The sequence below is a fragment of the Oncorhynchus nerka genome, linkage group LG6 (genome assembly GCF_034236695.1).
Source record: "Oncorhynchus nerka isolate Pitt River linkage group LG6, Oner_Uvic_2.0, whole genome shotgun sequence".
NCBI lineage: Eukaryota > Metazoa > Chordata > Actinopteri > Salmoniformes > Salmonidae > Oncorhynchus > Oncorhynchus nerka.
The window spans coordinates 5,682,682-5,754,770 of record NC_088401.1 but is presented as its reverse complement, the minus strand read 5'-3'; the positions used below and the strand labels follow the sequence as shown (position 1 = coordinate 5,754,770).

At 45.5% G+C, this 72,089-nt stretch overlaps 1 protein-coding gene across 1 annotated transcript; it reads left to right on the top strand.

Annotated features, from left to right (window-relative positions):
- Nucleotides 1–22,564: 22,564 nt before the first annotated feature.
- Nucleotides 22,565–57,552, top strand: LOC115124298 (retinol dehydrogenase 10-A). The gene is made up of 6 exons (XM_065019229.1): nt 22,565–23,283; nt 24,105–24,340; nt 47,209–47,307; nt 49,381–49,526; nt 50,874–51,005; nt 53,294–57,552. The coding sequence occupies exons 1-6, from the start codon at nt 22,983–22,985 to the stop codon at nt 53,415–53,417; spliced, it is 1,038 nt and encodes a 345-aa protein (XP_064875301.1). The 5' UTR covers nt 22,565–22,982; the 3' UTR covers nt 53,418–57,552.
- The last annotated feature ends 14,537 nt before the right edge of the window (nt 57,553–72,089 follow it).

Genomic DNA, 72,089 nt, shown 5'->3' with positions numbered 1-72,089 from the left:
CTGACCCTGTATATAACTACTGACCCTGTATATAACTACTGACCCTGTATATAGCTACTGACCCTGTATATAGCTACTGACCCTGTATATACTACTGACCCTGTATATAACTACTGACCCTGTATATAGCTACTGACCCTGTATATAACTACTGACCCTGTATATAACTACTGACCCTGTATATAGCTACTGACCCTGTATATAACTACTGACCCTGTATATAGCTACTGACCCTGTATATAACTACTGACCCTGTATATAGCTACTGACCCTGTATATAACTACTGACCCTGTATATAGCTACTGACCCTGGAACTGACCCTGTATATAACTACTGACCCTGTATATAACTACTGACCCTGTATATAGCTACTGACCCTGTATATAGCTACTGACCCTGTATATAACTACTGACCCTGTATATAGCTACTGACCCTGTATATAACTACTGACCCTGTATATAGCTACTGACCCTGTATATAGCTACTGACCCTGTATATAACTACTGACCCTGTATATAACTACTGACCCTGTATATAGCTACTGACCCTGTATATAACTTGACCCTGTATATACTACTGACCCTGTATATAGCTACTGACCCTGTATAAAACTGACTGGAACCCCTGTATATAACTACTGACCCTGTATATAGCTACTGACCCTGTATATAACTACTGACCCTGTATATAGCTACTGACCCTGTATATAACTACTGACCCTGTATATAGCTACTGACCCTGTATATAACTACTGACCCTGTATATAACTACTGACCCTGTATATAGCTACTGACCCTGTATATAACTGACCCTGTATATAACTACTGACCCTGTATATAGCTACTGACCCTGTATATAGCTACTGACCCTGTATATAACTACTGACCCTGTATATAGCTACTGACCCTGGAACTGACCCTGTATATAACTACTGACCCTGTATATAGCTACTGACCCTGTATATAACTACTGACCCTGTATATAACTACTGACCCTGTATATAACTACTGACCCTGTATATAACTACTGACCCTGTATATAGCTACTGACCCTGTATATAACTACTGACCCTGTATATAGCTACTGACCCTGTATATAACTACTGACCCTGTATATAGCTACTGACCCTGTATATAACTACCCTGTATATAACTACTGACCCTGTATATAGCTACTGACCCTACTGACCCTGTATATAACTACTGACCCTGTATATAGCTACTGACCCTGTATATAACTGACCCTGTATATAGCTACTGACCCTGTATATAGCTACTGACCCTGTATATAGCTACTGACCCTGTATATAACTACTGACCCTGTATATAGCTACTGACCCTGTATATAACTACCGACCCTGTATATAGCTACTGACCCTGTAACTGACCCTGTATATAACTACTGACACGACCCTGTATATAGCTACTGACCCTGTATATAGCTACTGACCCTGTATATAGCTACTGACCCTGTATATAGCTACTGACCCTGTAACTGACCCTGTATATAGCTACTGACCCTGTATATAGCTACTGACCCTGTATATAGCTACTGACCCTGTATATAGCTACTGACCCTGGAACTGACCCTGTATATAACTACTGACCCTGTATATAGCTACTGACCCTGTAACTGACCCTGTATATAACTACTGACCCGACCCTGTATATAGCTACTGACCCTGTATATAGCTACTGACCCTGTAACTGACCCTGTATATAGCTACTGACCCTGTATATAACTACTGACCCTGTATATAGCTACTGACCCTGTAACTGACCCTGTATATAACTACTGACCCTATATATAACTACTGACCCTGTATATAACTACTGACCCTGTATATAGCTACTGACCCTGTAACTGACCCTGTATATAACTACTGACCCTGTATATAGCTACTGACCCTGTAACTGACCCTGTATATAACTACTGACCCTGTATATAGCTACTGACCCTGTATATAGCTACTGACCCTGTATATAGCTACTGACCCTGTATATAACTACTGACCCTGTATATAGCTACTGACCCTGGAACTGACCCTGTATATAACTACTGACCCTGTATATAACTACTGACCCTGTATATAACTACTGACCCTGTATATAGCTACTGACCCTGTATATAGCTACTGACCCTGTATATAACTACTGACCCTGTATATAGCTACTGACCCTGTATATAACTACCCTGTATATAACTACTGACCCTGTATATAGCTACTGACCCTGTATATAACTACTGACCCTGTATATAACTACTGACCCTGTATATAGCTACTGACCCTGTATATACTGCTACTGACCCTGTATATAACTACTGACCCTGTATATAACTACTGACCCTGTATATAGCTACTGACCCTGTAACTGACCCTGTATATAACTACTGACCCTGTATATAGCTACTGACCCTGTATATAACTACTGACCCTGTATATAGCTACTGACCCTGTATATAGCTACTGACCCTGTATATAGCTACTGACCCTGAACTACTGACCCTGTATATAACTACTGACCCTGTATATAGCTACTGACCCTGTATATAACTGACCCTGTATATAACTACTGACCCTGTATATAGCTACTGACCCTGTATATAGCTACTGACCCTGTATATAACTGACCCTGTATATAGCTACTGACCCTGTATATAGCTACTGACCCTGTATATAGCTACTGACCCTGGAACTGACCCTGTATATAACTACTGACCCTGTATATAGCTACTGACCCTGTATATAACTACTGACCCTGTATATAACTACTGACCCTGTATATAGCTACTGACCCTGTATATAACTGACCCTGTATATAGCTACTGACCCTGTATATAGCTACTGACCCTGTATATAACTGACCCTGTATATAACTACTGACCCTGTATATAACTACTGACCCTGTATATAGCTACTGACCCTGTATATAGCTACTGACCCTAACTGACCCTGTATATAGCTACTGACCCTGTATATAGCTACTGACCCTGTAACTGACCCTGTATATAGCTACTGACCCTGTATATAACTACTGACCCTATACTATAACTACTGACCCTGTATATAGCTACTGACCCTGTATATACTACTGACCCTGTATATAGCTACTGACCCTGTATATAGCTACTGACCCTGTATATAGCTACTGACCCTGTATATAACTACTGACCCTGTATATAACTACTGACCCTGTATATAACTACTGACCCTGTATATAGCTACTGACCCTGTATATACTACTGACCCTGACCCTGTATATAACTACTGACCCTGTATATAACTACTGACCCTGTATATAGCTACTGACCCTGTATATAGCTACTGACCCTGTATATAACTACTGACCCTGTATATAGCTACTGACCCTGTATATAGCTACTGACCCTGGAACTGACCCTGTATATAACTACTGACCCTGTATATAACTACTGACCCTGTATATAGCTACTGACCCTGTATATAGCTACTGACCCTGTATATAACTACTGACCCTGTATATAGCTACTGACCCTGTATATAACTACTGACCCTGTATATAGCTACTGACCCTGTATATAGCTACTGACCCTGTATATAACTACTGACCCTGTATATAACTACTGACCCTGTATATAGCTATTGACCCTGGAACTTACCCTGTATATAACTACTGACCCTGTATATAGCTACTGACCCTGTATATAACTACTGACCCTGTATATAACTACTGACCCTGTATATAGCTACTGACCCTGTATATAACTACTGACCCTGTATATAGCTACTGACCCTGTATATAACTACTGACCCTGTATATAGCTACTGACCCTGTATATAACTACTGACCCTGTATATAACTACTGACCCTGTATATAGCTACTGACCCTGGAACTGACCCTGTATATAACTACTGACCCTGTATATAGCTACTGACCCTGTATATAGCTACTGACCCTGTATATAACTACTGACCCTGTATATAGCTACTGACCCTGGAACTGACCCTGTATATAACTACTGACCCTGTATATAGCTACTGACCCTGTATATAACTACTGACCCTGTATATAACTACTGACCCTGGAACTGACCCTGTATATAACTACTGACCCTGTATATAGCTACTGACCCTGTATATAACTACTGACCCTGTATATAGCTACTGACCCTGTATATAACAACTGACCCTGTATATAGCTACTGACCCTGTATATAACTACTGAACCTGTATATAACTACTGACCCTGTATATAGCTACTGACCCTGTAACTGACCCTGTATATAACTACTGACCCTGTATATAGCTACTTACCCTGTAACTGACCCTGTATATAACTACTGACCCTGTATATAGCTACTGACCCTGTATATAGCTACTGACCCTGTATATAGCTACTGACCCTGTATATAACTACTGACCCTGTATATAGCTACTGACCCTGTATATAACTACCGACCCTGTATATAGCTACTGACCCTGTAACTGACCCTGTATATAACTACTGACACAACCCTGTATATAGCTACTGACCCTGTATATAGCTACTGACCCTGTATATAGCTACTGACCCTGTATATAGCTACTGACCCTGTATATAGCTACTGACCCTGTATATAGCTACTGACCCTGTATATAGCTACTGACCCTGTATATAGCTACTGACCCTGGAACTGACCCTGTATATAACTACTGACCCTGTATATAGCTACTGACCCTGTAACTGACCCTGTATATAACTACTGACCCGACCCTGTATATAGCTACTGACCCTGTATATAGCTACTGACCCTGTAACTGACCCTGTATATAGCTACTGACCCTGTATATACCTACTGACCCTGTATATAGCTACTGACCCTGTAACTGACCCTGTATATAACTACTGACCCTATATATAACTACTGACCCTGTATATAACTACTGACCCTGTATATAGCTACTGACCCTGTAACTGACCCTGTATATAACTACTGACCCTGTATATAGCTACTGACCCTGTAACTGACCCTGTATATAACTACTGACCCGACCCTGTATATAGCTACTGACCCTGTATATAGCTACTGACCCTGTATATAGCTACTGACCCTGTATATAACTACTGACCCTGTATATAGCTACTGACCCTGGAACTTACCCTGTATATAACTACTGACCCTGTATATAACTACTGACCCTGTATATAACTACTGACCCTGTATATAGCTACTGACCCTGTATATAACTACTGACCCTGTATATAACTACTGACCCTGTATATAGCTACTGACCCTGGAACTGACCCTGTATATAACTACTGACCCTGTATATAGCTACTGACCCTGTATATAACTACTGACCCTGTATATAACTACTGACCCTGTATATAGCTACTGACCCTGTATATAGCTACTGACCCTGTATATAACTACTGACCCTGTATATAACTACTGACCCTGTATATAGCTACTGACCCTGTATATAACTACTGACCCTGTATATAGCTACTGACCCTGTATATAACTACTGACCCTGTATATAGCTACTGACCCTGTATATAACTACTGACCCTGTATATAACTACTGACCCTGTATATAGCTACTGACCCTGTATATAACTACTGACCCTGTATATAACTACTGACCCTGTATATAGCTACTGACCCTGTATATAGCTACTGACCCTGTATATAACTACTGACCCTGTATATAACTACTGACCCTGTATATAGCTACTGACCCTGTATATAACTACTGACCCTGTATATAACTACTGACCCTGTATATAGCTACTGACCCTGTATACTACTGACCCTGTATATAACTACTGACCCTGTATATAGCTACTGACCCTGTATATAACTACTGACCCTGTATATAGCTACTGACCCTGTATATAGCTACTGACCCTGTATATAGCTACTGACCCTGGAACTGACCCTGTATATAACTACTGACCCTGTATATAGCTACTGACCCTGTATATAACTACTGACCCTGTATATAACTACTGACCCTGTATATAACTACTGACCCTGTATATAGCTACTGACCCTGGAACTGACCCTGTATATAACTACTGACCCTGTATATAGCTACTGACCCTGTATATAACTACTGACCCTGTATATAGCTACTGACCCTGTATATAACTACTGACCCTGTATATAACTACTGACCCTGTATATAGCTACTGACCCTGTATATAACTACTGACCCTGTATATAACTACTGACCCTGTATATAGCTACTGACCCTGTATATAACTACTGACCCTGTATATAACTACTGACCCTGTATATAGCTACTGACCCTGTATATAACTACTGACCCTGTATATAACTACTGACCCTGTATATAGCTACTGACCCTGTATATAACTGACCCTGTATATAACTACTGACCCTGTATATAGCTACTGACCCTGTATATAGCTACTGACCCTGTAACTGACCCTGTATATACTACTGACCCTGTATATAGCTACTGACCCTGTATATAGCTACTGACCCTGTAACTGACCCTGTATATAACTACTGACCCTGTATATAGCTACTGACCCTGTAACTGACCCTGTATATAACTACTGACCCTGTATATAGCTACTGACCCTGGAACTGACCCTGTATATAGCTACTGACCCTGTATATAGCTACTGACCCTAACTGACCCTGTATATAACTACTGACCCTGTATATAAGCTACTGACCCTGTATATAGCTACTGACCCTGTATATAGCTACTGACCCTGTGACCCTGTATATACTACTGACCCTGTATATAGCTACTGACCCTGTATAACTGACCCTGTATATAACTACTGACCCTGTATATACTACTGACCCTATATATAACTACTGACCCTGTATATAGCTACTGACCCTGTATATAGCTACTGACCCTGTATATAGCTACTGACCCTGTATATAACTACTGACCCTGTATATAACTACTGACCCTGAACTTGACCCTGTATATAACTACTGACCCTGTATATAACTACTAGCTACTGACCCTGTATATAGCTACTGACCCTGTATATAACTACTGACCCTGTATATAACTACTGACCCTGTATATAGCTACTGACCCTGTATATAGCTACTGACCCTGTATATAACTACTGACCCTGTATATAGCTACTGACCCTGTATATAGCTACTGACCCTGTATATAACTACTGACCCTGTATATAGCTACTGACCCTGTATATAGCTACTGACCCTGTATATAGCTACTGACCCTGTATATAACTACTGACCCTGTATATAGCTACTGACCCTGTATATAACTACTGACCCTGTATATAACTACTGACCCTGTATATAACTACTGACCCTGTATATAGCTACTGACCCTGTATATAGCTACTGACCCTGTATATAACTACTGACCCTGTATATAGCTACTGACCCTGTATATAACTACTGACCCTGTATATAACTACTGACCCTGTATATAACTACTGACCCTGTATATAGCTACTGACCCTGTATATACTACTACCCTGTATATAGCTACTGACCCTGTAACTGACCCTGTATATAACTACTGACCCTGTATATAACTACTGACCCTGTATATAACTACTGACCCTGTATATAGCTACTGACCCTGTATATAACTACTGACCCTGTATATAACTACTGACCCTGTATATAACTACTGACCCTGTATATAGCTACTGACCCTGTATATAGCTACTGACCCTGTATATAACTACTGACCCTGTATATAACTACTGACCCTGTATATAGCTACTGACCCTGGAACTTACCCTGTATATAACTACTGACCCTGTATATAGCTACTGACCCTGTATATAACTACTGACCCTGTATATAACTACTGACCCTGTATATAGCTACTGACCCTGTATATAGCTACTGACCCTGTATATAGCTACTGACCCTGTATATAACTACTGACCCTGTATATAGCTACTGACCCTGTATATAACTACTGACCCTGTATATAACTACTGACCCTGTATTTAGCTACTGACCCTGAACTGACCCTGTATATAACTGACCCTGTATATAACTACTGACCCTGTATATAGCTACTGACCCTGTATATAACTACTGACCCTGTATATAACTACTGACCCTGTATATAGCTACTGACCCTGGAACTGACCCTGTATATAACTACTGACCCTGTATATAGCTACTGACCCTGTATATAACTACTGACCCTGTATATACTGACCCTACTGACCCTGTATATAACTACTGACCCTGTATATAGCTACTGACCCTGTATATAACTACTGACCCTGTATATAGCTACTGACCCTGTATATAACTACTGACCCTGTATATAGCTACTGACCCTGTATATAACTACTGACCCTGTATATAACTACTGACCCTGTATATAGCTACTGACCCTGTAACTGACCCTGTATATAACTACTGACCCTGTATATAGCTACTGACCCTGTAACTGACCCTGTATATAACTACTGACCCTGTATATAGCTACTGACCCTGTATATAGCTACTGACCCTGTATATAGCTACTGACCCTGTATATAACTACTGACCCTGTATATAGCTACTGACCCTGTATATAACTACTGACCCTGTATATAGCTACTGACCCTGTAACTGACCCTGTATATAACTACTGACCCTGTATATAGCTACTGACCCTGTATATAGCTACTGACCCTGTATATAGCTACTGACCCTGTATATAGCTACTGACCCTGTATATAGCTACTGACCCTGTATATAGCTACTGACCCTGGAACTGACCCTGTATATAACTACTGACCCTGTATATAGCTACTGACCCTGTAACTGACCCTGTATATAACTACTGACCCTGTATATAGCTACTGACCCTGTATATAGCTACTGACCCTGTATATAACTGACCCTGTATATAGCTACTGACCCTGTATATAGCTACTGACCCTGTATATAGCTACTGACCCTGTATATAACTGACCCTGTATATAACTACTGACCCTGTATATAACTACTGACCCTGTATATAGCTACTGACCCTGTATATAGCTACTGACCCTGTAACTGACCCTGTATATACCTACTGACCCTGTATATAGCTACTGACCCTGTAACTGACCCTGTATATAACTACTGACCCTGTATATAACTACTGACCCTGTATATAGCTACTGACCCTGTATATAGCTACTGACCCTGTATATAACTACTGACCCTGTATATAGCTACTGACCCTGGAACTGACCCTGTATATAACTACTGACCCTGTATATACTGACCCTACTGACCCTGTATATAACTACTGACCCTGTATATAGCTACTGACCCTGTATATAACTACTGACCCTGTATATAGCTACTGAACTTACCCTGTATATAACTACTGACCCTGTATATAGCTACTGACCCTGTATATAACTACTGACCCTGTATATAACTACTGACCCTGTATATAGCTACTGACCCTGTATATAGCTACTGACCCTGTATATAACTACTGACCCTGTATAACTACTGACCCTGTATATAGCTACTGACCCTGAACTGACCCTGTATATAACTACTGACCCTGTATATAGCTACTGACCCTGTATATAACTACTGACCCTGTATATAGCTACTGACCCTGTATATAACTACTGACCCTGTATATAACTGACCCTGACCCTGTATATAGCTACTGACCCTGTATATAGCTACTGACCCTGTATATAACTACTGACCCTGTATATAGCTACTGACCCTGTATATAACTACTGACCCTGTATATAACTACTGACCCTGTATATAGCTACTGACCCTGGAACTGACCCTGTATATAACTACTGACCCTGTATATAACTACTGACCCTGTATATAGCTACTGACCCTGTATATAGCTACTGACCCTGTATATAACTACTGACCCTGTATATAGCTACTGACCCTGTATATAGCTACTGACCCTGTATATAGCTACTGACCCTGTATATAACTACTGACCCTGTATATAGCTACTGACCCTGTATATAACTACTGACCCTGTATATAGCTACTGACCCTGGAACTGACCCTGTATATAACTACTGACCCTGTATATAGCTACTGACCCTGTATATAGCTACTGACCCTGTATATAGCTACTGACCCTGTATATAACTACTGACCCTGTATATAGCTACTGACCCTGTATATAACTACTGACCCTGTATATAGCTACTGACCCTGTATATAGCTACTGACCCTGTATATAACTACTGACCCTGTATATAACTACTGACCCTGTATATAGCTACTGACCCTGTATAACTGACCCTGTATATAACTACTGACCCTGTATATAGCTACTGACCCTGTATATAACTACTGACCCTGTATATAACTACTGACCCTGTATATAGCTACTGACCCTGTATATAACTACTGACCCTGTATATAGCTACTGACCCTGTATATAACTACTGACCCTGTATATAACTACTGACCCTGTATATAGCTACTGACCCTGTATATAACTACTGACCCTGTATATAGCTACTGACCCTGTATATAACTGACCCTGTATATAACTACTGACCCTGTATATAGCTACTGACCCTGTATATAGCTACTGACCCTGTATATAACTACTGACCCTGTATATAGCTACTGACCCTGAACTGACCCTGTATATAACTACTGACCCTGTATATAGCTACTGACCCTGTATATAACTACTGACCCTGTATATAACTACTGACCCTAACTACTGACCCTGTATATAACTACTGACCCTGTATATAGCTACTGACCCTGTATATAACTACTGACCCTGTATATAGCTACTGACCCTGTATATAACTACTGACCCTGTATATAGCTACTGACCCTGTATATAACTACTGACCCTGTATATAACTACTGACCCTGTATATAGCTACTGACCCTGTAACTGACCCTGTATATAACTACTGACCCTGTATATAGCTACTTACCCTGTAACTGACCCTGTATATAACTACTGACCCGACCCTGTATATAGCTACTGACCCTGTATATAGCTACTGACCCTGTATATAGCTACTGACCCTGTATATAACTACTGACCCTGTATATAGCTACTGACCCTGTATATAACTACTGACCCTGTATATAGCTACTGACCCTGTAACTGACCCTGTATATAACTACTGACCCTGTATATAGCTACTGACCCTGTATATAGCTACTGACCCTGTATATAGCTACTGACCCTGTATATAACTACTGACCCTGTATATAGCTACTGACCCTGTATATAGCTACTGACCCTGTATATAGCTACTGACCCTGGAACTGACCCTGTATATAACTACTGACCCTGTATATAGCTACTGACCCTGTATATAACTACTGACCCTGTATATAACTACTGACCCTGTATATAGCTACTGACCCTGTATATAGCTACTGACCCTGTATATAACTACTGACCCTGTATATAACTACTGACCCTGTATATAGCTACTGACCCTGTATATAACTGACCCTGTATATAGCTACTGACCCTGTATATAGCTACTGACCCTGTATATAACTACTGACCCTGTATATAGCTACTGACCCTGTATATAACTACTGACCCTGTATATAACTACTGACCCTGTATATAGCTACTGACCCTGTATATAGCTACTGACCCTGTATATAACTACTGACCCTGTATATAAGCTACTGACCCTGTATATAGCTACTGACCCTGTATATAACTACTGACCCTGTATATAACTACTGACCCTGTATATAGCTACTGACCCTGTATATAAACTGACCCTGTATATAACTACTGACCCTGTATATAGCTACTGACCCTGGAACTGACCCTGTATATAACTACTGACCCTGTATATAGCTACTGACCCTGTATATAGCTACTGACCCTGTATATACTACTGACCCTGTATATAGCTACTGACCCTGTATATAGCTACTGACCCTGTATATAGCTACTGACCCTGGAACTGACCCTGTATATAACTACTGACCCTGTATATAGCTATGACCCTAACTGACCCTGTATATAACTACTGACCCTGTATATAGCTGACCCTGGAACTGACCCTGTATATAGCTACTGACCCTGTATATAGCTACTGACCCTAACTGACCCTGTATATAACTACTGACCCTGTATATAACTACTGACCCTGTATATAGCTACTGACCCTGTATATAGCTACTGACCCTGTATATAACTGACCCTGTATATAACTACTGACCCTGTATATAGCTACTGACCCTGAACTGACCCTGTATATAGCTACTGACCCTGTATATAACTACTGACCCTGTATATAACTACTGACCCTGTATATAACTACTGACCCTGTATATAGCTACTGACCCTGTATATAGCTACTGACCCTGTATATAGCTACTGACCCTGTATATAACTACTGACCCTGGAACTTACCCTGTATATAACTACTGACCCTGTATATAACTACTGACCCTGTATATAGCTACTGACCCTGTATATAGCTACTGACCCTGTATATAACTACTGACCCTGTATATAACTACTGACCCTGTATATAGCTACTGACCCTGTATATAGCTACTGACCCTGTATATAACTACTGACCCTGTATATAGCTACTGACCCTGTATATAGCTACTGACCCTGTATATAACTACTGACCCTGTATATAGCTACTGACCCTGTATATAACTACTGACCCTGTATATAGCTAGACCCTACTGACCCTGTATATAACTACTGACCCTGTATATAGCTACTGACCCTGGAACTGACCCTGTATATAACTACTGACCCTGTATATAACTACTGACCCTGTATATAGCTACTGACCCTGTATATAGCTACTGACCCTGTATATAACTACTGACCCTGTATATAGCTACTGACCCTGTATATAGCTACTGACCCTGTATATAGCTACTGACCCTGTATATAGCTACTGACCCTGTATATAACTACTGACCCTGTATATAACTACTGACCCTGTATATAGCTACTGACCCTGTATATAACTACTGACCCTGTATATAACTACTGACCCTGTATATAACTACTGACCCTGTATATAGCTACTGACCCTGTAACTGACCCTGTATATAACTACTGACCCTGTATATAGCTACTGACCCTGGAACTGACCCTGTATATAACTACTGACCCTGTATATAGCTACTGACCCTGTATATAACTGACCCTGTATATAACTACTGACCCTGTATATAGCTACTGACCCTGGAACTGACCCTGTATATAGCTACTGACCCTGTATATAGCTACTGACCCTGTATATAACTACTGACCCTGTATATAGCTACTGACCCTGTATATAACTACTGACCCTGTATATAGCTACTGACCCTGTATATAACTACTGACCCTGTATATAACTACTGACCCTGTATATAGCTACTGACCCTGTATATAACTACTGACCCTGTATATAGCTACTGACCCTGTATATAGCTACTGACCCTGTATATAGCTACTGACCCTGTATATAGCTACTGACCCTGTATATAACTACTGACCCTGTATATAACTACTGACCCTGTATATAGCTACTGACCCTGTATATAACTACTGACCCTGTATATAACTACTGACCCTGTATATAGCTACTGACCCTGTATATAGCTACTGACCCTGTATATAACTACTGACCCTGTATATAACTACTGACCCTGTATATAACTACTGACCCTGTATATAGCTACTGACCCTGTATATAGCTACTGACCCTGTATATAACTACTGACCCTGTATATAGCTACTGACCCTGGAACTGACCCTGTATATAACTACTGACCCTGTATATAACTACTGACCCTGTATATAACTACTGACCCTGTATATAGCTACTGACCCTGTATATAACTACTGACCCTGTATATAGCTACTGACCCTGTATATAGCTACTGACCCTGTATATAGCTACTGACCCTGTATATAGCTACTGACCCTGTATATAGCTACTGACCCTGTATATAACTACTGACCCTGTATATAGCTACTGACCCTGGAACTGACCCTGTATATAACTACTGACCCTGTATATAGCTACTGACCCTGGAACTGACCCTGTATATAACTACTGACCCTGTATATAGCTACTGACCCTGTATAACTACTGACCCTGTATATAACTACTGACCCTGTATATAGCTACTGACCCTGTATATAACTACTGACCCTGTATATAACTACTGACCCTGTATATAGCTACTGACCCTGTATATAACTACTGACCCTGTATATAACTACTGACCCTGTATATAACTACTGACCCTGGAACTGACCCTGTATATAACTACTGACCCTGTATATAGCTACTGACCCTGTATATAGCTACTGACCCTGTATATAACTACTGACCCTGTATATAGCTACTGACCCTGGAACTTACCCTGTATATAACTACTGACCCTGTATATAGCTACTGACCCTGTATATAACTACTGACCCTGCATATAACTACTGACCCTGTATATAGCTACTGACCCTGTATATAACTACTGACCCTGTATATAACTACCGACCCTGTATATAGCTACTGACCCTGCATATAGCTACTGACCCTGTATATAACTACTGACCATGTATATAACTACTGACCCTGTATATAGCTACTGACCCTGTATATAGCTACTGACCCTGTATATAACTACTGACCCTGTATATAGCTACTGACCCTGTATATAACTACTGACCCTGTATATAACTACTGACCCTGTATATAACTACTGACCCTGTATATAGCTACTGACCCTGAACTGACCCTGTATATAACTACTGACCCTGTATATAGCTACTGACCCTGGAACTGACCCTGTATATAACTACTGACCCTGTATATAGCTACTGACCCTGTATATAGCTACTGACCCTGTATATAACTACTGACCCTGTATATAACTACTGACCCTGTATATAGCTACTGACCCTGTATATAGCTACTGACCCTGTATATAACTACTGACCCTGTATATAGCTACTGACCCTGGAACTGACCCTGTATATAACTACTGACCCTGTATATAGCTACTGACCCTGTATATAGCTACTGACCCTGTAACTGACCCTGTATATAGCTACTGACCCTGTATATAGCTACTGACCCTGTATATAGCTACTGACCCTGAACTGACCCTGTATATAACTACTGACCCTGTATATAGCTACTGACCCTGTATAACTGACCCTGTATATAACTACTGACCCTGTATATAGCTACTGACCCTGGAACTGACCCTGTATATAGCTACTGACCCTGTATATAGCTACTGACCCTGTAACTGACCCTGTATATAACTACTGACCCTGTATATAACTACTGACCCTGTATATAGCTACTGACCCTGTATATAGCTACTGACCCTGTAACTGACCCTGTATATAGCTACTGACCCTGTATATAGCTACTGACCCTGGAACTGACCCTGTATATAGCTACTGACCCTGTATATAACTACTGACCCTGTATATAACTACTGACCCTGTATATAACTACTGACCCTGTATATAGCTACTGACCCTGTATATAGCTACTGACCCTGTATATAGCTACTGACCCTGTATATAACTACTGACCCTGAACTTACCCTGTATATAACTACTGACCCTGTATATAACTACTGACCCTGTATATAGCTACTGACCCTGTATATAGCTACTGACCCTGTATATAACTACTGACCCTGTATATAGCTACTGACCCTGTATATAGCTACTGACCCTGTATATAACTACTGACCCTGTATATAACTACTGACCCTGTATATAACTACTGACCCTGTATATAACTACTGACCCTGTATATAACTACTGACCCTGTATATAGCTACTGACCCTGTATATAGCTACTGACCCTGTATATAACTACTGACCCTGTATATAGCTACTGACCCTGGAACTGACCCTGTATATAACTACTGACCCTGTATATAACTACTGACCCTGTATATAGCTACTGACCCTGTATATAGCTACTGACCCTGTATATAACTACTGACCCTGTATATAGCTACTGACCCTGTATATAGCTACTGACCCTGTATATAGCTACTGACCCTGTATATAGCTACTGACCCTGTATATAACTACTGACCCTGTATATAACTACTGACCCTGTATATAGCTACTGACCCTGTATATAGCTACTGACCCTGTATATAACTACTGACCCTGTATATAACTACTGACCCTGTATATAGCTACTGACCCTGTATATAACTACTGACCCTGTATATAACTACTGACCCTGTATATAGCTACTGACCCTGTATATAACTACTGACCCTGTATATAACTACTGACCCTGTATATAGCTACTGACCCTGTATATAAACTGACCCTGTATATAACTACTGACCCTGTATATAGCTACTGACCCTGTATATAACTACTGACCCTGTATATAACTACTGACCCTGTATATAGCTACTGACCCTGTATATAGCTACTGACCCTGTATAGAACTAAAGACCATGTATAACTACTGACCCTGTATATAACTACTGACCCTGTATATAGCTACTGACCCTGTATATAGCTACTGACCCTGTATATAACTACTGACCCTGTATATAACTACTGACCCTGTATATAGCTACTGACCCTGTATATAACTACTGACCCTGTATATAGCTACTGACCCTGGAACTTACCCTGTATATAACTACTGACCCTGTATATAGCTACTGACCCTGTATATAACTACTGACCCTGTATATAGCTACTGACCCTGTATATAGCTACTGACCCTGTATATAACTACTGACCCTGTATATAACTACTGACCCTGTATATAGCTACTGACCCTGGAACTGACCCTGTATATAACTACTGACCCTGTATATAGCTACTGACCCTGTATATAACTACTGACCCTGTATATAGCTACTGACCCTGTATATAACTACTGAACCTGTATATAACTACTGACCCTGTATATAGCTACTGACCCTGTATATAGCTACTGACCCTGTATATAACTACTGACCCTGTATATAGCTACTGACCCTGTATATAGCTACTGACCCTGTATATAACTACTGACCCTGTATATAACTACTGACCCTGTATATAGCTACTGACCCTGGAACGTACCCTGTATATAACTACTGACCCTGTATATAGCTACTGACCCTGGAACTGACCCTGTATATAACTACTGACCCTGTATATAGCTACTGACCCTGTATATAGCTACTGACCCTGTAACTGACCCTGTATATAGCTACTGACCCTGTATATAGCTACTGACCCTGTATATAGCTACTGACCCTGGAACTGACCCTGTATATAACTACTGACCCTGTATATAGCTACTGACCCTGTAACTGACCCTGTATATAACTACTGACCCTGTATATAGCTACTGACCCTGTATATAGCTACTGACCCTGTATATAGCTACTGACCCTGTATATAGCTACTGACCCTGTAACTGACCCTGTATATAACTACTGACCCTGTATATAACTACTGACCCTGTATATAGCTACTGACCCTGTATATAGCTACTGACCCTGTAACTGACCCTGTATATAGCTACTGACCCTGTATATAGCTACTGACCCTGGAACTGACCCTGTATATAGCTACTGACCCTGTATATAACTACTGACCCTATATATAACTACTGACCCTGTATATAACTACTGACCTGTATATAGCTACTGACCCTGTATATAGCTACTGACCCTGTATATAGCTACTGACCCTGTATATAACTACTGACCCTGGAACTTACCCTGTATATAACTACTGACCCTGTATATAACTACTGACCCTGTATATAGCTACTGACCCTGTATATAGCTACTGACCCTGTATATAACTACTGACCCTGTATATAACTACTGACCCTGTATATAGCTACTGACCCTGTATATAGCTACTGACCCTGTATATAACTACTGACCCTGTATATAACTACTGACCCTGTATATAGCTACTGACCCTGTATATAACTACTGACCCTGTATATAGCTACTGACCCTGTATATAACTACTGACCCTGTATATAGCTACTGACCCTGTATATAACTACTGACCCTGTATATAGCTACTGACCCTGGAACTGACCCTGTATATAACTACTGACCCTGTATATAACTACTGACCCTGTATATAGCTACTGACCCTGTATATAGCTACTGTCCCTGTATATAACTACTGACCCTGTATATAGCTACTGACCCTGTTTATAGCTACTGACCCTGTATATAGCTATTGACCCTGTATATAGCTACTGACCCTGTATATAACTACTGACCCTGTATATAACTACTGACCCTGTATATAGCTACTGACCCTGTATATAACTACTGACCCTGTATATACCTACTGACCCTGTATATAACTACTGTCCCTGTATATAGCTACTGACCCTGGAACTGACCCTGTATTTAACTACTGACCCTGTATATAGCTACTGACCCTGGAACTGACCCTGTATATAACTACTGACCCTGTATATAGCTACTGACCCTGGAACTGACCCTGTATATAACTACTGGCCCTGTATATAGCTACTGACCCTGGAACTGACCCTGTATATAGCTACTGACCCTGTATATAGCTACTGACCCTGTATATAACTACTGACCCTGTATATAGCTACTGGCCCTGTATATAACTACTGACCCTGTATATAGCTACTGACCCTGTATATAACTACTGACCCTGTATATAACTACTGACCCTGTATATAGCTACTGACCCTGTATATAACTACTGACCCTGTATATAGCTACTGACCCTGTATATAGCTACTGACCCTGTATATAGCTACTGACCCTGTATATAACTACTGACCCTGTATATAACTACTGACCCTGTATATAGCTACTGACCCTGTATATAACTACTGACCCTGTATATAACTACTGACCCTGTATATAGCTACTGACCCTGTATATAACTACTGACCCTGTATATAGCTACTGACCCTGTATATAGCTACTGACCCTGTATATAACTACTGACCCTGTATATAGCTACTGACCCTGTATATAACTACTGACCCTGTATATAGCTACTGACCCTGTATATAGCTACTGACCCTGTATATAACTACTGACCCTGTATATAACTACTGACCCTGTATATAGCTACTGACCCTGTATATAGCTACTGACCCTGTATATAACTACTGACCCTGTATATAGCTACTGACCCTGTATATAGCTACTGACCCTGTATATAGCTACTGACCCTGTATATAGCTACTGACCCTGTATATAGCTACTGACCCTGTATATAACTACTGACCCTGTATATAACTACTGACCCTGGAACTGACCCTGTATATAACTACTGACCCTGTATATAGCTACTGACCCTGTGTATAACTACTGACCCTCTATATAGCTACTGACCCTGGAACCTTACCCTGTATATAACTACTGACCCTGTATATAGCTACTGACCCTGTATATAACTACTGACCCTGCATATAACTACTGAACCTGTATATAGCTACTGACCCTGTATATAGCTACTGACCCTGTATATAACTACTGACCCTGTATATAACTACTGACCCTGGAACTGACCCTGTATATAACTACTGACCCTGTATATAGCTACTGACCCTGTATATAGCTACTGACCCTGTATATAACTACTGACCCTCTATATAGCTACTGACCCTGGAACTTACCCTGTATATAACTACTGACCCTGTATATAGCTACTGACCCTGTATATAACTACTGACCCTGCATATAACTACTGAACCTGTATATAGCTACTGACCCTGTATATAACTACTGACCCTGTATATAACTACCGACCCTGTATATAGCTACTGACCCTGCATATAGCTACTGACCCTGTATATAACTACTGACCCTGTATATAACTACTGACCCTGTATATAGCGACTGACCCTGTATATAGCTACTGACCCTGTATATAACTACTGACCCTGTATATAGCTACTGACCCTGGAACTTACCCTGTATATAGCTACTGACCCTGTATATAACTACTGACCCTGTATATAGCTACTGACCCTGGAACTGACCCTGTATATAACTACTGACCCTGTTTATAAGTCCTGACCCTGGAACTGACCCTGTATATAACTACTGACCCTGTATATAGCTACTGACCCTGTATATAGCTACTGACCCTGTATATAACTACTGACCCTGTATATAACTACTGACCCTGTATATAGCTACTGACCCTGGAACGTACCCTGTATATAACTACTGACCCTGTATATAGCTACTGACCCTGGAACTGACCCTGTATATAACTACTGACCCTGTATATAGCTACTGACCCTGTATATAGCTACTGACCCTGTAACTGACCCTGTATATAGCTACTGACCCTGTATATAGCTACTGACCCTGTATATAGCTACTGACCCTGGAACTGACCCTGTATATAACTACTGACCCTGTATATAGCTACTGACCCTGTAACTGACCCTGTATATAACTACTGACCCTGTATATAGCTACTGACCCTGGAACTGACCCTGTATATAGCTACTGACCCTGTATATAGCTACTGACCCTGTAACTGACCCTGTATATAACTACTGACCCTGTATATAACTACTGACCCTGTATATAGCTACTGACCCTGTATATAGCTACTGACCCTGTAACTGACCCTGTATATAGCTACTGACCCTGTATATAGCTACTGACCCTGGAACTGACCCTGTATATAGCTACTGACCCTGTATATAACTACTGACCCTATATATAACTACTGACCCTGTATATAACTACTGACCTGTATATAGCTACTGACCCTGTATATAGCTACTGACCCTGTATATAGCTACTGACCCTGTATATAACTACTGACCCTGGAACTTACCCTGTATATAACTACTGACCCTGTATATAACTACTGACCCTGTATATAGCTACTGACCCTGTATATAGCTACTGACCCTGTATATAACTACTGACCCTGTATATAGCTACTGACCCTGTATATAGCTACTGACCCTGTATATAACTACTGACCCTGTATATAACTACTGACCCTGTATATAGCTACTGACCCTGCATATAACTACTGACCCTGTATATAGCTACTGACCCTGTATATAACTACTGACCCTGTATATAGCTACTGACCCTGTATATAACTACTGACCCTGTATATAGCTACTGACCCTGGAACTGACCCTGTATATAACTACTGACCCTGTATATAACTACTGACCCTGTATATAGCTACTGACCCTGTATATAGCTACTGTCCCTGTATATAACTACTGACCCTGTATATAGCTACTGACCCTGTTTATAGCTACTGACCCTGTATATAGCTATTGACCCTGTATATAGCTACTGACCCTGTATATAACTACTGACCCTGTATATAACTACTGACCCTGTATATAGCTACTGACCCTGTATATAACTACTGACCCTGTATATACCTACTGACCCTGTATATAACTACTGTCCCTGTATATAGCTACTGACCCTGGAACTGACCCTGTATTTAACTACTGACCCTGTATATAGCTACTGACCCTGGAACTGACCCTGTATATAACTACTGACCCTGTATATAGCTACTGACCCTGGAACTGACCCTGTATATAACTACTGGCCCTGTATATAGCTACTGACCCCCTGTATATAGCTACTGACCCCTGACCCCCTGTATATAAACTGACCCTGTATATAGCTACTGACCCCCTGACCCTGAGCTACTGACCCTGAACTGATAGCTACTGACCCTGTATATAGCTACTGACCCTGGAACTGACCCTGTATATAACTACTACCCTGTATATAGCTACTGACTACTGACCCTGTATATAGCTACTGACCCTGTATATAACTACTGACCCTGTATATAGCTACTGGCCCTGTATATAACTACTGACCCTGTATATAGCTACTGACCCTGTATATAACTACTGACCCTGTATATAGCTACTGACCCTGTATATAACTACTGACCCTGTATATAACTACTGACCCTGTATATAACTACTGACCCTGTATATAGCTACTGACCCTGTATATAACTACTGACCCTGTATATAGCTACTGACCCTGTATATAGCTACTGACCCTGTATATAACTACTGACCCTGTATATAGCTACTGACCCTGTATATACTGTAGCTTACTTACTTTCTCATTATCAATAAAAACAATATTTTTTAAATATATAGGTTATGGTTATTGAATATAATTACAATTGATATGTACATGTTGACTGGTTTTACAAGACATTGCATGACATTTTAATTTTATTTATAAAGTTTCATAACTTTAAATCTACTCATGTAATAAACAAATAACCGTTACATCGTCATCAGTGATAACCTCTTTTGTAAAGGTGTGACGTTTACAGTTCGGTTATCTCTCCAAAGTCGGAATGTTGTTTTATTTCATTACTAAAGAAAAAGGAAGACAATTTCGTAATACATTTTCCATTTTGTTTTCATTCATCTGACAACACTTCCTAAAGTCCTACAGGTGGCACAAGAGAGCTCATCCATTCGGTCTCCGGTTTCCACTACGCGCCTTTCATTTTACTAAAGATATGCCACTCTTCTATTTCTGTCAGGCGCAGCCGCCCTCGTCCTATTGGGGTCCATTGATAGGCAGTGGTTAAAAGCGCACGAGCCGCTGTTCTGTTATGAGAGCACTGCAGGACTGTCACTGCAACGGACGCAACTCCGTACTTACTTATTTCTATGCGCACAACTGGGACTGTTTGCGAGAATCGGGAAGCAACTTGACAAAATCAGCAACAAGTTTTAATTGTTTTGTTTGTTGAGCCTAGCATTCATTGATTCAGTCAATTTCTGCATTATTTTGCTGTCTTGGAGTAGAGTATTTTTTTTCTTTTTTTTTAAAGAAGGAAATCAGTCCAGTAGACCTCTATTCTATTCAGACCGTTTGTTTCATGAACAACACGAACAATATTAGTTTACTTATTTATCACAACTTTGGCTGCAATAACTCATTTAAACCACAGTAAAGCAAAACGGTGTGCGCTTTCTATACAATATTATCTCCATTCTCTCATTATCTTGCTCATTGCCATCGCGTTCAAGATGATGAACACTATGGTCATTTTTGCGGAATTTTTCGTGGTCATCTTGAAAGTGCTCTGGGCTTTTGTTACCGCCGGGGCGAAATGGGTGGTGCGGCCGAAGGAGAAGAGTGTAGCGGGACAGGTGTGTGTGATCACCGGGGCTGGAAGCGGTCTGGGTCGGCTGTTCGCCAAGGAGTTCGCTAGAAGAGGGGCTGTATTGGTGCTATGGGACATCAACAGCAAAAGCAACGAGGAGACCGCGGAGTTGGTGAGGGAAATCTACCGGGAGCTGGACAGTGAATCTCCGATGGCCAAAGAAGGTGAGTTGCCTGAAAATATCTATCATCCGATTTTTTTTGCAACGCGATTCTTTTGGCTCATTATACTTGATCAAATATAAGATCAAATACTGTCTGGTCAGGCGGGTCAACCTAGGCGTTATTCTATTGATCGCAAAATCGTAATAACAAGCTTGTTTAAACATGAGGGTGTTTTTTTTAAAGCCAACTAGCCTATTTACTGTCGACTCCGTTTATTAGAATATAAGAGCACATTTGCTGCAGCCTCGATGAGCAGCTGGGCTACATCATTCCGAGGAGAACTTCAGTCGGTAAACTAGGCGTGGGTACGGTGCGCTCGCCTCGGGGCAGCTCCCTGTTAAAGTCCTCTCTCTCGGTCCCTTCGCGGTTTGTCTGTGCTAGTAGCCTACCCAGTCATTGCCTATAGGGGCGAAAGTGTACAGGCTCATGTTTGACCCGCCACCACCACACACAAAGTGCTCACGAGCTATAAAATAATGTTTCAGAACTGTTGCATGGCAGTTAAAGGGTCTGACTTGTCCATAAACTTGAAAAGAAAAGTTATTTATTCCATGGCTTGATTTTTAAATGTGTTATAACCTTATTCTGATTTGGACTGTCTTGGCTTCCAGTGGTGTGGTTTATTCTCACTCCCTGTCTCTTCCTCCCTCTGTGGTGTGGTTTATTCTCACTCCCTGTCTCTTCCTCCCTCTGTGGTGTGGTTTATTCTCACTCCCTGTCTCTTCCTCCCTATGTGGTGTGGTTTATTCTCACTCCCTGTCTCTTCCTCCCTCTGTGGTGTGGTTTATTCTCACTCCCTGTCTCTTCCTCCCTCCCTCCAGGAGCAATAGGAGGGCTAGAGGAGGTGTTTCCGTTCAAGCCTCAGGTGTACACGTACGTGTGTGACGTGGGCAAGCGGGAGAGTGTGTACTCCACGGCGGAGAAGGTGCGTCGGGAGGTGGGCAACGTGGACATGTTGATCAACAACGCTGGCGTGGTCTCTGGTCACCATCTCCTGGAGTGTCCTGACGAGCTGATCGAACGCACCATGGTGGTCAACTGCCACGCACACTTCTGGGTGAGTCCCCCACGCCTACTGTCATCCCTGTCCCCCACGCCTACTGTCATCCCTGTCCCCCACGCCTACTGTCATCCCTGTCCCCCACGCCTACTGTCATCCCTGTCCCCCACGCCTACTGTCATCCCTGTCCCCCACGCCTACTGTCATCCCTGTCCCCTGTCCCCCACGCCTACTGTAGTGTCATCCCTGTCCCCTGTCCTCCATGCCTACCGTCATCCCTGTCCCCCACGCCTACTGTAGTGTCATCCCTGTCCCCCACGCCTACTGCACTGTCATCCCTGTCCCCTGTCCCTCATGCCTACTGCACTGTCATCCTTGTCCCCTGTCCCCATGCCTACTGTAGTGTCATCCCTGTCCCCCACACCTACTGTACTGGCATCCCTGTCCCCCACCCCTACTACACTGTCATCCCTGTCCCCCACCCCTACTGTACTGTCATCCCTGTCCCCCACGCCTACTGTACTGTCATCCCTGTCTCCCACACCTACTGTACTGTCATCCCTGTCTCCCACGCCTACTGTACTGTCATCCCTGTCCCCCACGCCTACTGCACTGTCAGCCCTGTCATCCCTGTCCCCACGCCTGCACTGTACTGTCATCCCTGTCCCCCACGCCTACTGTAGTGTCATCCCTGTCCCCCACGCCTACTGTACTGTCATCCCTGTCCCCCACGCCTACTGTACTGTCATCCCTGTCCCCCACGCCTACTGTACTGTCATCCCTGTCCCCCACGCCTACTGTACTGTCATCCCTGTCTCCCACGCCTACTGTACTGTCATCCCTGTCTCCCACGCCTACTGTACTGTCATCCCTGTCTCCCACACCTACTGTACTGTCATCCCTGTCTCCCACCTACTGTACTGTCATCCCTGTCTCCCACGCCTACTGTACTGTCATCCCTGTCTCCCACGCCTACTGTACTGTCATCCCTGTCTCCCACGCCTACTGTACTGTCATCCCTGTCTCCCACGCCTACTGTACTGTCATCCCTGTCTCCCACGCCTACTGTACTGTCATCCCTGTCTCCCACGCCTACTGTACTGTCATCCCTGTCTCCCACGCCTACTGTACTGTCATCCCTGTCTCCCACGCCTACTGTACTGTCATCCCTGTCTCCCACGCCTACTGTACTGTCATCCCTGTCTCCCACGCCTACTGTACTGTCATCCCTGTCTCCCACACCTACTGTACTGTCATCCCTGTCTCCCACGCCTACTGTACTGTCATCCCTGTCTCCCACGCCTACTGTACTGTCATCCCTGTCTCCCACGCCTACTGTACTGTCATCCCTGTCTCCCACGCCTACTGTACTGTCATCCCTGTCTCCCACGCCTACTGTACTGTCATCCCTGTCTCCCACGCCTGTCACTGTACTGTCATCCCTGTCTCCCACGCCTACTGTACTGTCATCCCTGTCTCCCACGCCTACTGTACTGTCATCCCTGTCTCCACGCCTACTGTACTGTCATCCCTGTCTCCCACGCCTACTGTACTGTCATCCCTGTCTCCCACGCCTACTGTACTGTCATCCCTGTCTCCCACGCCTACTGTACTGTCATCCCTGTCTCCCACGCCTACTGTACTGTCATCCCTGTCTCCCACGCCTACTGTACTGTCATCCCTGTCTCCCACGCCTACTGTACTGTCATCCCTGTCTCCCACGCCTACTGTACTGTCATCCCTGTCTCCCACGCCTACTGTACTGTCATCCCTGTCTCCCACGCCTACTGTACTGTCATCCCTGTCTCCCACGCCTACTGTACTGTCATCCCTGTCTCCCACGCCCTGTACTGTCATCCCTGTCTCACGCCTCCCTGTCATCCCTGTCTCCCACGCCTACTGTACTGTCATCCCTGTCTCCACGCCTACCTACTGTCATCCCTGTCTCACCTACTGTCACCTGTCATCCCTGTCTCCCCGTCCCCTATCCCTGTCCCCTGTCATCCCTGTCTCCCACGCCCTGTCCTGTCATCCCTGTCTAAACCTACTGTACTGTCAGCCTTGTCTCCCACGGTTGACCCTTGCTGTCATCCCTGTCAAAAAAACGCCTACTGTCTGTCATCCCTGTCTGATACCTTTTGCTGTCATCCCTGTCTCCCCGCCAGTTTACTGTGGTAAACTGTCATCCCTGTCTCCCAAACGCCTACTGATGAACTGTCATCCCTGTCTCTGAGAACGCCTACTGTACTTGAGCCACATCATCCCTGTCTCCCACGCCTACTGTACTGTCATCCCTGTCTCCCATACCTACTATCATCTAAATCACCTTTATTCACCTGTCCCTGTCCCTGTCCCCTGTCCCCTATCCCTGTCCCCTATCCCTGTCCCCTGTCCCTGTCCCCTATCCCTGTAAACCTACTGTTCTCACAGCCTTGACCTCAGGTTGACCCTTTGGGGCGCCGACAAAAAATAGACTGGATCAACGATGTTGATATTTTATAGGGGTATTTAATGCCCCCCCCCCCCCGGCCAGTTTATTGGGTGGTAAACCGGGGTTATTCCCATGATTACTGTATGACTCATTCAAATGATTGCTAGCCTTGAAGATGAATTAATTCAGGGTTGGAAAGATCTCTCTGAGATAGGCCATGTTTGTTCGAGCATAAAGGAGCCACATAGTTTAAACATCCCTTGTATTTACTACTGAATCTAGTCCGGTCTGTGTGGATTATATTGTAATAACAAAGTGACAGCATCCATTCTGTCGAACCTCTCACCTAAACTTGTCACCATCTCCGAGCTTCCATGATCATTTTTATTTTTTATTTAATTTCACCTTTATTTAACCAGGTTAGGCTAGTTGAACACCTTTATTTAACCAGGTTAGGCTAGTTGAGAACACCTTTATTTAACCAGGTTAGGCTAGTTGAGAACACCTTTATTTAACCAGGTTAGGCTAGTTGAGAACACCTTTATTTAACCAGGTTAGGCTAGTTGAACACCTTTATTTAACCAGGTTAGGCTAGTTGAACACCTTTATTTAACCAGGTTAGGCTAGTTGAGAACACCTTTATTTAACCAGGTAGGCTAGTTGAACACCTTTATTTAACCAGGTTAGGCTAGTTGAGAACACCTTTATTTAACCAGGTTAGGCTAGTTGAGAACACCTTTATTTAACCAGGTTAGGCTAGTTGAGAACACCTTTATTTAACCAGGTAGGCTAGTTGAGAACACCTTTATTTAACCAGGTTAGGCTAGTTGAGAACACCTTTAATTAACCAGGTAGGCTAGTTGAGAACACCTTTATTTAACCAGGTAGGCTAGTTGAGAACACCTTTATTTAACCAGGTTAGGCTAGTTGAGAACACCTTTATTTAACCAGTTAGGCTAGTTGAGAACACCTTTATTTAACCAGTTAGGCTAGTTGAGAACACCTTTATTTAACCAGGTAGGCTAGTTGAGAACACCTTTATTTAACCAGGTTAGGCTAGTTGAGAACACCTTTATTTAACCAGGTTAGGCTAGTTGAGAACACCTTTATTTAACCAGGTTAGGCTAGTTGAGAACACCTTTATTTAACCAGGTAGGCTAGTTGAGAACACCTTTATTTAACCAGGTAGGCTAGTTGAGAACACCTTTATTTAACCAGGTAGGCTAGTTGAGAACACCTTTATTTAACCAGGTAGGCTAGTTGAGAACAAGTTCTCATTTATAACTGTGACCTGGCCAAGTTAGCGCAAAGCAGTGCCGACACAAACAACAACACAGAGTTACACATGGAGTAAACAAACACACAGTCAATAATACAGTAGAAGAAAATCTATATACAGTAAATGAGGTAAGATAAGAGGTTTGGCAATAAATAGGCCCATGGTGGAGAAGTCATTACTATATACCAATTGGAGACACTATATAGAGTGGTTGATGAGGCCATGGTGGAGAAGTCATTACTATATACCAATTAGACACTAGAGTGGTTGATGAGGCCATGGTGGAGAAGTCATTACTATATACCAATTAGACACTAGAGTGGTTGATGAGGCCATGGTGGAGAAGTCATTACTATATACCAATTAGACACTAGAGTGGTTGATGAGGCCATGGTGGAGAAGTCATTACTATATACCAATTAGACACTAGAGTGGTTGATGAGGCCATGGTGGAGAAGTCATTACTATATAGCAATTAGACACTAGAGTGGTTGATGAGGCCATGGTGGAGAAGTCATTACTATATACCAATTAGACACTAGAGTGGTTGATGAGGCCATGGTGGAGAAGTCATTACTATATACCAATTAGACACTAGAGTGGTTGATGAGGCCATGGTGGAGAAGTCATTACTATATACCAATTAGACACTAGAGTGGTTGATGAGGCCATGGTGGAGAAGTCATTACTATATACCAATTAGACACTAGAGTGGTTGATGAGGCCATGGTGGAGAAGTCATTACTATATACCAATTAGACACTAGAGTGGTTGATGAGGCCATGGTGGAGAAGTCATTACTATATAGCAATTAGACACTAGAGTGGTTGATGAGGCCATGGTGGAGAAGTCATTACTATATACCAATTAGACACTAGAGTGGTTGATGAGGCCATGGTGGAGAAGTCATTACTATATAGCAATTAGACACTAGAGTGGTTGATGAGGCCATGGTGGAGAAGTCATTACTATATAACAATTAGACACTAGAGTGGTTGATGAGGCCATGGTGGAGAAGTCATTACTATATAACAATTAGACACTAGAGTGGTTGATGAGGCCATGGTGGAGAAGTCATTACTATATACCAATTAGACACTAGAGTGGTTGATGTGCAGAAGATGAATGTGCAAGTAGAGATACTGGGGTGCAAAGGAGCAAGATAAATAAATACAGTATGGGGATGAGGTAGATAGATGGATGAGGTAGTTGGATGGGCTATTTACAGATGGGCTGTGTACAGTCCATCCTGATACTGGTCTGGTGTTTACATCACATCCTGATACTGGTCTGGTGTTTACAGTCCATCCTGATACTGGTCTGGTGTTTACAGTCCTTCCTGATACTGGTCTGGTGTTTACAGTCCATCCTGATACTGGTCTGGTGTTTACAGTCCATCCTGATACTGGTGTTTACAGTTCATCCTGATACTGGTCTGGTGTTTACAGTCCATCCTGAAACTGGTCTGGTGTTTACATCACCTCCCGATACTGGTCTGGTGTTTACAGTCCATCCTGATACTGGTCTGGTGTTTACATCACATCCTGATACTGGTCTGGTGTTTACTGTCCATCCTGATACTGGTCTGGTGTTTACTGTCCATCCTGATACTGGTCTGGTGTTTACTGTCCATCCTGATACTGGTCTGGTGTTTACTGTATCCTACAGTATCTGCTCTCTCAGCAGCACATCTTAACACATAATTGCTGAATGGCCTGGTCTCTCTGTCTCTCTCTGTCTCTCTCTGTCTCTCTCTGGCTCTCTCTGTCGCTCTCTCTCTCGCTCTCTCTCTCGCTCTCTCTCTCATCCTACTCTATGTGTGTGCCAAACTATGGTTTATTTTGGTGTGTGTGTGCATGTCTGTGTGTGTGTGTGTGTGTGCATGTCTGTGTGTGTGTGTGTGTGTGTGTGTGCATGTCTGTGTGTGTGTGTGTGTGTGTGTGTGTGTGCATGTCTGTATGTGTGTCTTTCTCTGTGTCTGGAAAGTAAATGCTGACCATAAATAGTTTCCCTGGCTGCATCTGTAGTCTGATCCAGTCAACATCCTCTCCTCTCCTCCAGTCACCATACTCTCCTCTCCTCTCCTCCAGTCACCATACTCTCCTCTCGTCTCCTCTCCTCCAGTCACCATACTCTCCTCTCGTCTCCTCCAGTCACCATACTCTCCTCTCCTCTCCTCCAGTTACCATACTCTCCTCTCCTCCAGTCACCATACTCTCCTCTCGTCTCCTCTCCTCCAGTCACCATACTCTCCTCTCGTCTCATCTCCTCCAGTCACCATACTCTCCTCTCGTCTCCTCTCCTCCAGTCACCATACTCTCCTCTCCTCACCTCCAGTCACCATACTCTCCTCTCCTCTCCTCCAGTCACCATACTCTCCTCTCGTCTCCTCTCCTCCAGTCACCATACTCTCTCTCTCCTCTCCTCCAGTCACCATACTCTCCTCTCCTCTCATCTCCTCCAGTCACCATACTCTCCTCTCGTCTCCTCTCCTCCAGTCACCATACTCTCCTCTCGTCTCCTCTCCTCCAGTCACCATACTCTCCTCTCGTCTCCTCTCCTCCAGTCACCATACTCTCCTCTCGTCTCCTCTCCTCCAGTCACCATACTCTCCTCTCGTCTCCTCTCCTCCAGTCACCATACTCTCCTCTCGTCCCTCTCCTCCAGTCACCATACTCTCCTCTCGTCTCCTCTCCTCCAGTCACCATACTCTCCTCTCGTCCCCTCTCCTCCAGTCACCATACTCTCCTCTCGTCTCCTCTCCTCCAGTCACCATACTCTCCTCTCGTCTCCTCTCCTCTCCTCTCGTCACCATACTCTCCTCTCGTCTCCTCTCCTCTCCTCTCGTCTCCTCTCCTCTCCTCTCGTCTCCTCTCGTCTCCTCTCCTCTCCTCTCCTCTCCTCTCCTCTCCTCTCCTCTCCTCTCCTACCAGCCTCAGAAAGAGAGAGGGGTGTGCTGGGTTGAATGTTGTAACAACTGAAGCCAGCTGTTTGGCAGGCAGGCAAAGATAAGTTGCCTCCCAAATTGCACCCTATTCCCTGTGGGTATGGGTCAAAAGTAGTGCACTGCATAGGGAATAGAGTGCCATTTTGGAGGCAGACTGATGATCCCATTGGTATGTCAATCCCCTCTGCACTGCCCTGAGCCCACTAACATTTCCGCCACTTCCGCCATGACACACAGAGAGACAGAGACAGACAGACACAGAGAGACACAGAGAGACACAGAGAGACACAGAGAGACACAGAGAGACACAGAGAGACACATAGAGAGAGACACAGAGAGAGACACAGAGACACAGAGAGACACACAGAGAGAGACACAGAGAGAGACACAGAGAGACACACAGAGAGAGAGACACAGAGAGAGACACACAGAGAGAGACACACAGAGAGAGACACACAGAGAGAGACACACAGAGAGAGACACACAGAGAGAGACACACAGAGAGACACACAGAGAGACACACAGAGAGACACAGAGAGAGCGACACACAGAGACACACAGAGACACAGAGAGACACACAGAGAGACACAGAGAGACACAGAGAGAGAGAGAGCCTGACTGGGTTTGCATCCCAAATGGCTCTCTATTCCCTACATTGTGCACTATGGACTCTGGTCAACAGTAATGCACTATATAGGGAATAGGGTGCCATAGGGCCCTGGTCAACAGTAATGCACTATATAGGGAATAGGGTATAATTTGGGACAGGTTTGTGTTCTCTATTTGTTTTACCTCTGTCTTGCTCGACAGACAGGCAGACAGGCAGACAGGCAGACAGACAGACAATTCATTAAAAGCCCATTGAAAGTGCACATCCTGTCTGGGGATGTGTGTGTTAGTAAACGAGTCCATTCTGAGGGCTGCTTAGAGCATTGTTCAGGAGATTTACCCCCCCTGTGGTGAGGCAGTTGTGTGGGGGAGACTTTGTTTAGAAACCTGCAGTGAGAGCCGACTAGCTCTGAAGAACCAGGGGGAATTTTCATAACACAGGTTGCTTTACAATCGGACATATTTCTTAGTGTTTGTTTACATGTGGTGATGAATGATGCGTTGCTTGATCAGAGTGGGAGTTTGTTTGCTGTTCTCTGATGCCGCAGGGATTTGAGTGGAGAGGCTTTCTGTTTCATTCTCAGGGATTTGAGTGGAGAGGCTTTCTGTTTCATTCTCAGGGATTTGAGTGGAGAGGCTGTGAATTGATTCTTGAAAATGAGCTTGCGCAATCTCTTGTCAGTTCAATGGGCCGTGTAGGAGAGGTTATATATGACTGATCTATTAAGTTAGTAAAGATTCCCTCGACTTAGCGAAGATTCCCTCGACCGTGTAGGATTTATTAATTGCACCCTATTTCCTATCTGTAATAGATTTTTAACGGTCCCCAGTTCCCTCAGGAGTAGTTTCAAATAGTGCGCTATATTTTGCATTAGGGAGCCATTTGGAACGCCCCCGTAGTCAGTGATACAGTGAGTAGTTGCATTAGGGAGCCATTTGGAATGCCCCCGTAGTCAGTGATACAGCAGTAGTCAGTGATACAGCAGTAGTCAGTGATACAGCAGTAGTCAGTGATACAGCAGTAGTCAGTCATACAGCAGTAGTCAGTCATACAGCAGTAGTCAGTCATACAGCAGTAGTCTGGATTCTCGGGGGCTGCTCCTGATTTTTTTTTTTCTGTCTTGTTCTTTGCGAAGGGAGGGGACGGAGAGAGAGAGAGAGGGAGGGGACGGAGAGAGAGAGAGGGAGGGGACAGAGAGAGAGAGAGGGAGGGGACAGAGAGAGAGAGGAGGCAGGGAGGGACGGAGAGAGAGAGAGGAGGGGGAGAGAGAGAGGGAGAGGAAGGCAGGGAGGGACAGAGAGAGAGAGAGAGGGGAGGGGAGAGAGAGAGAGAGAGAGGGAGGGGACAGAGAGAGAGAGGGAGGGGACAGAGAGAGAGAGGAGGGAGGGGACGGAGAGAGAGAGGGAGGGGACAGAGAGAGAGAGGAGGCAGGGAGGGGACAGAGAGAGAGGGAGGGGACAGAGAGAGAGAGAGGCAGGGAGGGGACAGAGAGAGAGAGAGAGGGAGGGAGGGAGAGAGAGAGAGGGAGGGGGGAGGAGAGGAGGGAGGGGAGAGAGAGAGAGAGAGAGGGGACGAGAGAGAGAGGGAGGGGACGGAGGGAGAGCAGGGAGGGGAGGGGAGAGAGAGAGAGAGGAGGGGGGAGAGAGAGGCAGGGAGGGGACGGAGAGAGAGAGAGGGAGGGGACGGAGAGAGAGAGGAGGCAGGGGGGACAGAGAGAGAGAGGAGGGAGGGACAGAGAGAGAGAGAGGGAGGCAGGAGGGGACAGAGAGAGAGAGAGGGAGGCAGGGAGGACGGGAGAGAGAGAGGGAGGGGACAGAGAGAGAGAGAGAGGAAGGCAGGGAGGGGACAGAGAGAGAGGAGGGAGGAGGGGAGAGAGAGAGAGAGGGAGGCAGGGAGGGGACAGAGAGAGAGGGAGGCAGGGAGGGGACAGAGAGAGAGAGGGAGGGGACAGAGAGAGAGAGGAGGCAGGGAGGGGAGAGAGAGAGAGGAAGGCAGGGAGGGGACAGAGAGAGAGAGGGAGGCAGGGAGGGGACAGAGAGAGAGAGGGGGGACAGAGAGAGAGAGGCAGGGAGGGGACGGAGAGAGAGAGGGAGGGACAGAGAGAGGCAGGGAGGGGACAGAGAGAGAGGGAGGCAGGGAGGGGACAGAGGAGAGAGAGGCAGGGAGGGGACGGGGAGAGAGAGGGAGGCAGGGAGGGGACAGAGAGAGAGGGAGGCAGGGAGGGGACGGAGAGAGAGGGAGGCAGGGAGGGGACGGAGAGAGAGAGAGAGGGAGGGGACAGAGAGAGAGAGAGAGAGAGAGGAAGGCAGGGAGGGGACGGAGAGAGAGGGAGGCAGGGAGGGGACGGAGAGGGAGAGAGAGGAGAGAGAGAGAGGGAGGCAGGGAGGGACGGAGAGAGAGGAGGCAGGGAGGGGACGGAGAGAGAGGGAGGAGGGAGGGGGGGAGAGAGAGAGAGGGAGGCAGGGAGGGGACGGAGGAGAGAGAGAGGGAGGCAGGGGGGGGACGGAGGGAGGCAGGGAGGACGGGGAGAGAGAGAGAGGAGGGAAGGCAGGGAGGGGACAGAGAGAGAGAGAGGAGGCAGGGAGGGGAGAGAGAGAGAGAGGGAGGCAGGGAGGGGGAGGAGGGAGGCAGGGAGGGGACGGAGAGAGAGAGGGAGGCAGGGAGGGGACGAGAGAGAGAGAGAGAGAGGGAGGCAGGGAGGGAGGAGGCAGGAGGGGACGGAGAGAGAGGGAGGCAGGGAGGGGACGAGAGAGAGAGGGAGGCAGGGAGGGGACGGAGAGAGAGGGAGGCAGGGAGGGGACGGAGAGAGGGAGGGAGGCAGGAGGGAGAGGGAGAGAGAGGGAGGCAGGGAGGACGGAGATAGAGAGAGGGAGGCAGGGAGGGGACGGAGAGAGAGAAAGAGGGGAGGCAGGGAGGGGACGGAGAGAGAGAGGGAGGGAGGGGACGGAGAGAGGGAGGGCAGTATGGGTAGATGAAAGCAGGTTCTAATGAATGGGGACAGACCAGCATGTCAGAATGGAGGATTGTGGTCCATTAAAGACACCAGAATTTGCTGCGGTTTTGGGATTTTCAGGAACCCGATTTTTTTTGGGGGGGGTTTGTTGTTGCCTTAGTTAATAATATGGTAATATATGCCCACATAGGGCTCTGGCTAAAAGTAGTGCACTATGTAGGGAATAGGGTTCCATAGGGTTCTGGCTAAAAGTAGTGCACTATGTAGGGAATAGGGTGCCATAGGGCTCTGGTCTAAAGTAGTGCACTATATAGGGAATAGGGTGCCATAGGATTCTGGTCTAAAGTAGTGCACTATATAGGGAATAGGGTGCCACTTGGGACTCTTACACAAACGCATGCAAGCCGGTGTCGTAGCTCACTACATGCAGATGGTCCTATCACACAGAGCTTTGATATGTGTTGTGCTGGTAGGCCATAGCAGGTTGTACAGTTCCATATTATGACAAATGGGATTTAATGCTAGTCTTATATATATATATATATATATATATATATATAATTTATTAGGACATTCAAACAAGTTTAGGGGATATGGTGCTTTTTTAAAGCTTTAAACCGCTTTTGTGGGTATTACTAAACAGGACATTTTTATTTTCTCCACACAGTGTTTGCCAAAAGAAGGGATTAAAATCAGGGGGAGAGAGTGGTCCTGTTCTTCTGTTTTAGTTTATACAGGAAGGGAGGGAGGTGGTTCCTCCCCAGCTCTGCTGCTTTCTCAAGCCTGTCATCTCTCTGTTTGGACATAAACAGCCTAAAGCACATTTCTCCTCCATGTCTGTTCGAGGTTCATTTTTAATGAGGGAAAAGTAAGAATATATATTATATTTTTTAATTCTCCATAAACCTTAATTCGGTTTTCTTTGTATGTCTAGCGTTTACAGATGATTATTCCAATGACTATCCCGTAACCAATGACTATCCCGTAACCAACGACTATCCCGTAACCAACGACTATCCCGTAACCAACGACTATCCCGTAACCAACGACTATCCCGTAACCAACGACTATCCCGTAACCAACGACTATCCCGTAACCAATGACTATCCCCTATCCCGTAACCAAAGACTATCCCATAACCAATGACTATCCCGTAACCAATGACTATCCCGTAACCAATGACTATCCCGTGACTATCCCGTAACCAATGACTATCCCGTAACCAATGACTATCCCGTAACCAACGACTATCCCGTAACCAATGACTATCCCGTAACCAATGACTATCCCTAACCAATGACTATCCCCTATCCCGTAACCAACAACTATCCGTAACCTGACTATCCCGTAACCAAACTATCCCGTGACTATCCCATGAACCAACCGACTATCCCGTAACCACTATCCGACTATCCCGTAACCAACGACTATCCCGTAACCAACGACTATCCCGTAACCAACGACTATCCCGTAACCAATGACTATCCCCTAACCAATGACTATCCCCTATCCCGTAACCAACAACTATCCCCTATCCCGTAACCAACGACTATCCCGTAACCAACGACTATCCCGTAACCAACGACTATCCCGTAACCAACGACTATCCAACGACTATCCCGTAACCAACGACTATCCCCTATCCCGTAACCAACAACTATCCCCTATCCCGTAACCAACGACTATCCCGTATCCAACGACTATCCCGTAACCAACGACTATCCCCTATCCCGTAACCAACGACTATCCCGTATCCAACGACTATCCCGTAACCAATGACTATCCCCTATCCCGTAACCAATGACTATCCCGTAACCAACGACTATCCCGTATCCAACGACTATCCCGTAACCAACGACTATCCCGTATCCAACGACTATCCCGTATCCAACGACTATCCCGTATCCAACGACTATCCCGTATCCAACGACTATCCCATAACCAACGACTATCCCGTATCCAACGACTATCCCGTAACCAACGACTATCCCGTAACCAACGACTATCCCGTAACTAACGACTATCCCGTATCCAACGACTATCCCGTAACCAACGACTATCCCATAACCAATGACTATCCTGCAGGCTGGCAGCAGCTCGGCTGTTACCCAGGGTAACAGTTACAGATAATTATCATAAACTCCCTCCTCCTTTCCTCCTCTAAAATGTCTATCAGAGTCCACAACATGTACCCTTCCGTGCAGCAGAGTTGCAAATTCTTGGGACCGTTGATTTTCATACGTTTTCTAATTCTCAGCGTGGCTCAACTAATTTCTCCAACTGTCAACACATTCAAATGAGTAGAGGATGCGAATTTTGGGGAGGTACACGTTCAGGCTGAGCTTCCCCCCCCCCCCCACGGACGGTGATCTCAGAGCCGCATACCACTGGGAGGCCAGCCTATCGCGTCTACGAGTCTGGACCTTTTACATTGAAGTTTGAAGTGTTCCCCTTCCCTCTCTGGCCTCTCCAGCAACACCAGACGTTTCCTCCCCTCCTTCTCTTCTTCTCCTCATCTCTTCCTCCCCTCCCTTCTCTTCTTCTCTTCTTCTCCTCTCTTCCTCCCCTCCCTTCTCTTCTTCTCCTCCTCTCTTCCTCCCCTCCCTTCTCTTCTTCTCCTCCTCTCTTCCTCCCCTCCCTTCTCTTCTTCTCCTCCTCTCTTCCTCCCCTCCCTTCTCTTCTTCTCCTCCTCTCTTCCTCCCCTCCCTTCTCTTCTTCTCCTCCTCCCTCTTCTTCTCCTCCTCTCTTCTTCTCCCCCTCTCTTCTTCTCCTCCTCTCTTCCTCCCCTCCCTTCTCTTCTTCTCCTCCTCCTCTCTTCCTCCCCTCCCTTCTCTTCTTCTCCTCCTCTCTTCCTCCCCTCCCTTCTCTTCTTCTTCTCCTCCTCTCTTCTTCTCCTCCTCTCTTCTTCTCCTCCTCTCTTCCTCCCCTCCCTTTTCTTCTCCTCCTCTCTTCCTCCCCTCCCTTCTCTTCTTCTCCTCCTCTCTTCCTCCCTCCCTTCTCTTCTTCTCCTCCCTTCTCTTCCTCCCCTCCCTTCTCTTCTTCTCCTCCTCTCTTCCTCCTCCCTCCTTCTTCTCTTCTTCTCCTCCTCTCTTCCTCCCTCCCTTCTCTTCTTCTCCTCCTCTCTTCCTCCCCTCCCTTCTCTTCTTCTCCTCCTCTCTTCCTCCCCTCCTTCTCTTCTTCTCCTCCTCTCTTCCTCCCCTCCCTTCTCTTCTTCTCCTCCTCTCTTCCTCCCCTCCCTTCTCTTCTTCTCCTCCTCTCTTCCTCCCTCCCTTCTCTTCTTCTCCTCCTCTCTTCCTCCCCTCCCTTCTCTTCTTCTCCTCCTCTCTTCCTCCCCTCCCTTCTCTTCTTCTCCTCCTCTCTTCCTCCCCTCCCTTCTCTTCTTCTCCTCCTCTCTTCCTCCCCTCCCTTCTCTTCTTCTCCTCCTCTCTTCCTCCCCTCCCTTCTCTTCTTCTCCTCCTCTCTTCCTCCCCTCCCTTCTCTTCTTCTCCTCCTCTCTTCCTCCCCCTCCCTTCTCTTCTTCTCCTCCTCTCTTCCTCCCCTCCCTTCTCTTCTTCTCCTCCTCTCTTCCTCCCCTCCCTTCTCTTCTTCTCCTCCTCTCTTCTTCTCTTCTTCTTCTCCTCCTCTCTTCTTCTCCTCCTCTCTTCCTCCCCTCTCTTCTTCTCCTCCTCTCTTCTTCTCCTCCTCTCTTCTTCTCCTCCTCCCTTCTTCTCCTCCTCTCTTCCTCCCTCTCTTCTTCTCCTCCTCCCTTCTTCTCCTCCTCTCTTCTCTCTCTTCTTCTTCTCCTCCTCTCTTCTTCTCCTCCTCTCTTCCTCCCCTCTCTCTTCTTCTCCTCCTCTCCCTTCTTCTCCTCCCCTCCCTTCTTCTTCTCCTCCTCTCTTCCTCCCCTCCCTTCTTCTCCTCCTCCTCTCTTCTTCTCCTCCTCTCTTCCTCCCCTCCCTTCTTCTCCTCCTCTCTTCCTCTCCTCCTCTCTTCCTCCCCTCCCTTCTCTTCTCCTCCTCTCTTCCTCCCCTCCCTTCTCTTCTTCTCTTCCCTTCTCTTCCCCTCCTCTCTGCTCCAACGTGACCTGGCAGTGGGTTCACTGCACTGACTCCATCTGAAATGGTCCAACGAGTGTGGAAACACGACGAAGGGAGAGACTAAGCTTGGGAAGGGCAGAGTCCAGCTGGGAGGAGGAGAGAGGGGGGCTGAGAGAGATGGAGAGTGTGTGTGTGTGGTGCACGTGTTTTTGGATAGCACGGTTTGAATGGAGCCACTATGGATATGTGAGCAGGAAGTAGGTGGTTATCTAAGCATGATTCTGCCAGGCAACACACACACACATACATACATACACACATACACACATACATACATACATACGGTGCCCTCCCCCGTCTCCAGCATGTGTCCCTGATTGGTCCCTGATGGTCCCACGGCCTGATTCAGAGGGCCCAGCATGGATTCAGCTGTATGGGAACCACCCTGCCCAGCTCTGACCAGCCGGTCCCGCGTCACGGATCAGACGTCACTTCCCTTTACTCTTGCGTTTGAGGAAGAGGAGGGGCTATATACGGACACGCCTGGTGCCCGAATGGACGGCGTGTGTCGCACAGCTGAGAGTCGAATGTGGAAACGAATGGATTCGGTTTCAGTCAGCTGTCCTGATGAGCCCGGTATTGGCCTGGTTGTGTCGAGAGCATCAGGTTAATGGATATGGAAAGTTCTGTCTGGTGTACAGAGAGGAGGTACAGTTGTTTCAGCTGTGACTCATTCACAGTTTACAATTTAATGGAATTTAACAGATTCTCTTATCCAGAGGCATTTACAGAGTCCCTCTTCTGAATTGTGGTTTTAAGTAGTGGAGATAACCATTGATAAGTCACAATATATTGATCAGGGTATTCAACAGGAGAGATGCAGTGTCCCTCGATCTCACAGTGCTCATGTAGTGGAAGTTCATCTGGAGGGTGGCAAGAAAAGAGAGAGAAAGAGGAAAAGAAGGAAGGCCGTCACTTCCTGTCCCGTCACTTCCTGTCCCGTCCCGTCACTCCCTGTCCCGTCACTTCCTGTCCCGTCACTTCCTGTCCTGTCCCGTCACCCCGTCTCCCTGTCACTTCCTGTCCCGTCCTGTCTCCCTGTCCCGTCACTTCCTGTCCCGTGTCCCGTCCCGTCACTTCCTGTCCCGTCACTTCCTGTCCCGTCACTTCCTGTCCCGTCACTCCCTACAGGCTAGATTAGACGAAAGGGTCATGGTGAGTTGCTGTCTGACCCACTTATGTGACAATTGGTTTCTTGTCTGCGGATCTTGGGCTTGACGTGATGCCAAGCGACAGGAGATAAGTTCCCCTCCCTGCATTCCTGCCCGGTCTGGAGAAAGGAGGCAGCCAGGCAGAAGGGTCGTACTTGACTGGTTTTATATGAGCCCCTCTTGGACTCCTGTAGGCTGGCTGGACTGGGCTGGTCTGGGCTGGGCTAGTCTGGGCTGGACTGGGCTGGGCTGAGCTGGGCTGGGCTAGTCTAGGCTAGTCTAGGCTGGGCTAGTCTGGGCTGGGCTAGTCTGAGCTAGGCTGGGCTGGACTGGGCTGAGCTGGCTAGGCTGGACTGGGCTAGTCTGGGCTGGACTGGGCTGAGCTGGACTGGACTGTGCTAGTCTGGGCTGTGCTAGTCTGGGCTGGCTAGGCTAGACTGGGCTGAGCTGGACTGGGCTAGGCTGGACTGGGCTAGGCTGGACTGGGCTGGGCTGGCTGGATGTGGTTGGAGGGAGTTAGCGATTAGGGTATTGTGTGTGTGAGAGTCTGCGTGTGACAGAGTAGAGGGTGTCTGTGTGACAGGGTGTCTGTGTGACAGGGTGTCTGTGTGACAGGGTGTCTGTGTGACAGGGTGTCTGTGTGTGACAGGGTGTCTGTGTGACAGAGTAGAGGGTGTCTGTGTGACAGGGTGTCTGTGTGACAGAGTAGAGGGTGTCTGTGTGACAGGGTGTCTGTGTGACAGAGTAGAGGGTGTCTGTGTGACAGAGTAGAGGGTGTCTGGGTGAGCACTGCTGCTACTACTCACAACCAACTCTCTCTTTAATGAGTCTGGGAAATGTCTGACCACTGTTGCCCTTGGTGTGTGTGTGTAAACCAGAAGGAAGGTAGTCTTGAGGTTTCAGGGGAAAGAGATTTCAGAATAGTATGGATGTTTGAGTTCAGTACCTGAATGTTTTCTATGCATCAAGTGTTTTTGCTTTGTTGCAAATTAAAGGATTAACCTTTCAATCATTTACAATCACCTGACTGAGTCTCTCTCCACCACAACAATTCTCTTCTGTCGCTATGACGACACACACCCTCCACTTACTCTAGCCTCAATCAATACAGCAATCAAAACAGAAATGTTGTTGTGGACCTCTCTCTCTCTCTGCCTCTTTCTCTCTGCCTCTTTCTCTCTGCCTCTTTCTCTCTCTCTCTCTCTCTCTCTCCAGTCAGTGTCAGTTCTCTCTCTCTCTCTCCAGTCAGTGTCAGTTCTCTCTCTCTCTCTCCAGTCAGTGTCAGTTCTCTCTCTCTCTCTCCAGTCAGTGTCAGTTCTCTCTCTCTCTCTCTCTCTCTCCAGTCAGTGTCAGTTCTCTCTCTCTCTCTGTCTCTCTCTCCAGTCAGTGTCAGTTCTCTCTCTCTCTCTCTGTCTCTCTCTCTCTCTCTCTCTCTCTCTCCAGTCAGTGTCAGTTTCTCTCTCTCTCTCTCCAGTCAGTGTCAGTTCTCTCTCTCTCTCTCTCTCTCTCCAGTCAGTGTCAGTTCTCTCTCTCTCTCTCTCTCTCTCTCTCTCTAGTCAGTGTCAGTTCGTTCTCTCTCTCTCTCTCTCTCCAGTCAGTGTCAGTTTTTCTCTCTCTCTCTCTCTCTCTCCAGTCAGTGTTGGGTTTGTTCTAATTAAATGACCATCTGGTCCTTCTGTGTGTCCAGTATTTGTTCATATTCCTGTTGGTCATATTGTTATATTATATTTATTATTATTATACTTTTCCTGTTGGTCAGACACAGGCAGTAATATGCTCTGACACCCCAGCTGTGAGCAGCTTTGTGTGGGCCAGATTCTCTTGCAGCAATTAGAAGCAGGACATCCCGGCGGGGGGCCCGGGGGGGCAGGGCGGCTTTCGTTGGGGGGGGGGTGTAATTCAGTGGAACTGGGATCCTTGAGGCCCAATTACGGACCGTTCTGATGTAAGACATGAACCCCTGGTCGATTTTCACAGGTTTCGTGTCTGAGAGGTCGCCAGAGGTCGCCGGCCGACACGCCAGAGATGCCATGAGAAGCAGGGAATCATGGGAGGCCTGGGGGCAGAGGGCGGAGGGGTCCCTGTTTGCTATATGTAGGCGGAGGTTACTAGAGACAGAAACACGTGTAACTCTGTCTTCCCTCAATCTCTGACCTCACAGTTCTGCCCTGAAAGCCAAAGCTTTTCAACAGCAGTTTACCAGTTTTGTTTTCCTGCCCTGATGGCCCAGTCATTGTGCTGCTGGATCAAATCAAAACCAAGCCTCCCTCCCTCCTTTCCCCCTGTACATAATGGTGCAGTGTGGGAGTTCTGGGTTGAGTGAGTTGGCTGGACCAGGTACGGGCATATCTCTGTTAATGCTCCGTTTGCACACATAACCCCCCCCCCCCACACCCACCTCCATCTTGGCACGGAGAAGCCTGTCTCTGCTCTTTTCCCAGTCCTGATATTCCTTCTGGCAAGTCCTCCCCGCCCCTCCTCTCACCCAACGCGCCCCATCCCTCAATAAATTGAATATTGCAGCAATTTTAGATTTTAATGTCCTGGAAAAGTGATGTTTAGTTCTGCGTCAGATCTTATTGCAGTAATCTACCTAGCTTACTGTTGCAGAACAGAGTACACCACCTTACATTACCATGATCTGCCTGCCAGTTCTTTAAATCCCTCTATTCCCCCCCTCCGTAGATCATAAAGGAAGATTGGCTGGAAGTGATTAATGCTCCTTCTAGCTTCACACATAACAGACAGAGAGAGAAGAGATATCTACACAGCCCTATGGCACCCTATTCCCTATATAGTGCACTACATTTGTTCAGAGGGTAGTGCTCTATATAGGCCATAGGGTGCCATCTCTCTCTTTTCTCTGTCTCTTTCTCTGTCTCTCTCTGTCTCTCTTTTCTCTATCTGGAGCTCTCTTTTCTCTGGCTCTCTGGCTCTCTTTTCTCTGGCCCTCTCTGGCTCTCTCTGGCTCTCTCTTTTCTCTGGCTCTCTCTTTTCTCTGGCTCTCTCTTTTCTCTGGCTCTCTCTTTTCTCTGGCGATCTCTGGCGATCTCTTTTCTCTGGCTCTCTGGTTCTTTCTTTTCTCTGGCTCTCTGGTTCTTTCTTTTCTCTGGCTCTCTGGCTCTCTCTTTTCTCTGGCTCTCTGGCTCTCTCTTTTCTCTGTCTCTCCGTCTCTCTCTGGCTCTCTCTTTTCTCTGTCTCTGTCTCTCTCTGGCTCTCTCTTTTCTCTGACTCTCTGTCTCGCTTTTCTCTCGCTCTCTGGCTCTCTCTCTGGCTCTCTTTTCTCTGGCTCTTTTCTCTGGCTCTCTCTTTTCTCTGTCTCTCCCTGTCTCTCCCTGTCTCTCCCTGTCTCTCTCTGTCTCTCCCTGTCTCTCTCTGTCTCTCTCTGTCTCTCCCTGTCTCTCTCTGTCTCTCCCTGTCTCTCTCTGTCTCTCTCTGTCTCTCTCTCTGTCTCTCCCTGTCTCTCTCTTTTCTCTGACTCTCTCTTTTCTCTGTCTCTCCCTGTCTCTCCCTGTCTCTCTCTGTCTCTCCCTGTCTATCTCTGTCTCTCTCTGTCTCTCCCTGGCTCTCTCTTGCTCTCTCTGTCTCTCTCTGTCTCTCCCTGTCTCTCTCTCTTTTCTCTGACTCTCTGTCTCTCTGTCTCTCCCTGTCTCTCCCTGTCTCTCCCTGTCTCTCCCTGTCTCTCTCTGGCTCTCTCTGGCTCTCTCTCTCTCTGGCTCTCTCTTTTCTCTCTTTTCTCTGTCTCTTCTCTGTCTCTCTCTTCACTCTGGCTCTCTCTTTTCTCTCTCTCCCTGTCTCTCTCTTCTCTCTGGCTCTCTCTTTTCTCTGGCTCTCTCTGTCTCTCTCTCTCTCTCTCTCCCTGTCTCTCTCTTCTCTCTCTCTCTCTTCTCTCTGTCTCCCTGTCTCTCCCCGTCTCTCTCTTCTCTCTGGCTCTCTCTTTTCTCTGTCTCTCCCTGTCTCTCCCTGTCTCTCCCTGTCTCTCTCTGTCTCTCTCTGTCTCTCTCTGTCTCTCTCTGTCTCTCTCTGTCTCTCTCTGTCTCTCTCTGTCTCTCTCTGTCTCTCCCTGTCTCTCCCTGTCTCTCTTTTCTCTGTCTCTCCCTGTCTCTCTCTCCCTGTCTCTCTCTCTCTCCCTGTCTCTCTCTCTCTCTGTCTCTCTCTCTCTGTCTCTCTCTCTCTGTCTCTCCCTGTCTCTCTGTGCCTCTCCCTATCTCTCTCTGTCTCTGTATCTCTCTCTGTCTCTCCCTTTCTCTCCCTGTCTCTTCCTGTCTCTCCCTGTCTCTCTCTCCCTGTCTCTCTCTCCCTGTCTCTCTCTTCCTGTCTCTCTCTTCCTGTCTCTCCCTGTCTCTCTTTTCTCTCTCTCTCTCTCTTTTCTCTCTCTCTCTCTGCCTCTGTCTCTCCCTGTCTCTCTCTCACTGTCTCTCCCTGTCTCTCTCTCTCCCTGTCTCTCTCTCTCTCCTGTCTCTCTCTCTCTCTCTCTGTCTCTCTCTGTCTCTCTCTCTGTCTCTCTCTGTCTCTCTCTCTGTCTCTCCCTGTCTCTCTCTCTCTTTTTTCCTGTCTCTCTCTGTCTCTCTCTCTCTGTCTCTCTCTGCCTCTCTCTGTCTCTCTCTGCCTCTCTCTGTCTCTCCCTGTCTCTCTCTCTCTCTGTCTCTGTCTCTCCCTGTCTCTCTCTCTCTTTTCTCTGTCTCTCCCTGTCTCTCTCTCACTGTCTCTCCATGTCTCTCTCTCTCCCTCTCTCTCCCTGTCTCTCCCTGTCTCTCTCTGTCTCTCTCTGTCTCTCTCTGTCTCTCTCTGTCTCTCTCTGTCTCTCTCTGTCTTTCTCTGTCTCTCCCTGTCTCTCTCTCTTTTTCCCTGTCTCTCCCTCTTTTCTCTGTCTCTCCCTGTCTCTCTCTCTTTTCTCTGTCTCTCCCTGTCTCTCTCTCTCTTTTCCCTGTCTCTCCCTGTCTCTCTCTGTCTCTCTCTGTCTCTCTCTGTCTCTCCTGTCTCTCTCTGTCTCTCTCTGTCTCTCTCTCTCTCTGTCTCTCTCTCTGTCTCTCTCTCTCTGTCTGTCTCTCTCTGTCTCTCTCTCTCTGTCTCTCCTCTGTCTCTCTCTCTCTGTCTCTCCCTCTCTCTGTCTCTTTTCTCTGTCTCTCTCCTGTCTCTCTCTCTCTGTCTCCCTGTCTCTCTCTCTCTTTCTCTGTCTCTCTCGCTCTTTCTCTGTCTCTCCCTGTCTCTCTCTGTCTCTCTCTGTCTCTCTCTCTGTCTCTCTCTGTCTCTCTCTCTGTCTCTCTCTCTCTGTCTCTCCCTGTCTCTCTCTCTCTGTCTCTCCCTGTCTCTCTCTCTCTTTTCTCTGTCTCTCTCGCTCTTTTCTCTGTCTCTCCCTGTCTCTCTCTCTCTTTTCCTGTCTCTCTCTCTCTTTTCTCTGTCTCTGTGAACGGAACTCCTTCAGGGTATGTTTAGAACTCTGTCCGTGTGTTTCTCTTGACTTCTCTGTTTCTACAGGACAATCCTCAACCAACAAAGTACTACTATGGTTGACTCTGTAATACAACACCGAATGTGATAATAAAACATTGTTATATATATATATATTTATATATGGGGCAGGTGCAATTTAACACCATAACATGTTATTTAAAATTTTTAAAAAGTCACCTTTATTTAACCAGGTAGGCCAGTTGAGAACAAGTTCTCATTTACAACTGCGACCTGGCCAAGATAAAGCATAGCAGAAAGTTGTTCTGTTGTTATTCCTCCTCGACACCAACACCTCAGGTCTAAGTGAAGTTAGCACTGTTAGGCCCTCCCTAGTCTTCAATCTCCCTCAGTGTTGGTCTTCAATCTCCCTCAGTGTTGGTCTTCAATCTCCCTCAGTGTTGGTCTTCAATCTCCCTCAGTGTTGGTCTTCAATCTCCCTCAGTGTTGGTCTTCAATCTCCCTCAGTGTTGGTCTTCAATCTCCCTCAGTGTTGGTCTTCAATCTCCCCCAGTGTTAGTCTTCATTCTCCCCCAGTGTTAGTCTTCAATCTCTCTCAATGTTAGTCTTCCATCTCCCCCAGTGTTAGTCTTCCATCTCCCCCAGTGTTAGTCTTCCATCTCCCCCAGTGTTGGTCTTCCATCTCTCTCAGTGTTGGTCTTCAATCTCCCTCAGTGTTGGTCTTCAATCTCCCTCAGTGTTGGTCTTCATTCTCCCTCAGTGTTGGTCTTCAATCTCTCTCAATGTTAGTCTTCATTCTCCCTCAGTGTTAGTCTTCCATCTCCCCCAGTGTTGGTCTTCCATCTCTCTCAGTGTTAGTCTTCCATCTCCCCCAGTGTTGGTCTTCAATCTCTCTCAGTGTTAGTCTTCATTCTCCCCCAGTGTTAGTCTTCCATCTCCCTCAGTGTTGGTCTTCCATCTCTCGCAGTGTTGGTCTTCCATCTCTCGCAGTGTTGGTCTTCCATCTCTCTCAGTGTTGGTCTTCCATCTCTCTGTGTTATGTTTCTCACCGATCCCGGTAGATAGAAGTTTCAGTAAGGCACAGATCTAGAATCAGCTTAATCCTTCTTACATTTTTATGTTAACCATTAGAGGGAAGGCCAAAGGGCTCTGGTCAAAAGTAGGGCACTATGTAGGAAATAATGTGCAATTTGGGATACACACCTCTCACTCTTTCTCTCTCTCTCTCTCCTATCACTATCTCTCTTTCTCTCTCTCTCCTATCACTTTCTCTCTCTCTCTCTCTCTCCTATCACTTTTTCTCTCTCTCTCTCTCTCCTATCACTTTCTCTCTCCCTCTCCCCCTCTCTCTCATCACTTTCTCTCTCCTATCACTCTCTCCTATCACTTTGAGTATTGTTCCGCTTGGGCAGCACAGAGGGCAGTCGGTGGACAGCGGTTGAATTGCATTGTGGTCCATGGTGAGTGAACGGGGACCTGTGATTGGTTCTGTCAGCGGGTCTTTAGAGCTGGGCACAGCGCTGGGTACTGGATCTGTGTGGGAAAGAACAGACTCATACAGTAAACCATCTCTCTTCTCTGTGGTGTGCTCTCTCTCCCTCGTTCTCTCCTGTTTTTCCCTCTGTTTGTCTGTCAAAAAGTCTCCCTCTCTTCTCCATGGTGATGCAGAGAGAGGGAGAGAGCGGGAGGGAGAGGGAGGGAGGGAGAGAGAGTGAGAGAGAGGGAGGGAGAGAGAGTGAGAGTGAGAGAGAAGAGAGGGAGAAGAGAGGGAGAAGAGAGGGAGAAGAGAGGGAGAAGAGAGGGAGAAGAGAGGGAGAAGAGAGGGAGAAGAGAGGGAGAAGAGAGGGAGAAGAGAGGGAGAAGAGAGGGAGAAGAGAGTGAGAGGGAGAGGGCGAGAGAGAAAGAGAGGGAGAGAGCGGGAGTGAGGGAGAGAGCGGGAGTGAGAGAGAGAGGGAGAGAGAGAAACAGAAAGAGGATCAAAGGGTTTTGGCAGAGACAAACTGCACCAGTAAACTAACCTTCCTCTCTTTTTTTCCCTCCTTCCCCCTCTTTTCTCTTTCCTATAGACCACCAAGGCATTCCTTCCCAAGATGTTGGAGCTGAACCACGGCCACATTGTGACGGTTGCCAGCTCTCTGGGGCTGTTCAGCACAGCTGGTGTGGAGGTGAGTTTACTACCCGTGATGGAGACTCTCTCTCTTGGTTAGTTAGTAGTACTATGTAGTACACACAGAGACAGAGAGACACACAGAGACAGAGAGACACACAGAGACAGAGAGACACACAGAGACAGAGAGACACACAGAGACAGAGAGACACACAGAGACAGAGAGACACACAGAGACAGAGAGACACACAGAGACAGAGAGACACACAGAGAGACACAGAGAGACACAGATATTCGCCTTTCTCATATTATTCCCCCCAACTCTGGAAATTTAAAGAACAGAGATGAGCTTTGGGGCCCTCTGTCTATTGTAGGGGGGTCTGGGGGCCTGTTACGGGGCCCTCTGTCTATAGCTTGGGGGTCTGGGCATGGGCGCCTGTTACGGGGCCCTCTGTCTATAGTTTGGGGAGGTCTGGGGGCCTGTTACGGGGCCCTCTGTCTATAGTTTGGGGGTGTCTGGGGGCCTGTTACGAGGCCCTCTGTCTATAGTTTGGGGGTCTGGGGGCCTGTTACGGGGCCCTCTGTCTATAGTAGGGGGTCTGGGGGCCTGTTACGGGGCCCTCTGTCTATAGTAGGGGGTCTGGGGGCCTGTTACGGGGCCTTCTGTCTGTAGTTCGGGGGGTCTAGGGGGCCTGTTACGGCGCCCACTGTCTATAGCTTGGGGGGGTCTGGGCGTGGGCGCCTGTTACGGGGCCCTCTTACCGGTTACAAGGCCCTCTGTCTGTAGCTGGGGGGGCCTGTTATGGGGCCCTCTGTTTGCAGCTGGGGGGGTCTGGGGCTGGGCCCATAGGGCCCTTGGCTCTGAGTGAAGAACAGGCTGACATGTCTCCGTGGGAGGGAGACATCTTCATCAGGTTCTTTGTGAAACCATCGCAGCTCTCTCAGTATTCACATCACAGCCAATTCACTCTAAATGGAGGGGACTTTGTTTTCACTTTTTTTTTTGTGTGTGTGGGGGGGGGTCATCTTTCGTCCAGGCCCCTCACTGTTTCTTTTTGTGTGTTATCTGAGTCAGTGTTAAAAGGATTTGATGTGGTCATTTGTCCCGGGGACAATAAGAAGAGTGGCTGTAGCTGTCACTCTCTGTTGTGTGTTCCAGAGAAGCCTTCTAGAATGCTTCTTTAATATTCTAGAACACATGGACTCCCTTTCACTCTCTCTCTCTCCATTCCAGAGTGGTGTCATTTTCATTCTGTCTTTAGGCACCGCTACCCCATTGTCTTTTGTTTTCCTAGCTGTTGTTGCACAGGCGGGAACTCATCCATAACCATTAAGTCTCTCTTCAAAGGGACTGGAGCACAGTCAAGGTTTTAACCTATAATACTTCATAGAAATTGAATGTGATTTTAAGGCAGGAGGGACTATTCATTTAGGAACCATAGTTTGGCAGGCATGTCACGTGGGCACAGTCTCATCTCCTTTATCCTCTCTGGGTTTGCCCAAGCTGCTTTTGAAGATTAGGCCCCCGGCAAACCATCAAACCCTCCCCGCCTCATAAATCAATCCAACCACAACCCAACCCAATCCCAGCCCATAACCCAACCCAATCCCAACCCATAACCCAACCCAATCCCAACCCAATCCCAGCCCATAACCCAATCCCAGCCCATAACCCAATCCCAGCCCATAACCCAATCCCAGCCCATAACCCAATCCAATCCCAGCCCATAACCCAATCCAATCCCAGCCCATAACCCAATCCAATCCCAGCCCATAACCCAATCCCAACCCATAACCCAATCCAATCCCAGCCCATAACCCAATCCCAGCCCATAACCCAATCCCAACCCATAACCCAATCCAATCCCAGCCCATAACCCAATCCCAACCCATAACCCAATCCAATCCCAGCCCATAACCCAATCCCAGCCCATAACCCAATCCCAGCCCATAACCCAATCCCAACCCATAACCCAATCCAATCCCAGCCCATAACCCAATCCCAGCGCATAACCCAACCCAATCCCGACGCCCATTCTATTCCAGTGTAATTCTACGACTGTCTTTACTCCGGTGTGATAGGTACACAGGATTTAACAGGGACACCTTTTCCTCTCATGACCCCCTATAGGATTACTGCGCCAGTAAATTCGGGGCCATCGGCTTCCACGAGTCGCTGAGCCACGAGATCAAGGCTTCGGATAAGGACGGCATTAAGATGACGCTGGTGTGTCCCTACCTGGTGGACACGGGCATGTTCAAAGGCTGCAGGATAAGGTGAGACATCCATCAATCAAATAATCAATCAATCAAATAATCAATCAATCAATCAAATAATCAATCAATCAATCATTCAACCAATCAATCAAATAATCAATCAAATATTCCTCTCAAATCAATGAATCAGAACGTGATTGATAACATTTTCGTAGTGCTTTATCACTTAGCATTTAAATGGCTATTTAAATATACGTTGGAGGTTAATAATTAAATTAAATTATTTAAATTATTAAATTAAACGAAACCAGGGAGCCTACTGCTAACAGCAATGTTCCTTAAAAAACAATTCAGTCACGGAGAAAATTTCCCGTCTACTGAGACGCAAACTTCAACGTTGTGAAAATACTACTTGTGACTCGCGTTTATTGTGAACACTGAGGCTGTACCCACTTTGAGTTACAGTTTTAAACATTGGACAAGTAGGTCACTGTGGCTATTTGATCAAAATATGGGCCTTCCGCAGTGTCCTACCATCAAAAACTATGGAGAAAATGCATCCCATAATATTTGAACATGGAAATAGCTGTTCTGTCATTCAGACTACAGGAGCAGACAATGTGTGGTGTTCCATGTAGGTCTACATTCCATCAGACTTTTGAAGAAAAAGACACGCAGGGCTTGACCTTTAACCTGCTTATCCACTTGTCCTTCAGACAAGGAGGTGACTGAAAATGTTGTGTTTGATGCAGGAAACCACTTTACAAAATAAAATGCATAATTATTCCCAAACCATTATTACAGGAGAATCAGACAAAATATTATATAATTACCTCTGCCAATTGGCTACTTATCTTATTCAAACCTCTCTCTTAAAATACAACACTGTCCCTTTAAGACCGAACAAAAGCTCTGGCTTTTCAGAGATGTCTGGAAATATACACGTTTATGTGCTCTTGTAGGAAGCAATCACTTCCCCCATTTGCTGACTATAAATGAGCTATAACTTGGCAAAAGGGAGCGCAACTCAATATTAGGAAGGTGTTCTTAATGTTTTGTACACTCAGTGTACTGCATTGTTCTACGGAGTTGACTAGTGCCTTAACCTGTATGTCGATGTCAGTGTTTCACCTAGAGCTCTACCAAACCAAGGGACACCCTCTCTACCTCCCCTAACAGGTGTACCGTGAATACTGTTCCCCTCTTTAGTTACAATGGTTCCCCCCCTCCGCTGTGTAAGTGGACTGACCTATTCTTGGTGTTGATATCGATATGTTTTAGATAAGATCAGACTTGGTTGTCTGTTGTGTACAGACTCTGCACTACGTTGCTGCATAGCACCCTGGGCACTTTCCCCTTGTGTTTATGTGTGTCTCTTAACTGTTATGCCACTTCCTGTCTGTACAGGAAAGAAATCGAGCCATTCCTGCCTCCCCTGAAGCCAGAGTTCTGCGTAACACAGTCTATGAGGGCCATTCTCACCGATCAGGCTATGATCTGCACCCCACGCATAGTATACATGGTTAACTTCATGAAAAGGTCAGTCCAGTCTTTCTCTCTCTCTCAGTTCAATTAATAAATACATGCTTTATTGGCATGAATGGGTGGTTGCCATCTCTAGTCTATTCTCCTCTCTTTCCACATCCCTCTCCTCCCTTTCCACATCTCTCTCCTCTCTTTCCACATCCCTCTCCTCCCTTTCCACATCTCTCTCCTCTCTTTCCACATCCCTCTCCTCCCTTTCCACATCTCTCTCCTCTCTTTCCACATTCCTCTCTTTCTACATCCCTCTCCTCTCTTTCCACATTCCTCTCTTTCTACATCCCTCTCCTCCCTTTCCACATCCCTCTCCTCTCTTTCTACATCCCTCTCCTCTCTTTCTACATCCCTCTCCTCCCTTTCCACATCCCTCTCCTCCCTTTCTACATCCCTCTCCTTTCTACAGTGTCTGAATGAACACAGTCCCTCTCCTTTCTCCAGTGTCTGAATGAACTCAGTCCCTCTCCTTTCTCCAGTGTCTGAATGAACTCAGTCCCTCTCCTTTCTCCAGTGTCTGAATGAACTCAGTCCCTCTCCTTTCTCCAGTGTCTGAATGAACTCAGTCCCTCTCCTTTCTACAGTGTGTTATGAATGAACTCAGTCCCTCTCCTGTCTCCAGTGTGTTGTGAATGAACTCAGTCCCTCTCCTTTCTACAGTGTCTGAATGAACTCAGTCCCTCTCCTTTCTCCAGTGTGTTGTGAATGAACTCAGTCCCTCTCCTTTCTACAGTGTCTGAATGAACTCAGTCCCTCTCCTTTCTACAGTGTCTGAATGAACTCAGTCCCTCTCCTTTCTCCAGTGTGTTGTGAATGAACTCAGTCCCTCTCCTTTCTACAGTGTCTGAATGAACTCAGTCCCTCTCCTTTCTACAGTGTCTGAATGAACTCAGTCCCTCTCCTTTCTACAGTGTCTGAATGAACTCAGTCCCTCTCCTTTCTACAGTGTCTGAATGAACTCAGTCCCTCTCCTTCCTACAGTGTCTGAATGAACTCAGTCCCTCTCCTGTCTACAGTGTCTGAATGAACTCAGTCCCTCTCCTTTCTACAGTGTCTGAATGAACTCAGTCCCTCTCCTTTCTACAGTGTCTGAATGAACTCAGTCCCTCTCCTGTCTACAGTGTCTGAATGAACTCAGTCCCTCTCCTTTCTACAGTGTCTGAATGAACTCAGTCCCTCTCCTTTCTACAGTGTCTGAATGAACTCAGTCCCTCTCCTTTCTACAGTGTGTTGTGAATGAACTCAGTCCCTCTCCTTTCTACAGTATCTGAATGAACTCAGTCCCTCTCCTTTCTACCAGTGTCTGAATGAACCCAGTCCCTCTCCTTTCTACAGTGTCTGAATGAACTCAGTCCCTCTCCTGTCTACAGTGTCTGAATGAACTCAGTCCCTCTCCTTTCTACAGTGTCTGAATGAACCCAGTCCCTCTCCTTTCTACAGTGTCTGAATGAACTCAGTCCCTCTCCTGTCTACAGTGTCTGAATGAACTCAGTCCCTCTCCTTTCTACAGTGTCTGAATGAACTCAGTCCCTCTCCTTTCTACAGTGTCTGAATGAACTCAGTCCCTCTCCTTTCTACAGTGTCTGAATGAACTCAGTCCCTCTCCTTTCTACAGTGTGTTGTGAATGAACTCAGTCCCTCTCCTTTCTACAGTGTGTTGTGAATGAACTCAGTCCCTCTCCTTTCTACAGTGTGTTGTGAATGAACTCAGTCCCTCTCCTTTCTCCAGTGTGTTGTGAATGAACTCAGTCCCTCTCCTTTCTCCAGTGTGTTGTGAATGAACTCAGTCCCTCTCCTTTCTCCAGTGTGTTGTGAATGAACTCAGTCCCACTCCTTTCTCCAGTGTGTTGTGAATGAACTCAGTCCCTCTCCTCTCTCCTTTCTCCAGTGTTGTGAATGAACTCAGTCCCACTCCTTTCTCCAGTGTGTTGTGAATGAACTCAGTCCCTCTCCTCTCCTCTCTCCTGTCTACAGTGTGTTGTGAATGAACTCAGTCCCTCTCCTCTCTCCTTTCTCCAGTGTGTTGTGAATGAACTCAGTCCCACTCCTTTCTCCAGTGTGTTGTGAATGAACTCAGTCCCTCTCCTCTCTCCTTTCTCCAGTGTGTTGTGAATGAACTCAGTCCCACTCCTTTCTCCAGTGTGTTGTGAATGAACTCAGTCCCACTCCTTTCTCCAGTGTGTTGTGAATGAACTCAGTCCCACTCCTTTCTCCAGTGTGTTGTGAATGAACTCATGTCTCTAAATGAAGAGCGTTGTGTGTCTGACCTCTGTTTTCTCTCCTCTCTACAGCTTCCTGCCCTTCGAGGCCATCGTTTGTATGTACAGGTTCCTGGGTGCTGATAAGTGTATGTATCCCTTCCTGGCCCAGAGGAAGGAGCTGATGAACAACAACGAGGCTAAGGGGGACATCTAGGGGGCGCTGTTGCCGCATGGTGGGGTGGGGCCCATAACCCTAGAGGCACAAGGATAAGACCACTGAGGGTGTGAGGAGGAAGAAGATTTAAAAAGACTGAATCTAGACTGGTGAACTTGCATTGAGCAGATACAAAGGTCCTCTGAAACGATGCCAGCTGTGTACTACACAAAGGATTTTTATTTCTCTTTGTTTTTTTTCATGTTGTCTTTTTATTTTTAATGTTTTTTTCTTCTAAGGTTTGTTTAAGGACCATCTATATACTGTGTCAATAGTTTTTGTTTTTTTAATCATATGAAAAAAAAAAGTATTAACTATTTACGTAATGTAGTCACCAACTTTTTATTTAGTATCTTTGTGGAAATATACAGTATGTTACTGTACAGTAAAATCTTGTCACTTTTCAGTTTCTCTTTTATTTGTAGACATGCACTGTAATACTGCCTTTCTCTGCACGGCCGAGTCTCTGTGGAAACGGTTTAAACTGGGCATTTCATCACCCAGACCGACATGCAAAATACATTTACACACGTACATGTTATTCAATCATTGCATCAACACAGCTCACGTTTCTCAGCGAGCGTCTGGGTAGCCAGGTGCTGAAATTAGAATGGCAAGTCCCGCCTCTCCCATCTCCTCATTGGTTGTTAGGAGCATATACCCACGTGGGTGATTGAAAGATGAACTGAGGTGCACACACTCCAGTCCAGTGGGTGGTGGTAATGCACCTTAAAGTTGGTTGCCATCCACCCATGTAAACTCCACAGAAGAAGAAGCATGAAGGAGGAGAGATTACTAGAAACTAACTCGGTTGACCCTTTTATCTGTGGATTAATTGTAGGAGTAGAAGGACCTTGTTGCATTTCAGGTAAAATAACCCAATGTTTATATCCCTGGACAAATTAGCTAACAACAGAAAGCGAGCTAGCGAGCTAGCTAAATTGACATACACCTGTCCACAAATTAATATAGTTGGTTCAGAGTTTGTTTTGATATTTCCACTGGTCAGGTGTAGGTGGACAAAGTCAGCATGCGCGCAAGCAGTCTGGTCAACATGTTAGGGTTGCATATTTCTGGTCATTTTCAGAAAATTCTGGTTAAAAGACCCAGAATCAAGATGGGGTGGGGCAGGAAATCCTGAATCCTCCAACCAGAATTTCTGGACAACCTGGTGATTTTGGGAAACACTACCCAGCAACCCCTGCGGCTCAGTCTAACCAATCATGATGCTCCAAATAGTTATTCAGAGGTTCCGTTTATGTATTTTAATTCCTTCATATCATATGAAGATCTTCCGGTTTATTCCATCTATTTCAAACAGTTCAAATGGGTTGTACCTACCGGCCATTGAATCTATCCGCCAAATGGGTTGTACCTACCGGCCATTGAATCTATCCGCCAAATGGGTTGTACCTACCGGCCATTGAATCTATCCGCCAAATGGGTTGTACCTACCGGCCATTGAATCTATCCGCCAAATGTCTCGTTAATTTAATGTGACTTGGCTTCAGCAGTCGACTTACGATCTTTATCCCACTTCTGACTTATTGATGGCCGTATCAATCACCACATCGTAAGACGTGTACACTGCCGTTCAAAAGTTTGGGGTCACTTAGAAATGTCCTTGTTTTCCATAAAAACATACATGAAATGAGTTGCAAAATGAAATAGGAAAAATAGTCAAAACGTTAACAAGGTTATAAATAATGATTTTTTTCCCTTGAAATAATAATTGTGTCCTCTTTGACAAACTTTGCTTTTGTTAGAAGGATTCTCCGTTTGCAGCAATTATAGCCTTGCAGACTTTTGGCGTTCTAGTTGTAAATGTTTTTGAGGTAATCTGAAGAGATTTCACCCCATGCTTCCTGAAGCACCTCCCACCCGTTGGATTGGCTTGATGGGCACTTCTTACGTACCAAACGGTCAAGCTGCTCCCACAACAGCTCAATAGGGTTGAGATCCGGTGACTGCTGGCCACTCCATTAGAGACAGCTGGTATTCTGACTGCTTCTTCCCTAAATAGTTCTTGCATAGTTTGGCGCTGTGCTTTGGGTCATTGTCCTGTTGTAGAAGGAAATTGGCTCCAATTAAGCGCCGTCCACAGGGCATGTCATGGCGTTGCAAAATGGAGTGATATCCTTCCTTCTTCAATATCCCCTTTACCCTGAACAAATCTCCCACTTTACCACCACCAAAGCACCCCGAGACCATCACATTGCCTCCACCATGCTTGACAGATCTCATAAATGTTCTTCTTTATGATCCGAATACCTCAAACTTAGACTCGTCTGTCCATAACATAACTTAGACTTTTCTCCCCAATCTTTCTCTGTCCAGTGTCTGTGTTCTTTTGCCCATCTTAATATTTTATTTTTATTGGCCAGTCTGAGATATGGCTTTTTCTTTGCAACTCTGCCTAAAAGGCCAGCATCCCGGAGTCGCCTCCTCACTGTTGCAGTGCAGTGTTTTGGGGGTACTATTTAATGAAGCTGCCAGTTGAGGACTTGTGAGCCGGCCGTTTCTCAAACTAGACACTCTAATGTACTTGTCCTCTTGCTCAGTTGTGCACCGGGGCCTCCCAGTCCTCTTTCTATTCTGGTTAGAGCCAGTTCTGTGAAGGGAGTAGTACACAGTGTTGTATGAGATCTTCAGATTCTTGGCAATTTCTCACATGGAATAGCCTTCATTTCTCAGAACAAGAATAGACTAAAAAATGTCAGAAGAAAGTTCTTTGTTTCTGGCCATTTTGAGCCTGTAATCGAACCCACAAATGCTGATGCTCCAGATACTCAACTAATCTAGGTATTTCTAATGATCAATTAGCCTTTTAAAATGCTACACTTGGTTTAGCTAACACAATGTGCCATTGGAACACAGGAGTTATGGTTGCTGATAATGGGCCTCTGTACGTCTATGTAGATATTCCATTGGAACACAGGAGTGATGGTTGCTGATAATGGGCCTCTGTAGCCTATGTAGATATTCCATTGGAACAGAGGAGTGATGGTTGCTGATAATGGGCCTCTGTACGTCTATGTAGATATTCCATTGGAACACAGGAGTGATGGTTGCTGATAATGGGCCTCTGTACGTCTATGTAGATATTCCATTGGAACACAGGAGTGATGGTTGCTGATAATGGGCCTCTGTACGTCTATGTAGATATTCAATTAAAAATCAGCAGTTTCCAGCTACAATAGTCATTTACAACATTAACAATGTCTACACTGTATTTCTTATCAATTTGATGTTATTTTAATGGACAAAAAAAAGTGTTTTTCTTTCAAAAACAAGGACATTTCTCAGTGACCTCAAACCTTTGAACGGTAGTATATAGTATAGGTAGTATATAGTATAGGTAGTATATAGTATAGGTAGTATAATCCCAATGAACAGCCCTTTTGTCTGTCAGTGTGTGAGGAGGAACTATACTACTACTACTGTCTGGTCTGTTTTCACGTCTTCACTCAGTACGTTCAGTAGTCTGTCTCTCTCTGTCTCTGTCTGTCTGTCTGTCTCTCTCTCTCTCTGTCTGTCTGTCTCTCTGTCTGTCTGTCTCTCTCTCTCTCTCTCGCTCTCTCTCTCTCTCTCTCTCTCTGTCTGTCTCTCTCTCCAATGTCCTCCACCATTTGCATAAAGTGACAGTGAAAATGAAAACATTGGTTGATCTGTTTTGGGAATAGAGTACCATGACTGCCGCTAGGTTTAGAAATTTCTGGTAACTTTCCCTAAAATCCCAAGATTTTCAAGAAATTCTGTTTTTAAAAAAAAAAAGATTTTCTGATTTTAAAAAGACTGTAAACCAGAATCGTCCAACTTGGGGAAAGTTAATGTCCTCCATAGTTTTTTTTGCTGCTTGTATATTTGATAAACTTTTAGGCGGGAGGAGCAGGACTGCAGAGTTTTATGACTCGTTGAAATACATTCCAATAGGCGTCATTCCTCCAGTGATGAGCCTAACTTCTCTACCTCTTCATTTGCCATTCATTGACAGTAATGACACAAGCCTCATGTTGTAATTCTTTCTTTAAAAACTGCTCTTTTTTTAAGCAGATTGTGGTTCTGATGTTTTTTTTTTGTTGTCTTTTAACTAACTTAAAAATGAATAAAGTGATTTTAGATTATTTGATTATTACGTGGTGTGTCTGTCTCCTCTTTAATTAAGCCGGTATTCAAAAAGAGACTCAGAGTGCTGATCTGGGATCAGTTGTGTCTTTCAGATCATAACACAAAATATAACATGGGATGCTGGGGACTGATAAGCACTCCTAGACTGAAACAGACCCTGTCCTGATTTCTTAGCTGGGACAGTGAACACAATGGATTCTACACACACAAGACACGATTGATAGTAATAGATTGCACTATATATGGTGTTTTTTTCAACAAGGTCTGAAACCACGTTACATTGTAAATGGAGAAATTCCCCTCACGTGACATTACCTTGTGCTGTAAGCACTGTCTGCTTCCACAATGACTGATAGAGCAGGTCAAAAAGGAGATGTGATGAAGCCCAGAAGGATGTGATTGAACATAATGTGTGTGTGTGTGTGTGTGTGTGTACTGTCAATACATTGCAGGATGGATGTGTGTATTCTCAGATCTCATGGGTCTAAACCTGTTTCCATTACATCACTCAGAATGTTACCACGAGCTGTCAACAACCCACCAATAGAATATCACCATCTACCCACCAATAGAATATCACCATCTACCCACCAATAGAATATCACCATCTACCCACCAATAGAATATCACCACCTACTGACCCCACCAATAGAATATCACCATCTACTGACCCCACCAATAGAATATCACCATCTACTGACCCCACCAATAGAATATCACCATCTACTGACCCCACCAATAGAATATCACCATCTACTGACCCCACCAATAGAATATCACCATCTACTGACCCCACCAATAGAATATCACCACCTACTGACCCCACCAATAGAATATCACCACCTACTGACCCCACCAATAGAATATCACCATCTACTGACCCCACCAATAGAATATCACCATCTACTGACCCCACCAATAGAATATCACCACCTACTGACCCCACCAATAGAATATCACCATCTACTGACCCCACCAATAGAATATCACCATCTACTGACCCCACCAATAGAATATCACCATCTACCCACCAATAGAATATCACCATCTACTGACCAATAGAATATCACCATCTACCCACCAATAGAATATCACCATCTACTGACCCCACCAATAGAATATCACCATCTACTGACCCCACCAATAGAATATCACCATCTACTGACCCCACCAATAGAATATCACCATCTACTGACCCCACCAATAGAATATCACCATCTACTGACCCCACCAATAGAATATCACCATCTACTGACCCCACCAATAGAATATCACCACCTACCCACCAATAGAATATCACCATCTACTGACCCCACCAATAGAATATCACCATCTACTGACCCCACCAATAGAATATCACCATCTACTGACCCCACCAATAGAATATCACCATCTACTGACCCCACCAATAGAATATCATCATCTACCCACCAATAGAATATCACCATCTACTGACCAATAGAATATCACCATCTACCCACCAATAGAATATCACCATCTACTGACCCCACCAATAGAATATCACCATCTACTGACCCCACCAATAGAATATAACCATCTACTGACCCCACCAATAGAATATCACCACCTACTGACCCCACCAATAGAATATCATCATCTACCCACCAATAGAATATCACCATCTACTGACCCCACCAATAGAATATAACCATCTACTGACCAATAGAATATCACCATCTACCCACCAATAGAATATCACCATCTACCCACCAATAGAATATCACCATCTACTGACCCCACCAATAGAATATCACCATCTACTGACCCCACCTATAGAATATCACCATCTACTGACCCCACCAATAGAATATCACCATCTACTGACCCCACCAATAGAATATCACCATCTACTGACCAATAGAATATCACCATCTACCCACCAATAGAATATCACCATCTACTGACCCCACCAATAGAATATCACCATCTACTGACCCCACCAATAGAATATCACCATCTACTGACCCCACCAATAGAATATCACCATCTACTGACCCCACCAATAGAATATAACCATCTACTGACCCCACCAATAGAATATCACCATCTACTGACCCCACCAATAGAATATCACCATCTACTGACCCCACCAATAGAATATCACCATCTACTGACCCCACCAATAGAATATCACCATCTACTGACCCCACCAATAGAATATCACCATCTACTGACCCCACCAATAGAATATCACCATCTACTGACCCCACCAATAGAATATCACCATCTACTGACCCCACCAATAGAATATCACCATCTACTGACCCCACCAATAGAATATCACCATCTACTGACCCCACCAATAGAATATCACCATCTACTGACCCCACCAATAGAATATCACCATCTACTGACCCCACCAATAGAACATCACCATCTACTGACCCCACCAATAGAATATCACCACCTACTGACCCCACCAATAGAATATCACCATCTACTGACCCCACCAATAGAATATCACCATCTACTGACCCCACCAATAGAATATCACCATCTACTGACCCCACCAATAGAATATCACCATCTACTGACCCCACCAATAGAACATCACCATCTACTGACCCCACCAATAGAATATCACCACCTACTGACCCCACCAATAGAATATCACCATCTACTGACCCCACCAATAGAATGTCACCATCTACTGACCCCACCAATAGAATATCACCACCTACTGACCCCACCAATAGAATATCACCACATGTCAGAACACAACAGCAGGTCAACTGCTCTGACAAATAAGTGCAGATGATGGTAGTGTCTCAATTTGTGCTCTATTCCTTATAATGTGCACTACCTGGTCAAAGGAGGTGCGCTATTAGGGAATAGTGTGTCAGTTGGGATGCAAACAATGTGTAATAACACCTACATTAATAATGAAAACATGTGTATCAGACGTTACATGCACTAGGGAGCTCTGCCTAAACAAATTGTAGCTTCTAAACACTGAGGGGGAAGTTTCCCTTTCAAACTGTCTCTCACTTCTTCTTTTCTTACTATGTACCACCCTCGCATTCCTCCCCTCCTCCTACCTCCCCTCCTTCTTCCTCCCCTTCTCATACCTCCCCTCCTTCTTCCTCCCCTCTTCCTATCTCCCCTCCTTCTTCCTCCCCTTCTCCTACCTCCCCTCCTTCTTCCTCCCCTCTTCCTATCTCCCCTCCTTCTTCCTCCCCTTCTCCTACCTCCCCTCCTTCTTCCTCCCCTCTTCCTATCTCCCCTCCTTCTTCCTCCCCTTCTCCTATCTCCCCTCCTTCTTCCTCCCCTTCTCCTATCTCCCCTCCTTCTTCCTCCCCTTCTCCTACCTCCCTCCTATTGTTCCTCCCCTTCTCCTTCCTCCCCTCCTTCTTCCTCCCCTCCTATTCTTCCTCCCCTTCTCCTATCTCCCCTCCTTCTTCCTCCCCTTCTCCTACCTCCCCTCCTATTCTTCCTCCCCTTCTCCTTCCTCCCCTCCTTCTTCCTCCCCTTCTCCTACCTCCCACCCTCTTCCTCCCCTTCTCCTATCTCCCCTCCTATTCTTCCTCCCCTTCTCCTATCTCCCCTCCTTCTTCCTCCCATTCTCCTACCTCCCCTCCTATTCTTCCTCCCTTTCTCCTACCCCCTCCTATTCTTCCTCCCCTTCTCCTATCTCCCCTCCTTCTTCCTCCCCTTCTCCTATCTCCCTCCTATTCTTCCTCCCCTCCTTCTTCCTCCCCTCCTTCTTCCTCCCCTTCTCCTACCTCCCTTCCTCCCCTCCTTCTTCCTCCCCTTCTCCTATCTCCCCTTCTCCTACCTCCCCCCCTCCTTCTTCCTCCCCTTCTCCTATCTCCCCTCCTATTCTTCCTCCCCTTCTCCTATCTCCCTCCTCCTTCCTCCCCTTCTCCTATCTCCCCTCCTATTCTTCCTCCCCTTCTCCTACCTCCCCTCCTTCTTCCTCCCCTTCTCCTTCCTCCCCTTCTCCTACCTCCCCCTCTTCCTCCCCTTCTCCTATCTCCCCTCCTATTCTTCCTCCCCTTCTCCTTCCTCCCCTTCTCCTACCTCCCCTTCTCCTACCTCCCCTCCTCCTTCCTCCCCTTCTCCTACCTCCCCTCCTCCTCCCTCCCCTCCTTCTTCCTCCCCTTCTCCTACCTCCCTTCCTCCCCTTCTCCTATCTCCCCTCCTATTCTTCCTCCCCTTCTCCTACCTCCCTTCCTCCTATCTCCCCTCCTATTCTTCCTCCCCTTCTCCTACCTCCCCTCCTTCTTCCTCCCCTTCTCCTATCTCCCCTCCTTCTTCCTCCCCTTCTCCTACCTCCCCCTCTTCCTCCCCTTCTCCTACCTCCCCCTCTTCCTCCCCTTCTCCTCCCTCCCCTCCTTCTTCCTCCCCTTCTCCTACCTCCCCCCTCTTCCTCCCCTTCTCCTACCTCCCCTCCTTCTTCCTCCCCTCCTTCTTCCTCCCCTTCTCCTACCTCCCCCCCTCTTCCTCCCCTTCTCCTACCTCCCCTCCTATTCTTCCTCCTCTCCTTATCACTCCCCTGGTCCTTTTTCGTATCCCTCCCCTCTTCCTTCCATAAGGCCGTTCATGGATGTCATTGTCCTCCCATGTTGTTGCCACATCACGTGACTCATACACATAGATATGGGTGTTGGCTACAGGAGCTGCTGTTGTGTCTTTGTGTCCTAATACAGTAACCTCCCACCCCCATACAGTATATGTGACTGTACAAGACAATCAAGTCCTCGGGTGAGTCAGAGAGACTGATCGGATCCAGAGCCGTACAGCGTTGTCGTCTGCGGTATATGTATCGTGATGCAGTAACCTCCCGCCCCCCCATACAGTATATGTGACTGTACAAGACAATCAAGTCCTACTCCTCGGTGAGTCAGAGTGACTGCTGACTGATCTGATCCAGCCCCATGTCATTATTGATACAAAGTATTCCTTTCAAACTGTTGATGTACTCACTCACACACTCCTTCCATTCTTACTAGCACCCTCCTATTCATCCCCTCTTCTTGTCCTCCCCTCCTATTCATCCCCTCTTCTGTCCTCCCCTCCTATTCATCCCCTCTTCTGTCCTCCCGTCCTATTCATCCCCTCCTCCTATTCTTCTGTTCTTTCTCCCCTCCTTCCTATTCATCCCCTATCACGCCCTGACCTTAGAGAGCCTTTTTATGTCTCTATTTGGTTTGGTCAAGGTGTGATTTGGGTTGGGCATTCTATGTTTTGTTTTTCTATGATTTTGTATTTCTATGTTTTGGCCGGGTATGGTTCTCAATCAGGGACAGCTGGCTATCGTTGTCTCTGATTGGGAACCATACATAGGTAGCCCTTTTCCCCTTCTCTCTGTGTGGAAAGTTAACTTTGTTTAATGTACATAGCCCTTAAGCGTCACGGTTGTGGTGTATCGGTTATTGTTTTGTTGCCATCATGATAAATAAAATGAATATGTCCGCTCACCGCGCTGCGCTTTGGTCCAGTTCTTTATGTCCGCTCACCGCGCTGCGCTTTGGTCCAGTTCTTTATGTACGCTCACCGCGCTGCGCTTTGGTCCAGTTCTTTCAATGGCTGTGACATCCCCTCCCTCAGAGCTGTACTGTAGCGGTTAGTAGCTAGCTGTAGTCAATACTGTAGTCTCTACAGCTGTAGCGGTTAGTAGCTAGCTGTAGTCAATACTGTAGTCTCTACAGCTGTAGCGGTTAGTAGCTAGCTGTAGTCAATACTGTAGTCTCTACAGCTGTAGCGGTTAGTAGCTAGCTGTAGTCAATACTGTAGTCTCTACAGCTGTAGCTGTTGGTAGCTGTAGTTAATACTGTAGTCTCTACAGCTGTAGCTGTTGGTAGCTAGCTGTAGTCAATACTGTAGTCTCTACAGCTGTAGCTGTTGGTAGCTAGCTGTAGTCAATACTGTAGCCTCTACAGCTGTAGCTACTATAGCACCACCACCTAGCTAGCTACTGCAACACCACCACCTAGCTAGCTACTGCAGCACCACCACCTAGCTAGCTACTGCAGCACCACCACCACCTAGCTACTACAGCACCACCACCATCTAGCTACAGCACCACCTCCACCTAGCTAACTACTGCAGCACCACCACCTAGCTAGCTTCTGCAGCACCACCACCATCTAGCTACTGCAGCACCACCACCTAGCTAACTACTGCAGCACCACCACCTAGCTAGCTACTGCAGCACCACCACCTAGCTAGCTACTGCAGCACCACCACCACCTAGCTACTACAGCACCACCACCATCTAGCTCCTGCACCATCTCCACCTAGCTAACTACTACAGCACCACCACCTAGCTAGCTACTGCAGCACCACCACCTAGCTAGCTACTGCACCACCATCTAGCTAGCTACTGCACCACCATCTAGCTAGCTACTGCAGCACCACCACCTAGCTAGCTACTGCAGCACCACCACCACCTAGCTACTACAGCACCACCACCATCTAGCTACAGCACCACCTCCACCTAGCTAGCTACTGCAGCACCACCACCTAGCTAGCTACTGCAGCACCACCACCACCTAGCTACTACAGCACCACCACCATCTAGCTACAGAACCATCTCCACCTAGCTAGCTCCTGCACCATCTCCACCTAGCTAACTACTGTGTGTTTGTGTTCTGTGTATAAAGAGTCACCCCAAAGCCAAACATGGGCAAAACGGGACCACAGTGACCGCAGCCTTTTGTTCCATCCCAGCACTAACACACTTGATTAAAACATCAAATGTAAGTTCTTCCTCCCTAACCTGGAGCCAAAACTATCTGGCCAGGAGAGGAAGTTACAGATCTGCTGAGAATTCACATGGACTAAAAAAAGCTAAACAAACCATTGGCTTGATATCTATTCTAATCTCTCATCAACGTTCATTCATCAACGTCTGTAGGATTCCTTTCTCTTCCTTAACCCCCCGTTAACGTGGCAGTCATTTAGATGGTTTTAATTAAGCAGGTTGATAACACATCATTCAAAGGGAAAAATCAATGGCGCTGGCATTTGTTTCCACGTGGTCAAGGACAGGCTCAAACAGTATCGATGATTTGATTCTATTTACGTCAGGGGATGTTCCCTACTTGGCTTCCCGTGTTGGAGGGACGGAGCGGGGCAATTCATCCTAGGAGTCGGCCTTTAACTCTGGCTGTCACTACTCACTACCTGGATGGAAGAGAGAAGATGGCTCTTCTGTGAGAGATGGGGCTAGATGGCTCTAATGTGTGAGAACAGGAGAGATGGGACTAGATGGCTCTAATGTGTGAGAACAGGAGAGATGGGGCTAGATGGCTCTAATGTGTGAGAACAGGAGAGATGGGGCTAGATGGCTCTAATGTGTGAGAACAGGAGAGATGGGACTAGATGGCTCTAATGTGTGAGAACAGGAGAGGAGAGATGGGACTAGATGGCTCTAATGTGTGAGAACAGGAGAGATGGAACTAGATGGGTCTAATGTGAGAGAACAGGAGAGATGGGACTAGATGGCTCTAATGTGTGAGGAGAGGAGAGATGGGACTAGATGGCTCTAATGTGTGAGAACAGGAGAGATGGAACTAGATGGCTCTAATGTGAGAGAAGAGGAGAGGAGAGATGGGACTAGATGGCTCTAATGTGTGAGAACAGGAGAGGAGAGATGGAACTAGATGGCTCTAATGTGTGAGAACAGGAGAGATGGAACTAGATGGCTCTAATGTGAGAGAAGAGGAGAGGAGAGATGGGACTAGATGGCTCTAATGTGTGAGAACAGGAGAGGAGAGATGGAACTAGATGGCTCTAATGTGTGAGGACAGGAGAGGAGAGATGGAACTAGATGGCTCTAATGTGTGAGAACAGGAGAGGAGAGATGGGACTAGATGGCTCTAATGTGTGAGGAGAGGAGAGATGGGACTAGATGGCTCTAATGTGTGAGAACAGGAGAGGAGAGATGGGACTAGATGGCTCTAATGTGAGAACAGGAGAGGAGAGATGGAACTAGATGGCTCTAATGTGTGAGGAGAGGAGAGATGGGACTAGATGGCTCTAATGTGTGAGAACAGGAGAGGAGAGATGGAACTAGATGGCTCTAATGTGTGAGGACAGGAGAGGAGAGATGGGACTAGATGGCTCTAATGTGTGAGAACAGGAGAGGAGAGATGGGACTAGATGGCTCTAATGTGTGAGGAGAGGAGAGATGGGACTAGATGGCTCTAATGTCTGAGAACAGGAGAGGAGAGATGGGACTAGATGGCTCTAATGTGTGAGAACAGGAGAGATGGGACTAGATGGCTCTAATGTGTGAGAACAGGAGAGATGGAACTAGATATCTCTAATGTGAGAGAACAGGAGAGATGGAACTAGATGGCTCTAATGTGAGAGAACAGGAGAGATGGAACTAGATGGCTCTAATGTGTGAGAACAGAAGAGGAGAGATGGGACTAGATGGCTCTAATGTGTGAGAACAGGAGAGATGGAATCTAGGATCAGGTCCTCCTCTCTCCATGTAATCTGATTCATTATGGTCAAGGATCAGGTCCTCCTCTCTCCATGTAATCTGATTCATTATGGTCAAGGATCAGGTCCTCCTCTCTCCATGTAATCTGATTCATTATGGTCAAGGATCAGGTCCTCCTCTCTCCATGTAATCTGATTCATTATGATCTAGGATCAGGTCCTCCTCTCTCCATGTAATCTGATTCATTATGATCTAGGATCAGGTCCTCCTCTCTCCATGTAATCTGATTCATTATGATCTAGGATCAGGTCCTCCTCTCTCCATGTAATCTGATTCATTATGATCTAGGATCAGGTCCTCCTCTCTCCATGTAATCTGATTCATTATGGTCAAGGATCAGGTCCTCCTCTCTCCATGTAATCTGATTCATTATGATCTAGGATCAGGTCCTCCTCCTCCTCTCCATGTAATCTGATTCATTATGGTCAAGGATCAGGTCCTCCTCTCTCCATGTAATCTGATTCATTATGGTCAAGGATCAGGTCCTCCTCTCTCCATGTAATCTGATTCATTATGATCTAGGATCAGGTCCTCCTCTCTCCATGTAATCTGATTCATTATGATCTAGGATCAGGTCCCCCCTCTCCATGTAATCTGATTCATTATGATCTAGGATCAGGTCCTCCTCTCTCCATGTAATCTGATTCATTATGATCTAAAAGGCTAAACTGATCCAAGATCAGCATTCCTATTCTGAGATGCTTTGTGAATTGGTCTAAAATACAGTTTTTATATTGAACCTTTATTTAACTAGGCAAGTCAGTTAAATAACAAATTCTTATTTACAATGACAACCTACCTCGGGCAAAACCCTAACCCGGACGAAGCTGGGCCAATTGCTACATTGTCAAGTTGTGTTTGATAGTGTCTAAGAGGGTTGTGCACTATAGGGGGTAATAGGATTCCATTTGAGACCAGAGACACGTGAAGAGACCAGAGACATGTGAAGAGACCCGAGACCAGAGACCAGAGACCAGAGACCAGAGACCAGAGACCAGAGACATGTGAAGAGACCAGAGACCAGAGACCAGAGACCAGAGACATGTGAAGAGACCAGAGACCAGAGACATGTGAAGAGACCCGAGACCAGAGACCAGAGACACGTGAAGAGACCAGAGACCAGAGACATGTGAAGAGACCCGAGACACGTGAAGAGACCAGAGACATGTGAAGAGACCAGAGACACGTGAAGAGACCAGAGACCAGAGACCAGAGACCAGAGACATGTGAAGAGACCAGAGACCAGAGACATGAAGAGACCAGAGACCAGAGACCAGAGACCAGAGACCAGAGACATGTGAAGAGACCAGAGACCAGAGACACGTGAAGAGACCAGAGACCAGAGACATGTGAAGAGACCAGAGACCAGAGACCAGAGACCAGAGACCAGAGACCAGAGACATGTGAAGAGACCAGAGACCAGAGACACGTGAAGAGACCAGAGACCAGAGACATGTGAAGAGACCAGAGACCAGAGACATGTGAAGAGACCAGAGACCAGAGACATGTGAAGAGACCAGAGACCAGAGACATGTGAAGAGACCAGAGACCAGAGACATGTGAAGAGACCAGAGACCAGAGACATGTGAAGAGACCAGAGACCAGAGACACGTGAAGAGACCAGAGACCAGAGACCAGAGACCAGAGACACGTGAAGAGACCAGAGACCAGAGACATGTGAAGAGACCAGAGACCAGAGACCAGAGACCAGAGACCAGAGACACGTGAAGAGACCAGACCAGAGACCAGAGACCAGAGACATGTGAAGAGACCAGAGACATGTGAAGAGACCAGAGACCAGAGACACGTGAAGAGACCAGAGACCAGAGACCAGAGACCAGAGACACGTGAAGAGACCAGAGACATGTGAAGAGACCAGAGACCAGAGACACGTGAAGAGACCAGAGACATGTGAAGAGGCCAGAGACCAGAGACATGTGAAGAGACCAGAGACCAGAGACACGTGAAGAGACCAGAGACCAGAGACATGTGAAGAGACCAGAGACACGTGAAGAGACCAGAGACCAGAGACACGTGAAGAGACCAGAGACACGTGAAGAGACCAGAGACCAGAGACCAGAGACCAGAGACCAGAGACATGTGAAGAGACCAGAGACCAGAGACATGTGAAGAGACCAGAGACCAGAGACACGTGAAGAGACCAGAGACCAGAGACACGTGAAGAGACCAGAGACACGTGAAGAGACCAGAGACCAGAGACCAGAGACCAGAGACATGTGAAGAGACCAGAGACCAGAGACACGTGAAGAGACCAGAGACCAGAGACCAGAGACCAGAGACCCGAGACATGTGAAGTGTTACAGATGTAGGACTAAGATAAACATTCATCCAAACAGCATTTGAATCTTTTTATAACGTTAAAACTGTACAGGGACGACAGCACTTCTACAGTAACGTTGATTTAACGTGTCCCTGTAAAACTACCTGTACTAAAGTAAAGATAAACACCTTGAAAGATTTCCCCCGTGTTACTAGATAGAGACACACAGCATGGGATGTAAGTTATGAATGGGGCGGCAGGGTAGCCTAGTGGTTAGAGCATTGGACTAGTAACCGGAAGGTTGCAAGTTCAAACCCCCGAGCTGAAATCTGTTGTTCTGCCTCTGAACAGGCAGTTAACCCACTAGGCTGTCATTGAATTTGTTCTTAACAGACTTAACAGACTTGCCTAGTTAAATAAAGGTAAAATAAAAAAAACACAGGAAGTAGACCGACATCATGTGAAGTGTTATACTACATGAAAACCAGAAGAAGAAACAACTTCCTCTAACATTCCTCCAACCTAGCATTTAAATCACACAATGACAGAGTTCCCATGTTACTAGACAGGAAGTAGACCCACATCATGTGAAGTGTTATACTACATGAAAACCAGAAGAAGAAACAACTTCCTCTAACATTCCTCCAACCTAGCATTTAAATCACACAATGACAGTTTTCCCATGTCACTAAACAAGAGACAGGCAGATATCACAACTCCCACTGGGCCACAGTGAACCGATACTTTAATCAACGTAGACATGTTTGATAGTGTACTATATATAGGGAATATGGCTCTGGTCTAAAGTAGTGCACTATATATAGGGAATATGGCTCTGGTCTAAAGTAGTGCACTATATATAGGGAATATGGCTCTGGTCTAAAGTAGTGCACTATATAGGGAATAGGGTGTCATAGGGCTCTGGTCTAAAGTAGTGCACTATATAGGGAATAGGGTGCCATAGGGCTCTGGTCTAAAGTAGTGCACTATATAGGGAATAGGGTGCCATAGGGCTCTGGTCTAAAGTAGTGCACTATATAGGGAATAGGGTGCCATAGGGCTCTGGTCTAAAGTAGTGCACTATATATAGGGTGTCATAGGGCTCTGGTCTAAAGTAGTGCACTATATATAGGGTGTCATAGGGCTCTGGTCTAAAGTAGTGCACTATATATAGGGAATAGGGTGCCATAGGGCTCTGGTCTAAAGTAGTGCACTATATATAGGGAATAGGGTTCCCTTTGGGATGTGGGACTTGTATTGCAGGGAGACTGAGTTTCCTTCCCAAACTGGGAACATTCCCACTGAGGAGAAGGAAACCCTTTAGGAATGCCATGCTAGATAATATGCAAATCATTTTGTCTCGCTGCCTTTTGAGTTCCCTGAACTTCAGAATGTACACTCACCTCTTCATTAATGATTCACCAATGAGATTCTTTAAATAGCTCTGGGGGGGGTGGAGATTTCCACATAAGGTTCTGTATTTAGATATGGGGGTGGAACCGTAAATACTACGATCAAACATTCTAGTTCTATGAGTGGAACATACACTCCCTGACATAGTTATTTGGACAGTGAAGAAAAATATTTTGCATTTGGCTCAATACTCCAGCATTTTGGATTTGAGATCAAATGTTGCTAACCTCTCACCATTACCAATAACAGGGATGGTTAGCGTTTTGTGGGCGGGTCGTTTTGTGCTTCTTTCTCACTCATCATTATTCACGATTCATTTGTGATTATACATAATCACAGTAGCATCCATGTGAATGTAGAAGTGTTAAGAAACATATTCTATTCTTATTTACGATAAAAGTGACTCCAAAAATGACACAATACATGATTTACATTTCATTTCTATTGGGCACAAAATAATCTAAAACACAACAAAAAACAAAGATGCAAATGAAGAATATCAGATTACATCCTCAGCATATGTTCCTTACGGTAGATAAAAACAAAGTTTAAAACAAAAAAATATACAGTATATATATTCCAGATTTTTAATTTTTTTAAAATATCCACATCGATGTTACAATTTTAACTGTTGCAGAAAGAAAATAAGCTTGAACCTTTGAAGGTTGAGAGAATATTGTGTTTGGCCGAGATTCAATCTGATCACGGGTTATAGGATTATGTCTATGAATAACTGATACAAGTAGGGTGGCACAAATACAGTAGCTTTCTCCCCAAAAAATCCCACATTTTCCAGAAATCTTGATTGTTCGATTCTGGATCTACCTATTAACACCCTTGTAATTCCAGGAATCTTTTCAGGAAAACCTGGACATTTTGAGGAAATATTGCAACCCGAGATCCAAGCGATCTCTGAAAAGGGTGAAACCCGGGCTAATCAACGGCTGGATGGTTTCTCCCATTTAGAGATGCTTCACAATGCAGAGATTAAAAGCACCGGGTTGATGCCTTTGCTGGGCGGTTCAATACAACACACACACACACAATGGGTGCAGATGTGACTGACTAAACTGTGGTGCTGGTGATATATTTTCATTAACAGATTCCATTGGACAAGTAGACAGTTCTAGTCACCAAAAGCTATGACATTATCAACTATCATCAACAACATCCTGTCCATTCTAGATTACGGTAGGTGTATTCTAGAACACCTCGTCCATTCCAGAATACTCCGCTACTATACATTCTAGAACGGTGGGCAGCTTCTATGGCAGGCCTCTATGGTTGTTACAGTAAACACTTAGGGGGTGGGGGGGGGCTCTTATGCTTTTAGGTCCTTTACCAACATGGCTGCCAAACTCTCCTCTACCTCTCTGTTGAGAAGAATCCATTCTAGTGATGCTACTGTATGTCTGTGGTGAAGTGGGTCAGGTGTTGTTATAAGAGGGCAGGGGATAATGGGTGACACCTGGAGGTGACGAATCACAAAGACAGGTGAAACAGATCAGGTTGTGACAACAAATCTATCCAACCTATTGGGATTGACCCATATATTAACACATCTATCCAACCTATTGGGATTGACCCATATATTAACACATCTATCCAACCTATTGGGATTGACCCATATATTAACACATCTATCCAACCTATTGGGATTGACCCATATATTAACACATCTATCCAACCTATTGGGATTGACCCATATATTAACACATTTATCCAACCTATTGGGATTGACCCATATATTAACACATTTATCCAACCTATTGGGATTGACCCATATATTAACACATCTATCCAACCTATTGGGATTGACCCATATATTAACACATTTATCCAACCTATTGGGATTGACCCATATATTAACACATCTATCCAACATATTGGAGTTGACCCATATCCTACAATATCTATCCAACCTATTGGAGTAGACCCATATATTAACACATCTATCCAACCTATTGGGATTGACCCATACATTAACACATTTATCCAACCTATTGGGATTGACCCATACATTAACACATTTATCCAACCTATTGGGATTGACCCATATATTAACACATCTATCCAACCTATTGGGATAGACCCATATATTAACACATCTATCCAACCTATTGGAGTAGACCCATATATTAACCCATCTTCCCTTAATGTGAAACAACACATTTAATTTCTTATTCACAGATTTTAATATATATATTTTTTTACATTTATTTAACTAGGCAAGTCAGTTAAGAACAAATTCTTATTTTCAATGACAGCAGGTTAACTGCCTTGTTCAGGGGCAGAACAACAGATTTTACCTCGTCAGCTCAGGGATTTGATCTTGCCACCTTTCGGTTACTAGTCCAATGCTCTATTGTTCTTA

What these genes read in the sequence shown, in the direction of transcription:
- LOC115124298 (XM_065019229.1), top strand. Translation starts at nt 22,983, where the DNA reads ATGATGAACACTATGGTCATTTTTGCGGAATTTTTCGTGGTCATCTTG. An exon ending in ATCTCCGATGGCCAAAGAAG is followed by an intron (nt 23,284 to 24,104) that starts GTGAGTTGCCTG and finishes CCCTCCCTCCAG; the next exon opens with GAGCAATAGGAGGGCTAGAG. An exon ending in ATGGTTAACTTCATGAAAAG is followed by an intron (nt 51,006 to 53,293) that starts GTCAGTCCAGTC and finishes TCCTCTCTACAG; the next exon opens with CTTCCTGCCCTTCGAGGCCA.